The sequence below is a fragment of the Chamaea fasciata genome, unplaced genomic scaffold (assembly GCF_029207755.1).
Source record: "Chamaea fasciata isolate MVZ Bird 193981 ecotype frontalis unplaced genomic scaffold, bChaFas1.0.hap1 SCAF_62, whole genome shotgun sequence".
Classification (NCBI taxonomy): Eukaryota; Metazoa; Chordata; class Aves; order Passeriformes; family Sylviidae; genus Chamaea; species Chamaea fasciata.
The window spans coordinates 430,615-501,551 of record NW_027094147.1 but is presented as its reverse complement, the minus strand read 5'-3'; the positions used below and the strand labels follow the sequence as shown (position 1 = coordinate 501,551).

At 47.8% G+C, this 70,937-nt stretch overlaps 1 long non-coding RNA gene and 1 pseudogene across 1 annotated transcript; one reads left to right on the top strand and one right to left on the bottom strand.

Moving 5' to 3' along the window:
• Positions 1 to 32,687: 32,687 nt before the first annotated feature.
• On the bottom strand, positions 32,688 to 41,336 carry LOC136304242 (uncharacterized). Its single transcript, XR_010724443.1, has 6 exons — positions 41,294 to 41,336; positions 35,204 to 35,305; positions 34,135 to 34,174; positions 33,601 to 33,732; positions 33,103 to 33,154; positions 32,688 to 32,731 (listed from the first exon to the last, which is right to left on the bottom strand). It is a non-coding gene; the product is annotated as an uncharacterized lncRNA (long non-coding RNA).
• A 214-nt stretch (positions 41,337 to 41,550) lies between these two features.
• On the top strand, positions 41,551 to 53,153 carry LOC136304241 (inhibitor of nuclear factor kappa-B kinase subunit beta-like; annotated as a pseudogene).
• Positions 53,154 to 70,937: the final 17,784 nt, after the last annotated feature.

Genomic DNA, 70,937 nt, shown 5'->3' with positions numbered 1-70,937 from the left:
CCCAGTGAGCCCTCAGTGAGCTCTGCTCTGTGCTGCCAGCCCAGGCTGAGTTGAAGCCCTCTGTGCCTGTGTGCTGTGCCCGGGGTGGCTGCAGGCAGTGCCCCAGCCCTGCTGGGCTGGGCACAGGAGCTGCTCCTGGGCAGAGCTGTCTCTCTGCAGCGCTGCCCTTGCCAGGAGCTGCCTCTGTGCCAGGAGCCCGGCCCAGCTCAGCAGCACAGACACGGCACAAGGGCTTGAGTGACCCTCTCCAGGCTTGTGCTGAGGCCCTGAACATCAGTCCCTGAGAGGGAGCTGGAGAAACCTCTCAAGAATTCAAAGTCAGAATCCAGCTCCAAAGTTTCTTGAAGTTTTACTGGGTCCCGCTGAGGGACACGACAGAGAAAGTGTCCCCAGGCCCCAGCCAGAGCAGAGAAGTGCAGGCAGTGATGACACGTGGGGACAAAGAGGAGCCAAGTCTTGGTGCCCTGGGCCACAGCAGCCTCTGTGCCACCAAGGGCCGTGAGGAGTCACCTTGTCCTGAGGCCCTGGGGCCTCCTGGCACAGCCCCGGCAAGCCTGGGCACTGTCAGCCCCTTGTCCTGCCCTCAGCATCCCCCTCCCATCCCAGTGGCCTCAAGGATGTGCTGGAAGGAGTCCCTGGGGAGCCTTGGTCAGGAATGGCCCTGGGGGCTCCTTAATGCTCCCAGGGACTGCAGGCTTTTCAAAGGACTTAGGGCTTTGCTTTTGCCTTGGAGTCTCAGAGAGGTTTGTGCAATCACGGCCTCCAGTTATCTGCTTTAATTAGTCCCTTGAGAGGCTTTGTCAGTAATGACACTCAGTGCACTCATTAATGCTTCAAAGCACTTCAGGTTTTTAAAGGTACTTGATGCTTCCCTTTTAAAACTGACTTTGTGAAAGGTTTGTGCCATTGTTGCCCAAATTATCTACTGTAACAAGTCCTTTGAGATTCTCAATCAGTAAAAGCACTCAGTGGGGCCCGTCAGTAATTCCGGCTACTCAAGGTTTATTCAAGGACGTTTTTTTGGCACTGAGTCTGAGAGGTTTGTGCACTCGTGGCCTCCAATTATTTGCTCTAATCAGTCCCTTGAGATTTTTACTCAGTAACAACACTCGGTGGAGCTCATTCATGCTTCAAGGTAATCGGGGTCATTTAAGCACTTCTTTTTGCCACTGAGTCTCTGAGAGGTTTGTGCAATCATGGCCCCAATTATCTGCTTTAAGGAGTCCCTTGAGAGCTGTGCACTGACACTCAGTGGGGCTCATTCATGCTTTGAGATACTCAGGGTGTTTAAGGTACTTTGGGTTTTTCCTTCCCACACTGAGTCTCTGAGAGGTTTTGGTGCAATCCTGGCCTCCAATTCTCTCCTCCAAGGACTCCATGAGGAACCTGTGTTGGGGATGGACCTCAGGGTGACCCTTTAATGCTTCCAGACACTTTGGGTTTTTCCTCTGACTTTGACTCCTGGAAAGGTTTGTGCAATCTCTTCTCAGGCCCTGAGGTTCCAGGGCTCAGCACCAAATGCATCACTGGGCTCATTAGGAGAAAGCAAGTCCTGACAAACCACGGCTGTGCCTTGATTTCCTTCTGGCCTGGTGCAGTTCCTTAGGAAGTCTTTTTTCCTAGAGTTATGGAGAAATAGTTCAAAGAGCGTCGAAGGAATCAACACTCTTCTTTTCAAAGGGGGTATTTTTCTCTTGAGAGCAGAGGTCATTGCAGCATTCAAGTGACTGATACTGATCCAGGGTCTCTCCTAAGGAAGTCTGGCCTGGTCAGAGGAGCTGTGCCTTGAGCTCTGATCCACTTTGGACAACCATGCTCCACATTCCCTAACCCCATCCTGCCTCTCCTCACTCACCTGGGACCTGCTTTGCTCAGAGAACTGGGTTCACCCAGACAAAGAGAGGTTTTCTTCCTTTCTTAGCAATCAAAACCTCCTAAGTTCCAAACAATCTCCTCAATTTGTGGCAAGCCCAAGGTGTCACCAAGGAGGTTCCCCTTCCCCAAGGCAGAACCATGCAAGGAATGTTTTAGACACCAACGAAGATGTACGATAAACAAAAATTTAGAGTCGGCTGGAGGCAGAATTAGACCAACTCCTCAAGGACAGACAAGCTTTGAACTCCTTGCAAGTCAAAGCTCCAGGTGGGTTGTTGGGAGGTGTGTGAGTGAGGCAAGAGTGAGGGCAAGGGAAATGCAGAGAGCCCTGGAAGTGCTTCTGTGCACACAGGCTGTGGGGAAGGGCGCTGCAGCCCAGGCCTGGGCCAGGAGGGAGGCTGGATCATCATCCCAAGCTGCCCGGGGCCATGGCAAGGGGCTGTGTCCATGGACACTGGCCTGAGCCCAGTGCCTGGGCCCCTTGCCCAGGGCTGGTGTCAGTGGCCAGAGCCAGAGGGGATCCCTTGCTGGGGGCTGTGCCACGGCCACCTGCCCTGTGCCGCGCCGGCTGCTCAGGCGCCGCGGAACCAGCAGCAAACGCCGCTGCCAGGGCCAAAGGCAGCTCAGCCAGGCAGAAAGGGGCAGTGCTGGGCACTGGTTCCATGGCAGCCCTCACTGGGACAGCACACCTGGGTCACCTGTCCCGGCAATTGCCACGGAAACCTGGCTCATTGGGAATGCAATGGTGGACAAAGGTTTTAGGAGGGCCTGTCCCAATAGGACAAAGGGTGCTGGTTTTAAACTGAAGGAAGGGAGGTTCAGATGCGGAGAGATAAGGAAGAAATTTCTGAGCATGGGGCTGGTGATCCACCAGGACAGGCTTTCCCAGAGAGCTGGTCAGTGCCCCCTCCCTGGAAACATTCAAGTCCAGCTGGGACAGGGCTCTGAACAACCTGATCTGGTGAAAGATGTCCCTGCTCATCGCAGGCGTTTGGATGAGATGAGCACTGCAGAGCTCTTCCCATCCCAACCATTCCAGGATTGCATGGGGAGAAGGGGCTGCTGGCTGGACTCCATCCACTCCCTTGACTCCTCCTTGTCTCTGCTGGAGCCCACATCCAGCAGCCAAAGCCAGCCCCTTCTCTGGCCTTTCCCCCCCTGCCCCAGGGGCTGCCAGAGCCAGGGAGGCACAGGTGACCTTGAGGCTTTGCAGGGCTCAGGCACAGCGGCTGTGCCAGAGTCAGGGCTGAGGTGTCACTCTGCGGGCTGGGGCAGAGCCCAGGCAGAAATGAGCCCTGAAGCAGCAGCTGTGCAGTGGGGGCCAGCAGGCCGGGCTGCCAAGGGAGGCTTCTGGCCATGGCCTGGAAGCAGCTGCTGCTGCCAAGGTGCCTTTGGTGCCTCAGGCTCTCCCTGGCACAGCTCCCAGCATGGCACTCTGCACTTGTGCCCGAACCCTTCGTTGTGTTGGCTTGGCCTGGGGCTTTTCCTGCAGCGGGACCTGCCCTGGTCATGGCACAGGAAAGGCAGTTCCTCATGGAGCAGGAGGCTCTGCCTGGAATGGGCTCAAACAAGTCCAACAAGGCCCTGTTTACTTCAAAATTGCTTCCTAGAGCACTATATTCTATATAATTGTTACAGCTCCTATACTGTGGAGTAAATAACTCTCTTTTTTCTATTTGCTCTGTTGTGTAAATAAATCTTTCTGTCTAATCCTGATCAGAATCAGTCATAGCTGCATTTATGGAAATATATCTGGTATTGAATCGGTAATCCTGGGGGACAAATTGCATTGCAGTTCAATTCCACCTGTCCAGTCTTTTACACGTAAACCTTTGACAAAGTCTGGGACTAGGATTGGATCCAGCCACTCCCAGTCTCCTCTCTTAGATGGAATTTGAAAAGTCAGGCATCCTGGAGGGGTTTGAGGATCCATGGTGTCTGTTGGGTGTCATTTCTCCACCTCATGACTCAGCAGGAGTTTCTCCAGTGAAGAAATGAAGCTTTTGCCTGAAGCTCCCACTCTGCCCATGACAGGAAGCTGTCAGAGTCTGTCCAAGGATGTGATATGCCTCACGACTGTCTCCAATGATTGAGGACTGAGACCCCAGACTCTGAAAGCAGCCCCTGGCCTGGCTGAGGTAGAACGCTTGCCAAGTCTCGGAGGACTGGTATGCATCTCCATGAGAGCGGAGTGCAAGAACAATGGAACTGGTCACAGTGGACTGAGCCAAGGCTGCCTGTCCAAACTGGGCTGTCCGTACTGGAGGTACGGTTTGCAGCTTGTTCCTGAGCACTCAGCCTTTACACAGCTGGTTCCTGCTTTGGCTCTGTGCCCCTTGCTTTGCTTCCCGCCTTGACCAACCTATAAAATCTCTGGAGACGCCCGCTCACTTTTGTGATCACCCCACTGGAGAAGATCGCGTCTATAGGCATCGTTAGGCGTCGAAGACTCGACCCTCCACGTTCATAGCGATAATCCCCTTCCCCTCTTTCTCTCTCTTTCTTACTATTTTTTATTTCTCTCCCCACTATTGCATTTGTTGGCACTAAATAAAGGTGCATTTGTGATTGAGTAAACTGAGTTGTTCCCTGCTGTGTCTTTTGCGCTCTGAGATCCCTAAAACAAACCATCAGGTTCCCTGCATATATTTGCGGACCCTGACATGAAATGGGCGTCACGGACAGGATCTTGATGGACAGAGGGGTTGCGGGTTCTGTATAGTTTGTAACAGGGGAAGGACCCTCGTCTCAGCCGCACCTAGCACGCCACTTCGGTGAGCGCGGTTAGAAAGCAAGGGGGGCCAGGGAAAATTCCCGCACACTGTATACACCCAGGCGTATAGCACTCCCTGTCATCAGGATTTCACAAAAGGATCTCATTGTGCAAAAGATGGGACTGTAGTTAGTTTTTTTTGGGTTGGTTTTTTTGGGGTAGGTTTTTTTTTTTTTTTGTGTTTTGGGCTGCTTGGTGTAGTTGAGGAGACAACCATTTGTAACTAAGGTGAACCTCCCAGGCAGTTTTGGTCTCCTCGCCCGTTCCAGGGAAGCGAAGGGAAACACAGTTTTAGCTGTGCCTTTGGTGTAACTTGAAGCGTACCTCCCTGAGAGTGGTTTTGGTCCCTGCACAAAATGAGTGAAAAATATAAGAATGCATTTTATGCTTTGCTAGCCAAACATAGTGCTAGACCTTCTCCAGATGGAGAAAGGTGGGCACAGAATAATTGGTTTAACTTTGAAAAGATTGTAGATAGAATATATTCTTTGCAACATGATGCTAGATACAAACTGGGCAGAAATAAAACCATTCTTTGCTCAGTTTTGGGGGCCTGTCTTTCGGCAGCCATAGAAACCCGTTTTGAACGGGTGAGTGAAGAAAAAGCAGTCATAGAATCCCTGCAGAATTTGGTGGAAGCTTTGCAAAAACAATTAGAACAGGAAAGAAATCAGAATTATTTGCTGCAGATTTCCCTTGCAGAAGGGCGAAGTAAAAACTTAAAATCTGCAGATTTACCCACAGAAGGAAAAACAGAAGGAAAGGAGACATACAACATTAAACAAATATACCCTCAGAAAGAATTAGTACACATGAAAAATTGTGGGGAACACTGTTGCTCCAACTTGAGACCTCTCATCAAAACAGAATACAATTATATAAATGAAGAGGATGGTGATCCCCACATAACCACCAAAGAAATACCATACACAGCCACTGAATTAGCTAAATTAAAGAAAGAATACTCCCGCCTCCCTAGTGAATCAGAGACGAAGTATGTTTTTAGAGTTTCCCTCACAGGGAGTGACGAAATTAAATTAAGTGAACAAGAAGCAAGTGGCTACTGGGGACATGGAGTTTTCTTAACAACAGGAAACACACATGCTCCATGGTCCCTGACACAGCGTGCAGCTCACTGGGCAGGGGGGTTAAATCCCCTAGAGACGGGCGACCCTCTGGCAATAGTCGGCACCTCAGACCAACTCCTAGAAAACATACACAAAGCTGCATGCTTGCAAATGATACAGGAAAGAAAATTAATCTCTGGCTGTGAGTCGCCAATGCAACAGCCTGTCAAACCTGAGATTATGACCCCCCTCATTTGAGGTTTGCCAGAGTCTCTTAAACCAACAGCAATTTTTCTTCAAAAAACAATAGCATCTATCTCCTCGGTAGATAGACTTGAAAGATTTCTCGGACACACAAGAGATCAAACTGGTTCCACTGACTCCACTGACTCCTCACCTTTTACAACTCCTAGCACACAATCTAACAGCAGTTATAAACTTTGGACATGGAGTGAGGTAGCAGAGGAGTTAGTAAATTACAGTAGAAAATATGGACCAGTGAAGTACTCAGAGGACAAACCAGAAAAACCCAGAGGAGTCAGGCACATTGCTTCTCCTAATGAAAAACCAGAAAAGGGAAAACAAATTTCCAGCCGGCAGCAGCTGTGGTTGCTAGGGCTGAAAAGGGGAGTTCCACGAGAAGTAATGGATAAATTGCCGTATGATAAATCGGCTAAAATAATTTCCAATTGGCCCTGTCCCAAACCTATTGTGTGGGAATCATCCAACCAACAACCCAGTGCACCTCCTCTTCCACAAGCCTTGGGCAACCAGCCACAACATTCCCCAACACAGGTTTTAAGCAATGAGACACAGCATGCTCTCTCCCCGCTTCAGGGAAGTGAAACACACCAACCTCCTTTAAACTAGAAACTCCGTTTCTCGATAGTGAGCGAAGAAACGGAGACTGGATGTTTTTGAGGAAGCTCACAAAGGACCCGAGAACAGGGGACATATTGATTACAGCAATAGTTGGCCCCAAACAAATATTAATAACTTTTGTTGTGGACACAGGGGCCCAAATCAGTGCATTGAAAATCACACACGCCCAAAAGTGTGGGCTTGTTCCCAGCAAAAAACGATGTTGTGTTTTAAATGCCCTAGGAACTACAGAGTCTATGAGTATGGCTCTAGTAAAACTCACACTGCCCGGAGAAGACAACCCAATAGCTGTCCAAATGGTCATCGGAAACATTCCTGACAGTTTGTTAGGGATGGATATACTTGCTGGGAGACAATGGGAAGACTCAGAAGGCTTTCTCTGGTCTTTCGGAGCTCCCAGCCTTAACATCAGGCTGCTACAAACAGCTCCTTCCCTACCGTTCAGCAAAATCCCTTCTGTGAAACAATATCCTTTACCCTCTGGTGCTAAAGATGGCATCAAGCCAGTCATTCAGGAATTGAAAGATCAAGGAGTAATTGTTAACACTCACAGCCCTTTTAACTCACCAATCTGGCCAGTTAAAAAACCCAATGGAAAGTGGAGACTGACAGTTGATTACAGACGGCTTAATGCCAACAGAGACCCTCTTACAGCAGCGGTCCCAAATACAGCTGAATTAATAATATCAATTCAGGAGAAAAGCTCACTCTATTACGGCAACAATAGATGTTAAAGACATGTTTTTCATGATACCCATACAACAAGAAGATATGGACCGTTTTGTCTTTACGTGGGAGGGACAGCAATATACCTTCACACGTCTACCCCAAGGGTAGAGACACTCCCCCACTTTAGCCCACCATGCTTTAGCCCAAGAATTAGAAGAACTATCTAAACCTGACACTGTAGCTGTTTACCAATCCATAGATGATATTTTAGTGGGAGGGGAAGAAAAAGAAGTAGTGGAGGATGTTCAACAGAAAATAATTTCCCACTTAGAAAGCCTTGGTTTGCAGATCCCCTCAGAAAAATACAAAAACCTTCTCAAGAAGTGAAATTTTGAGGCATCTGGTGGAAAGGAGGTATGACATGCATCCCACCAGACACCCTAACTTCTTTAGATCAAATCAAGATGCCTGAACCTAGAAAAGAACTCCAACAAGCTCTAGGACTATTGGTATTTTGGAGAAAACACATTCCAGATTTTTCAATTATTGCCAGACCTCTTGATGATTTGTTGAGAAAGGGAGTAAAATGGGACTGGAGCCCTTCTCAGGAAGAAGCATTACAATTGTTGATTTTTGAAGCCACAGCTCATCAGGCCCTAGGCCCTATCCACCCAGCAGATCCTTTTCAGGTAGAATGGGGATTTGCTACCTCAGGATTGTCAGTACATATATGGCAAAGGGGTCCTGAAGGCCCAATCAGACCTGTTAGCTTCTACTCCCGTGGCTTGAAAGATGCTGAAAAAAGATTTACAACTTGGGAGAAAGGCTTATTTGTTGTTACCCAAGCTCTCATAGAAGTAGAAAAGATCACAAGAAAACAACCAATTGTGTTGAGAGGTCCCTTTAGAGTCATTAAAATAGTGATCACAGGGACTCCACCTCCTGAAGGGGTAGCACAATGAGCCTCAGTAAGGAAATGGTATGCACAAATAGAGCATTCTAATAACATCTTTTCAATTACTGAAGGCGCTGTGAAAAATTTACCAATACAAGACACAGAGAATCTGAACAGCAGCCAAGACAAACCTGCCTCAGTTCTTAAAATAGCCCCTCCCTTCTCCCCTGAGCAAACAGCACATTCATGGTTTACTGAGGCCTCAGCTAAGCGTGAAGGAAAAGTGTGGAAATACAGAGCTGTAGCTTTGCACACTTCTTCTGGAGAGCGGATCATTACAGAAGGGGAAGGCAGTGCCCAAACTGGGGAACTTAGAGCTGTTTGGAGTGTTTTCCAGAGGGAGGCACAAAACACCTCTCTTGTCTGTATTTACACTGACTCCTATGCTGTATATAAGGGCTGCACTGAATGGCTGCCTTTCTGGCAACAGAATGATTGGGAAGTTAACAGAATTCCAGTGTGGCAGAAAGAAAAGTGGCAAGAAATTTTACAAATTGCAAGTCAAGGGAATTTTGCTGTAGGGTGGGTAGCCTCTCACCAGACAGATGATAATCCAGCAGGAGAATGGAATACAGAGCTGATGAATTAGCAAAATTAAGTCCTCTGAAAAAGGATGAAATCACTGAAGATTGGGAGCACTTATTAGAATGGCTGCATGTAAAACGACAACACACAGGTACAAAAGATTTATACAAGGAAGCTCATGCCCGGGCTTGGCCCGTTACCAGAGAAATGTGTAACACCTGCATTTCAGCCTGTGAGCAGCGTCGCAAACGGCTAGAAAGACATCCTTTAGAGGATGACCCACTACACTTGAGGACAGGTAAAGGCTTATGGGATGCATGGCAGGTAGATTACATGGGTCCCTTTAAGCAATCAGGAGGTAAACATTTTGTGTTAGTGGGGGTTGAGATTACATCTGGATCAGTTCAAGCCGAGGCATTTAAAAGGGCTACAGGGGAAAACACTGTTAAAGCATTGCAGATATGGTTCGGGACTTTCCCAAAACCACAGGAAATTCAATCTGATAATGGGTCACACTTTACTGCTAAAGTAGTACAGGAATGGGCAAAAGGTGAAGGGATAAAATGGACTTTTCACACTCCCTATTACCCTCAAGCTAACGGAATTGTAGAAAGGACTAATGGTCTTTTAAGACGACTTCTGAAACCACAAGAGGGAGGCTGGGATGGCCGGTTGCATAAAGCTGTGCAAAGTGAAAATGAAAGATGGGGGGTAAATGGGTGCGCCAAAATTACTGCTTTTTGCCCAAATCCTCTGAGCTTAATCTCCTCACAAAGAGGACCAAATGATCCCGAAACTCCAGTTCATGACCCGGGACACCCTGTTTTGGTAGACCTCCCTACGGTGGGAGAAGTACCACTTGTGTTGAAAACTTCTCTGAATAAAGTTGCGTGGATAGCATCTGATGCCTTAGGAAAAGAACATCGGATAAATACCCGCTGGATAATTCCATCATTTTAATGTTCTGCCCTTAGGTGGCAGATTTTTCTGTGTTTTGCTATTGCAGGAGAACTCCGAGGGGACACTTCAAGTGACATGAAAACAAAATAACCATGTTAACATTATTAATACTTCTCTGTATCCTGCCACACTCCCATGGCCAGGAGCCAGCTGAGTGGCCGTGGTCTGAAGACACTGTTAGATATCCCAGTACTCAAGAATCACATCCCAGAAGTCGTCACCTGAACCTGGCAACCTCAGGGTATCATGGTGGTCCACGTGAGTGGGGATGGGATAAGAATGAACGGGTTACAACTCTAAATGGTACAGTTGGTTTGGGGATATTTTTGTGGGCGGATGTTGGGATCGGGATTGTGTGGGGCTGGGTGGGTGGGATGTGGTTTGATAGTAAATCAGACTTGGAGAGTTCTTGATCACATGGACTGGGATCACATGGACTGGGATTTCACAGGCTGGACCATCTGGATCAGAACCATAGAAACTGGGATCATCTGGACCGGGGTGGCGGCCTCGGAACGATGCGAACCGAGGCGGTCCCGCCCGGCCCAGGGCAACCTCCCCGTCCCTCCCAGTCCCGCCCGGGGGCGCGGCCAAAACTCCCCGCAGCGAACGCGGCGGTCCCGGAGCGATTCCGGGTCCGATCCCGGTCCCTGTTTCGGCCTCGGTCTCAGTCTCGGTCCCGGAGCGCTCCCGGTGCTGATTCCGGTCGCGGTGCCGATCTCGATCCCGGAGCGGTGCCAGTCTCGGTGCCAGTGCCGGTTCCAGTTTCAGTCCTGGTCTCAGTCTCGGTGTCGGAGCGGTGCCGGTGCCGTTTTTGGTCCCGGAGTGCTCCCAGTGCCAATCCCAGTCTTGGTCCCGGAGCGGTGCCAGTCTCGGTGCTGGTTCCGGTGCCGGTCTCGGTCTCCATCCCGGAGCGCTCCCGGTCTGGGTTCTGGCCGCAGTCCTGGAGCAGTCCTGGTGCCGGTGCCGGTTCCGAAGCGCTCCCGGCGCCGGTCCCAGTGTCGGTGTCAGTCTTGGTTCCGGTACCAGTTCTGGTGCCGGTTTCGGTGTCGGTCCCACAGTGCGGGTCCCGAAGCGGTGCCGGTCTCGGTTCCGGTCTCGGTCTCGGTCTCGGTGCCGGAGATTTTAGGGTCTTTTGGGTGATTTTAAGCCAAACCGGGCCCTTTTAGGACCGCGCGTTCCCTTGACCCCGCCCATTCCCCCTCAAAATTCCCGCCGTTTCCTGGACCCCGCCCCTTTCCCCTCCCAGTTCCCGCCCTTTCTCTGACCCCGCCTCGTTCCATTCGTTCCCCGCCCTTTCATTGGCCACGCCCCTTTTCCCCGTGGGCCCCGCCCATCTGCTGGCGCGTTCCGTCCGGCGCATGCGCAGACGACCCAGAAGTGGCTCTCCCGGGTGCCGCCATCTTTGTTCCCGGTCCCCCGAGCCGGCTCCGGCGTGTCCGAGACCTGCGGTGGGGGAATGGGGGTCTATAAGGGATCTATAGGGGATCTCTAGGGGATCTATAGGGGTCTGAGAGGACCTGGAAGTCTCCTTAGAGGATTTGGTGGGGGATCTGCAGGAGATTTGGGGCGGTCTGTAGGGGCTTTGGGGCGGTCTGGGGATCCCTAAAGGGGGCTGGGCGGGTCTCGGGGCTCTATCGGGGTCTGGGGCTCTGTAGAGGGTCCAGCGGGGTCCGTAAAGGGGCTCCGGGCGTCCCTAAATGGGGTCTGGGTGTCTGTGGGGGATTTGGGGGGTCTCTGTGGCGTTCTGGGGGGTTGGGGGGTCTGTAGGGGATCTCTAGGGGTCAGCGGCAGCCTGTAGCGGGTCCGGAGAGGTCTGGGGGTGTCTGTGGGTCCCTGTGGGGGATTTGGGGGGTCTGGGGGGGTCTGGAGGTCCCCAGGGGGGTCTGAGGGGATATGTAGGGGCTCGATAGAGGGTCCGGGGGCGCCTGGGGGACCCTACAGGGGATCTGGGGTTCTCTGCATGGGATGTGAGGGGGTCTGGGGGAGTCTTGGCATCTCCATAGTGGAGTTTTGGGGCCCATAAAGGAAATTTTTGTGAATTTTTGGCTCTGTACAGCTAATTCTTGGAAATTTGGGGTCCAAATTGGGCAATTTTGGGCGCTCTATTGGGATTTTTTTTTTTGAATTTTGGGGCCTCTGTTAGGAATTTTGGAGGAATTTTGGAGGAATTTTGGGTCCAAACGCAGGAACTTGTGGAATTTCGGGTCAAAGGGTGGGAATTTTGGGTAATTTTGGGTCCTAACTTGGGAATTTGGGGAATTCTTTTTCCTAGATATCCTCTTCAAGTTCTCGGTGAGTGGCAGCACGGCACGGGCAAGTCCTGCCTGCTGCACAACTTCATTGAGAGCAAGTGTAGGAATTTCTGTGAATTTTCAAGGATTTTGGCAGTTCTAGGGGGTCGTGGGATTTTTGGGAATTTTGGAGGGATTTTTTTTCATTTTGGGGGACGTCTTGTGTATTTTGAGGGGATTTTTGAGGTATTTTTAGGACTTTGGGGTGGTGTTTTTGCATTTTTAGAGTGTTTTCTGTTGCTGTTTGCGGGCTTTGGGGAATAATATATTGGGAATTTTGAGAAATCTGAGGAGTGGGGGGATTTTTAGATAATTTTGGAGATTTTTTGGGGAGTTTGGGGGGTTTTTAAACTATTTCTGGACATTTTTAGGGTTTGGGGTTTTTTTTATTTATTTTATTTTCTGGGTGATTTTTATTGGTGTTTAGGGAAATTTTTGGACATTTTTTGGAATTTGGTAAATTCTGGGTAGTCTGGGAAATTTTGGGAATATTACTGGAATTTTTGGAGGCATTTTCTGGCTTTTTTTCTTTTTTGAGCTATTTTGAGGCTTTTTTCAGTTTGTTTTTTTTCTATAGTTTTCCTTTTGTATGCAATTTTGGGGGGATTTTTTTTTTAATTTTTTGGGAATTCTGTGTCTCCGGGCGCTCCCCCATCCTGCGGCATTTTGGGCAATTTTCTGTCACTCTTGGGTCATTTTTGGTCACGCTTTGGGTCATTTTCAGCCGTATTTTGTAATTTCGGTGGCATTTCTAGTCAGTTTTGGGTCATTTGGGGGCCATTTTGTGGCCATGTTCTGTCCCTTTTCGGGCATTTTTGGTCTCTTCAGGGGCGTTTTTGGTGCCGTTGGAGCCATTTTTTGCCGGTCTCAGTCCCGGTCTCCGGGCGGTGCCGGTCCCGGTGCCGGTCCCGGTGCCGCTCTTGGTCCCGGAGCGCTCCCGGCGCCAATCTCGTTCTCAGTCCCCGTCCCTGGGCGCTGCCAGTCTCGGGGCTGGTTCCGCTGCCGCTCTCGGTCCCGCTCTCGGTCCCAGTCCCGGAGATTTTAGGCGGGTTTGGGTAATTTTAGGCCAAACTGGGCAGGTTTAGGGTGGATTTTCGGCCCCTTTGGATGATTTTAGGCCAAATCTGGTGGGTTTTAGGGTGGGCTTTAGGTACATTTCATTGATTTTAAGCCAAACCAGGTCTTTTCAGGGTTGATTTTACGCCCTTTTTAGGAGTTTTAAGGGGATTTTTTGCCATTTTGTGTGGATTTAAACCAGTCTGGGCAATTTTAGACGACATTGGTTGGTTTTAGACCCCTTTAGATGATTTTATCCCCAACGGGCTGATTTTAGACCGAACCCTGTGGCTATAGGGTGGCTTTTAGTGCCCTTTGGGTGATTTTAGGCCACTTTGTGGGGATTGCAGGCCTCTTAGGGTGATTTGAGGCCAAACCTGATCCGTGTTAGGGTGGATTTTAGGCCCTTTTGGAGAAATTTAGGCGCATTTTGGTGATTTTAAGCGAACCCGGGCGGTTTTAGGACCGCGCGTCGCCTTCGCCCCGACTCTTTCCCCTCACGATTCCCGCCCTGTCCCTGACCCCGCCCCTTTCCATGACCCCGCCCCTTTCCCCTCCAAGTTCCCGCCCTTTCTTTGGCCCCGCCCTCCCAGCCCGGGCCCGGGGGAGGAGGAGGAGGGAGGGAGGAAGAGGCGCAGCGGCGGCAGGAGCGGGAGGAGAAGACGAGCGGAGGGAGCGGCGGCTCCAGCGCTCCCTGAACTGGCGGCACCGCCGGGATCATCGCCCCCATCCCGCAGGGGGCCGGGGAGGGGGAGCTCGCCCCAAATATCCCGGGGGGTCCCTGGGTTTGGGGTTTGTTGGGGGGATGTTTGGAGCTCGCGGGGATCCAAAGCCGAGCAGCAGATGCCCCTCGGGGGGACATCGGGAGCTCCCCGGGAGGTGTGTTTGGGGTGTCCCGGTGTCGGCAGAGCCCCGGCGGTGGCGGGGGGACACGGGGTTTGGGGAGCCCGGGAGAGCCGCCGCTTCCCTGAGCGGGAGCCCAGAGAGAGGAGAGCCCAGAACCGCAAAGCGGGGACCCTGAGAGGGGGGGGACCCCTGGGATTGCCGGGACCCCGTTAGGGGCTGGAGGGGCGGGATGGCCGGGAAGGGGGTTCGGGAGTCGCGGTGCTGGAAGTGGCTGCTCCCGGTGTAAGCCCAGTCACTCCCAGTATCCGTAGGTGGGGAGACAGAAGAGGGGGGAGCTTTAAGGGTTCCTGGGACTCGCCGCAGCCCGGGGAGGGTGGGGACTGAATAGATGAGGGACCCCAATAAAAGTGTGACCCCCCAACAGCTGGGACAGGGGGGAACCAGTTTGGGCCTTGGAGCTGCAGGTGGACACAGGCAGCTGCTTCTGCTCCCTCTGTGTGTCCCCGTGTTCAGCAGTGCTGCTCCATCAGTCTGTGCCCAGCAACGGGGAAAAGCCTCAGCCCTGCAGGGCCAGCGGGAAGGGAGCTGCTCCATACAGGAACAGGGAACAAAGGAAACACATTCTTTAGGATGTGTTTTCTGTTAAAAAAAAAAAAAAAAAAGAAAGAAAAAAAAAAGAGAAAAGAGAAAACCGGAAAAAATACAAAAGATAAAAACTGCCCCAAAACCGTGTAGTTAAAAGTCTTCCATAACTGTGGATTAAAAAGATGTAAGTGATGTTTTGAAATGAGAACTCAGTTGCTTTGTAAATGTGCTCATGGCAAGGATTCATCAGCTGCATTCTTTTGCAGATGTTGGAATTATTTCCTAATATGAAGTAAATTTAAACTTAAAGCAATAGGAAATTGAAAGATGGATTGTGCACGACTGCATCTTGAGTGTAAAAATTTGGCAGTTTGAAACTTGGAGCAAAAGTGTTGCAAATGAAAGTTTTAAATCCCAATGGATTGTGTGACAGCAGTTTTTCCTATACTATGTGTAGCAGCCCAAGGATTTCATCAGTGGGGTGGTGGGTGCTTTTAGCTTTGTCCTGTGCCACTCTGGGATGTCATGAAACAGGACTTCACCTGCCACCAGCCCGCGTTTCCCTCTGCCACCCCAGCTCCGTGGACCTTGTGTCCCCCAAAGCAGACACAAAGTTTTCCTGCTGCTCTCCCTTTGCACAAATCCACAGAGAGCTGGGATTGTTCCAAGTCTCGTCTCTCCATTGTGCCACATTCCTAAAGAACCAGCAGCCCATCCCGATGAATACAGCGAGTTACACTGATGGTTGTCAGCTCCATTTCCTGCCTAGAAATCCTGAAACTGCTTCTAAATGCTGCTCTCCTCAGCTCTTAGACACCTACTCACACAAAGCTGGGAAAAAATCCCCTGGCTTCCGGCTTGCAAGTGAGCCAAAGTTAGAGCTCTGTGGAAAATCTCTATCCATCCCTATCCTTTTAATACATCTGTATGTGGGGTGTGCATGGATGTGTCTTGTATAGAAAGGAAGGAGTGCACAAGCACCGTGCCTGACACTTTCCCTCTCTGTGTTCATTCCATACCCATGGGTACAAAGACATAATGGAAACCCTGGCGCAGACAGAGCCTTCTGTGCATGGATACAGAGACATCCAAGAGCCCCTTGGTCATCCTGCTGGAAGGACGACAAAAAGGGAGTGGGAACTCAGCAGTGAGGAGAGCTGAGGGCTGGAGAGCAGCTCTGAATGACACTAAAATGTCTCTGGGCCTCTGAGACATTGCTACTCTTCAGCCAGTGGCAGTCCCTAAGCCTGGGACTCAGTCTTCCTCATGCTGAGGGGCACCAAGGAAGGCAACAGTGTGATGGAGACTGGCATGGGCTGGGAACTCACTGGGGAAAAATAGAGAGCACTGTGAAGGAAAAGGCAGGTGGAGGACAGAACTCTTCAGAGAAGAGCTGAGCTACAGCTTGAGCAAGCTTAAAAATGTCATTTGGGGCCATCCCAGATTGATTTCATTTCAGAAGGTATTGAACAAGTTTATTTTTTGAGCGGTATCATGTTTTCTCTTGGAGATGTACACTCTGCAAACTTGAGCCGCATTGCCAAAATGCTCAAGGCAAGTCTCTGCTGCAGGGCACACCGTTTCTTCTTTGGCTGATTCCGGCCCGGTGCTGAGCCCAGCAGAGCCCTGGCAGAGCCCAGAGCAGCCTCAGCACCCGCAGAGCCCAGCTGCAAGGACAGAAACCAGAAACCGCCCGTCAGCTGAAGGCTCCTGTGCCCTTGTCCCAGCCGCCCGCGGTGCCCAGGCCACGCTGGCCGTGCTCAGGGCTGGGCCCAAAGCTGCCCATCACTGCTGGCAGGACGTGTGCCCAGCCTGCAGCCAGCCACGGCGCATCCAGCCCTCAGCAGCTGCCCAGAGCAAGATGCTCCTGTGCTGGCTGCCATCTCCCAAAAGCTCTTACCCCACCCGTGCCAAGAAGACGGGGACCCACCTCACGCCATCCGCCGCTGGAAGAAAAGCTGCTCCCAAACCACGTCCTCAGCCTTCTCCAAGGGCGCGGCCCATCCACGCCACAGCTGGTCCCAAGCACTTCCCAATCCAAACTGGACACCACCTAGAACACTTCCTTTAGAAAAACAACAAATTAACAGACAAAAAGGGGAAACAAGGGAAAAGGTAAAAGATGTGATCTCTGTCAGGGGCTTGAGGAAGGGCCAATTCCGACATACTTGGGAAAAACCCACCCACCAGTGAGGGAAGCCCATGCTTTCACTCTTCCCCCCTGCACTGCCCCCCAAAATAATGGTGATCCCAAAGCAAACAAGGGCAGTGGAGCAGCCCAAGCCCTTCCTTGCCTGCAAAGCAAAGCAGCCCATGGACAGGCTCTGGAGTCCCACCTCTGCTCCCACCTTGGGGGTTTGTTTGTGTCGGGCTGGCTGCCCCAGCCCCAGCCCAGGGCACGGTGGGTGGTGGGGGCTGTTGGCAGGGCCAGGAGCCAACTCCCATTTCGTAACCACCCCAGCCTGTGCCCCCAGCCCTGCCAAAAAGCAGCTTGGCAGCCCACTGAACAATCAGTTGGACCTGCCCCAGCAAAGGGAGGAACCTGTGGTTCCTGGACAGGCCGTGCAATGCCCAAATCTGGGAGCATCCCCCTGTGCGTGGACTCATCTGCAAATTGGCTGTGGAGCCTGGCTTTGAAGAAGGTGCCAGAATCGAAGTCAGTCATCTTCAGCTTTGTGGTGGCAAGGTCCCAGAAGAGGTTTTCATCCTTGATGTTGTCCTCGCTGTCTCCAGCAGCAGCAGCCCCACGTTGTCCAGCTTCTCCAGGGGCTCCTTCTCGTTCCCTGGGGGTGAGACCAGGCTCTCAGGGCTCTGCCCAGGGCCCCAGCTGTCAGTGAACCAGGACAAGCAAAACCAGCCTGGATGGCAGCCACCAGTGCTGGGCAGAGCAGCTCGGCTCCAGCACGAGGGCTGCCTGCGCCCATCCCATGAGCCCTGCGCAGTGACACAGGCAGGACAAAAAGTCTGGCTTGCTCTGCTTCTGATCGCCAAGGCATGTGTGCAGCTGGAACTTACCAGGGCCCTGCATCAAAGTGTGCCTGTGGCTCTCTCCCTTCTTCTAGGACAGATGAGTATCCTGCATCCAAGGATCACAGAACAGGTCTTCTAATGAGGGCCTGTCCAAGGAGTGCACTGATAAACACCACCTGATGAGATCTTGGCAATCTGGGGAGAGAAACCAGAAGCCGCCAGTCAGTTGGAGAAAGCTCCTGTCCCACTATTCCCATGCCCAGGCCATGCTGCATGTGCTCAGAGCTGGGCCCAAACCTTCCCACCAATTCCCTGTTTTGGAGGAGATCAGGAGAGCAGGACATGTGCCACCTCCTCAGCAGCTGCCAGAGCAGGATGCTCACAAGCCAACTGCTGTCTCCCAGCACTGGTATTCCCCCCGTGCCCAGAGATGAGCCTCCACCTTGAGAGAGCCGTTGTGGCAGGGAGAGCTGATGGTCCCAGCTGATCTTCTGACCCCTCCTGAAAGGGTGTTCTCCACAGACCATCTGGTGCAGCAGGATGCCCAGGGACCAGATGGTAGCTGGCTCGCCATAGTACCAGCCACAGTGGGTCCATTCCGGGGGGCTGTAGGACGGTGTTCCTATGGAATACAGATGGAGTTCATCAGGGGGATGCTGCTGCTCCCAGAGCCTGGCCCCAGCATCTCTGGGCATGCGGGGACTGCACCAGTGGCACGTGGGGTGACCTGCTGCTCTCTCACCAGCACCAGTGACTTGTTTACAAACTCAGGGTTGCAAAAAAAGCTACTAGTGTCGGAAGGGGGCAGCGGAAGCCGTGGCAAGGCCTGGCCATGACATCCAAAGGAAAAACCCACTCGGCGCCGGGGAAAAACCATGCCCTCATCCTCCCTGCCTGCATTGCCCCAAAAAACATTATGAATCCAGGGCAAATAAGGCAGGCAGAGCAGCCCAAGCCCATTCTTGCCTGCACACCAAACTGGCTGCTGCACTGCTTCTAGCCCCCGCTTCTCTGCTACTCTCACCCACAGGTGTTTTTGTCGAGCTGCCTGCCCCAACCCCAGTGCCAGTCCTGGGCAGAGTGGCTGGCAAAGGCTGCCAGCAGGGCTGGAAGCTGGCCCCTCACACACCCCTGCTCAAAAGCCACTTGGCTGAAGACTCAGTGCCGTGTCTGGCAGCAAAAGGGAGAGTCCCTGCTGCCACACCCAGGCTGGGCCATGAGATGCTGGGACCGGGAGCACACCCCTGCGTGGGCTCACCTGCAAATTGAGTGTATGCTCTCTCTTGCAGGTAGGTGCCACAGCCAAAGTCAATCAATTTGGCCTGCCCGGTAGCCAGGTCAACCAAGATGTTCTGGGGTTTGATGTCCCTGTGCAGGACCCCGCAGCTGGTGCAGTGCCGCACGGCTTCCAGGACCTGGCGGAACAGCTCCCGCGCCACCTCCTCGGACAGGAACCTCCGTGCCCGAATGAAATGCTGGAGGTCCTGACACCGCTCCGGGCGCTCCAGCACCATCACGATGTTGTTGGAGAGCTCCACCCACTCCAGCAGCTGGACCACACCAGGGAAGCCAGTGGAGACCCTGTCCAGCAGCACGATCTCCAGCGGTGCGCTGGTGCCGTTGGGCTGTGGGAGGACCACGATGCCGTCAGTGGGGCTGAGGCCCTGCCAGGGGTGGGGAAGCGCTCACCCTGCCCGGGATGTTCTGCACCCTCCAGTGGCCGCACGCCCGCTCTCCCTCGAGGCGTCCTGGCGGATTCCACCCTGCCGGGCCTCGGCTCGTCCCCGCCCGGCAAGCCCCGGCTTCTCCCGCTGGCCCCCGCTCACTCACCAGCTCTCCCCAGTGCTGGACGCGGTTCCGTGGCACCCTTTTGATGGCCACCTGCAAGGCAAGGGGAGCAGCGGGCTGAGCTCACCGCCCGCCCTGCCCAGCCCCATCCTCTTCCTCCTCCTCCGCCCTTCTCCTCCTCCTCCTGCACCCCCTCCTCCTGCGCCCGCCGCTCACCGGGGCGCCATCCGAAAGCCGCGTCGCCGCGAAGACAGTTCCGAAGCCGCCGCGCCCCAGCAGCGAACCCAGCCGGTACTGCTCCTGGAGGCCCCGCTGCGCCTTCCCTGCCGGAGAGACGCGGCTGTCAGCGCTCGGCCTGGGGCCAGGAACGGCCCCTGAGCGCCCCTCAACCACCCCAGGCCGGGCATCCCCAGGCGTTCGCTCCTGGGAAGGCGACACTGGCGGCTCGGGGCCGGCGGCCGCGCTGGCCAGCGGCGGAGCTCGGGCCGGGGAAGGCGCAGCGCAGGCGGCGGGAGCGGCCGCGCCGCGTGTGTCCTTAGCGGGGCCCGGGAGGGGCCGGGGCCGGGCTCGGAACAGGCGGAGGCAAAGCGCGGCGATACTGTCCCTGGCCCAGGCACCGATCCCCGCCCAGCACCGCCATCGCCAGGACAGCCAGAGGCGGGCGGAGGCGAGAGCGCGGTGGGAGGCCCGGGGGCGGGGACGGGGCAGCCCCGCCCGGGGCCGGGGGCGGGCCGGGGGCATGGCCCGGCCCTGCAGGGGAGAGGGACACTGGGAGAGGAGGGGGACACCGGGACAGGGAGACTGGGAGCGGGTGTGGGACTGCAGGAGAGGGAGAGGAGAAGCAGGAGGGAGTCGCAAGAGGAGCTTTTTTTTTTTGCTGCTGCTGCTGCCGCTGCTGCCGCTGCTGCCGCTGCTGCCGCTGCTGCCGCTGCTGCCGCTGCTGCCGCTGCTGCCGCTGCTGCCGCTGCTGCCGCTGCTGCCGCTGCTGCCGCTGCTGCCGCTGCAACTGAAGCCCCGGGGCCGTTTTTCCCCGGGGCCGTTTGTCCGTCGCCCGCTCAGCCCCACGCCGAGCCCCGTGCGCCCGGGGGCAGCCCCTGAGCCTTCCAAACACGGGAACTTTGCCCCGTTGAGCCAAGACCCAGAGCCTTGACTCCTGCACTGTGGCAGAGCAATCCCCTTGGCTGCTGCTGTGCATTGTCCCTGCTGAGGGTCACACACTGTCAGAGAACATTCCTTGAATGCAGAATTCGTACCTGGCCCAAGCACTGCACTTGCGTCTCCAGCATTGCTTTCCAAGAAAAACGGGGGTAGGCAAATTGTGTGTAGCTCATGGTATTTTACAGCGTCCAAAACTTGCCAAGTCATGGATCTTAGAGGTGAGATCTATTTGTAGTTAATGGGATGGAGAAGTAGTGCAAAATGGAAAAGGGGAGCATAGAAATAAATAGAGAAAACCATCTTGGATTGGTTCTTTCCATTTTTGTTTCATTTTTTAAAAGCTGTTTCAGCTTTCCCAGAATCTTCTCCACAGTCCTGTCTGCTCTTTCCAAGAACCCTTCCTGGAGAACGAGCTGCAGCTTCTGTCACTAAATGTCCTACCAACGGCAGCAAGTTTGTGAAGGAAAATAAAAAATGGTTTTACAAATGTATTAACGGCAAAAGGAAGGCTGAAAACCGACCTTTGTTCTCTGCTGGATGTGGGAGGGAACTTAGGAACTGCAGGTGAGGAGATGGCAGAAGTGCTTAACGCCTTCTTTGCCTCAGTCTTTAGTGGGAATATGGCTTGTCCTCAGGACAGCTGCCCTCCTGGGCTGGTAGATGGTGTCAGGGAATAGAATGGTGCCCCTGTTATCCAGGAGGAGGCAGCCAGAGAACTGCTGAGCCAAATGGATGTTCACAGATCTGTGGGCCCAAGTGGGATCCACCACAGGGTGATGAGGGAGCTGGCAGATGAGCTTGTGAAGCCGCTCTCCATCATTTACCAACAGTCCTGGCTCACTGGTGAGGTTCCAGAGGACCGGAAACTGGCCAGTGTGACAGCCATTCACACAAAGGGTGGGAAGGAGGAACTGGTAATTAGCCAGTTAGCCTGACCTCAGTACCCGGTAAGGTCACGGAGCAGTTTATATTGAGTGTCATCATGCAGCACCTACAGGACGGCCCGGGGATCAGAGCCAGCCAGCACGGGTTTAGGAGGGGCAGGTGTTGTTTGACCAACCTGCCTCTTCTATGAACAGGTGACCTGCGTGGTGGATGTGGGAGAGGCTTTGGATGTTGTCTGTTGGGACTTCAGCAAGGCCTTTGACACTGTCTCCCACAGCACACTCCTGGAAAAGCCGGCGGCCCACGGCTTGGACAGGAGCACTCTTTGCTGGGGAGGCAAAGGCAGAGGGTGGTGGGGAATGGCGCTGCATCCAGCTGGCAGCCGGTCACCAGTGGTGTTCCTCAGGGGTCTGTTCCTCGGGGCTCCTGGACTCAGCCCCAAATCCACCGGATAAAAAACCACCGAAATCCCTGCGGAGCTCTTGGTCTTCCTTCAGTTGTCTTCAAGTCTCCATGGCTTGTGCAGCTGCTTGGAATCAGTTCGGAATTCTCTTAAGGAGGAAGATATCAAAGCGCACCTCGTGATTTTTGGTTTTTTAATTGCAGGAGTATTTTTTTTATTTTTCATTTCATTGAAGAGTTGACTGAAGCGTTCTTTAGGTGATCTTGGTGCTGAATGTCTCCTGAGGAGTTCTGAGCACAGCGAAGAATGAGCCCCTTGCAGGCTGACCCTGTTTGGACAACCTGCTTCTCACCCAACCTCACCACGTGTGACATCACCCACCTTGGACTGCGCTCCCAAAACATAAAAGAAAATTCAGCATTTTTTTATAAAAACAAACTTATGTAAATAATAAAATTAGAAATTTATTTTTCAGTTTTATAATAACATTTTTCTATATTTTATTACCTAATTTTTATATTGACATTAAAAAATTAATATATTTTTAGGAACAAAAAAAGCTATTGGTCATTGGTTCTAAGTAACACACTTCTCTTCATGAATTGCTTGACCACTACTGGCTATTGATTTCTTCTTCTTCATGCTGATTTGCTCTATTTTTAGTCCTTTTGTCATCTTCTTTAGCATTTTCTCAGACATGGTAAAAGGGGCAACTTTGGGGTTCATGGAGACATTTCTGGGGCACATTTGGGGCAGGGAATTTGGAGAGAACTTGAGGGTCTGGAGGACACATTTGGGAACCGGGTGGACACCTGGAGGGGCACTTAGGGATTCTGTCGGACAATTCGGGGTCCAGGGGGGCACTTGGAGGTCAGGGAGGGGAATCCGGGGCCCTTCGGGGTCCGGGCGGGCACCTGGGGGGCTCTGAGGGGACTCTCTGGGGCGCGGGGGATGATGGGAGTTGTAGGCGCGGGTAGAACAGGGTTGAACGGCGCCGCGGAGCATCACGGGAGGTGAAGGCGCAGCTCCAATGGCTGTCGGCGGGGCGCGGGGCATGATGGGAGATGGAGTCACGGCTGGAGGAGCGCTCCGAGTGCGCCGCGGAGCATGCTGGGAGCTGTAGTCCCGGAAGTGGCTCGAACGCGGCGTCTGGGGCTCCGGGAAGGCGCTTTGGGGACACTTTTGTGTCCGAGCCGCGATTTGAGGTCCTCGGGGGGAACGTGTACGGCTCGGGAGCACTTGCGGGGAGCTTGGGGAGCTGTCACCGAGCTCTCTAGGGCGCGGGGCGGGGCAGGAGTTTTTAGGCGCAGAACCGTGTTCCGAGGGGCTCCGAGGCCAGGGGGGATGATTGGAGATGAATCCCTGAAGTCGCTCTAAGGGGAATCTGTGGGGTCGGAGCGTTCAAGGGATCCGGGGACGCTTTGGGGGCGGGCGAATGGGCGCTGAGGGAACAGTTAGGGATCCTGGAGGGGCTGGGGGCACTTGTTTAGTTCAACGTGGTTTTTTGCTCATGAAACCTACGTATTGTATTTAAGACTTAATATTCCATAGGTATGGGTTCCATAAGCGTAGATATCAATTAGCCTAAGTGCAAAACCTAATATTCCATGTAAGAATGATGTTCTCTACTGTTAAAAGCAAAATGAACCAAAACAAACAAAAAGGAGAGGGTTAACAATTAATGAGAAAGGAACAGAAAAGGTTGTTATGCCACTGTAAACTTTCACTCTGAGTCTACATTTCAAATAATACAGGTGACCCATCTGAAGGAGGATTTCTCCTCAGGAGAAATGTCTTTCTAAAAGTTTCCTTTGTTGCCAGGAGCTGCCTCTGTGCCAGGAGCCTGGCCCAGCTCAGCAGCACAGAAACAGCACAAGGACTTGAATGACCCTCCCGTGGATTTGGTGTTTCCATTCAACTCTGTCCCTGAAAGAGTGTTCCAAAAACTTCTCAAGAGCTCAAAGGTAAATTAAAATACTGAAGTTTTTTGCAGTTTTAATGGGACACACAGAGAGACCCAATGGAGAAAGTGTCCCCAGGTTCCATCACTGCAGGCACTGATGACAGGTGGGGACAGACAAGGCAAAGGTGTCTCTGGTGCTGAGCAAACCTGGATGTGTTCCATGAATCCAAAAGGGCAAGGCCTGAGCCCCGGCCCCTGGCAAGGCAGGGATCTGTGGGGCAGGGATCTGTGGGTCAGGGCTCAGCCATGGGTCAGAGATCTGTGGGTCCGGGCTCTGTGGGTCACAGATCTATGGGTCCAGGCTCTGTGGGTCAGGGCTCAGCCATGGGTCAGAGATCTGTGGGTCAGGGCTCTGTGGGTCACAGATCTATGGGTCCAGGCTCTGTGGGTCAGGGCTCAGCCGTGGGTCAGAGATCCGTGGGTCAGGGCTCTGTGGGTCAGGGCTCAGCCGTGGGTCACAGATCCGTGGGTCAGGGCTCAGCCGTGGGTCACAGATCCGTGGGTCAGGGCTCTGTGGGTCAGGGCTCTGTGGGTCAGGGCTCTGTGGGTCAGGGCTCAGCCGTGGGTCACAGATCCGTGGGTCAGGGCTCTGTGGGTCAGGGCTCTGTGGGTCAGGGCTCAGCTGTGGGTCACAGATCCGTGGGTCAGGGCTCAGCCGTGGGTCACAGATCCGTGGGTCAGGGCTCTGTGGGTCAGGGCTCTGTGGGTCAGGGCTCAGCCGTGGTTCACAGATCCGTGGGTCAGGGCTCTGTGGGTCAGGGCTCTGTGGGTCAGGGCTCAGCCGTGGGTCACAGACCCGTGGGTCAGGGCTCTGTGGGTCAGGGCTCTGTGGGTCAGGGCTCAGCCGTGGGTCACAGATCCGTGGGTCAGGGCTCAGCCGTGGGGCTCACCGTGGCAGGGGTTGCTCAGGAGGTCACTCGGGGGGCGCCGGATCCTGTGGGGTGGCTCCAGCGGCTCCTGTGGGGCAGAGACGGGGGCGGGACAATCTGTGGGGCAGGAGCCATCTGTGGGGCGGGGATGGGATCTGTGGGGCGGGGTTTGGGATTCGGGATCTATGGGGCAGAGCGGGGATCCCTCAAAATTCCCACAAAAATCCCCAAATTTCCCAAAAACTCCAAATTTCCCCCCCAAAAAATTCCAATTTTTTTCCTCGAAAAAATTCCCAAAATTTTCCCCCATTTTTCCCAATTTTTTCCCAATTTTTCCCCATTTTTCCCAATTTTTTCCCAATTTTTCCCCATTTTCCCCAATTTTTTCCCAATTTTTCCCCATTTTTCTCAATTTTTCCCATTTTTTTATAATATTCCGAAAGTTTCCCACAGAATCCTCAAAAAATTTCCCCAAAATTCCCCAAAATTTTCCACAAAAATTCCCAAATCTTTCAAATCCCCCCAAATGTTCCCATTTTTTTTCCCAATTTTCCCAAATTTTGGGGGCTTTCCCCCAAATTTTCCCCAAAAATCCCCTTAAAAACGACCCCAAACCATCAAAAAATCCCAAAATTTTCCCGATTTTCCCCCAAAATCACCTAAAAATTCCCCCCAAAATCCCCAAATTCCCAATTTTCACTCCAAATCTCCCAAAATTTCCCCAAAATTCTCCCAGATTTTCCAAATCCTTCATTTTCCCCCCAGAATTTCCCTAAAAAGACCCCAAAAATCCCAAATTTCCCCCAAATTCTCGAATTTTCACCCCAAATTTCGGGTTTTTTCCCCCAAAACTTTCCAACCTCGAGGGCCACCAGTGGGCACTCTGCAGGGAGAGAATTTGGCGGATTTTGGGAAAATTTGGGGGAATTTTGGAGAGTTTTGAAGGAATTTTGGGAGAATTTTGATGATTTGGGGTCATTTTGGGGCAAATTTGGGGGAATTTTTTGGGAAATTTGGGAGAATTTGGGGGAAAATTTGGGTAATTTGGAAAAAATTGGGGGAATTTTGGGGATTTTGGGAAAATTCAGGGGATTTGGGGGGAAATTTTGGGGGATTTTGGGAGGAATTTGGGAAAAAATTTGGGACTTTTGGGGGGAAATTTGGTTTTTTTTTCTGGAAATTTTGGGGTTATTTGGGGGAATTTTGGGAAAATTTGGGAATTTTAGGGGGAAATCCGGGGGATTCGGAGGAATTCAAAGAAGGAATGGTGAAATCCTGGGAATTTTTGGACCATTTTGGGTCATATCGGGGGAAATTTTGGGTGATTTGGGAGGGAAATTTTGGGAATTTGGGGGGATTTTTGCAGAAATTTTGGGATTTTTTTTAGATTTTGGTGAAATTTGGGAGAATTTGGAGGATTTTTGAAAAAAATTTTGATAATTTTGGGGAATTTGGGGGGATTTTTGACAAAATTTTGGGAATTTTTTTTGGATTTTGGTAAAATTTGGGGAATTTTTGAGGAAATTTTGGGAATTTTTGTGGGCTGTTTTTGGGGGGAATTTCGGGAGAATTTTGGTCGATTTTGGGGGGATTTGGGGACAATTTTGGGGGAGATATTTGTGGAATTTTGAAGAATTTTGGGGGATTTTTGAAGAAATTTTGGGAATATTTTGTGACTTTTGAGGAAATTTTGGGAATTTTTTTACATTTTGGGGAAATTTGAGGGGAATTTTGGGGATTTTTGGGGAAATTTGGGGCGGATTTTTTGGGGGGGAAATTCGGGACAATTTTGGGGTCATTTGGGACCTCGGTGTATCCCGTCATGCCCCACGCCGCTTTGCGCCTCGGTGTATCCCGTCATTCCCCGTGGTGCCCCTTTGCGCCTTGGTGTATCCCGTCATGCCCTGCGGCGCCACTTTGCGCCTCGGTGTATCCCATCGTGCCCCGCGGTGCCGCTTTGCGCCTCGGTGTATCCCGTCATGCCCCGCACCGCTTTGCGCCTCGGTGTATCCCGTCATGCCCTGCGGCGGCGCTTTGCGCCTCGGTGTATCCCGTCATGCCCCGCGCCGCTTTGCGCCTCGGTGTATCCCGTCATGCCCTGCGGCACTCTGTGCCTCGGTGTATCCCGTCATTCCCTGAAGTGCCACTTTGCGCCTCGGTGTATCCCGTCATGCCCTGCGCCGCTCTGTGCCTCGGTGTATCCCATCATTCCCCCGGCGCCGCTTTGCTCCTCGGTGTACAATTGACGTCACCCGCATTTATTTCGCCTCTCATTTGCATAAATTTACATAAGGCTGGCGCATCAGTGAGGTGGGTGGGGTCAGAGCCACGCCCAGGCCCCTCCCAGTACAAACCAGCAACTCCCAGTCCCTGTGGTAAGTGATGTAATTCGCGTTTATTTGTGCTCTCATTTACATAAATTTGCATATCGGTGCGGTGGGCGGGGTCAGAGCCGCGTTGGCCCCTCCCACTCCCTCCCAGTACAACCCAGTAACCCCCAGGCCCCGCCCAGTTTGTCCCGCCCTTGTCGCTCCATATAAGGGAAGGGGGCGTGGCCTGACAAAGGGCGTAAGCGGTTCACCTGTGGGGGGAGGGGCAAAGGTTACACCAGGCCCAGAAATCCCGAAACCAGTATAAACCAGTATAAACCAGTAACCCCCAAACCCACTCCCAGTTCATCCCAGTATAAACCAGTGACCCCAAACCCGCTCCCAGTTCATCCCAGTATAAACCAGTGACCCCCAAACCCACTCCCAGTTCATCCCAGTATAAACCAGTGACCCCAAACCCACTCCCAGTCCATCCCAGTATAAACCAGTGACACCAAACCCACTCCCAGTCCATCCCAGTATAAACCAGTGACCCCAAACCCACTCCCAGTTCATCCCAGTATAAACCAGTAACCCCCATCCCCACTCCCAGTTCATCCCAGTATAAACCAGTAACCCCCAAACCCACTCCCAGTTCATCCCAGTATAAACCAGTGACCCCAAACCCACTCCCAGTCCATCCCAGTATAAACCAGTGCCCCCCAGTCCCCGTCCCAGTGCCCTCACCTGTCCGTACTGGTTTGAACTGGGATCTCTCGACGCTCGGCGGCCTTCAGGGAGCGGCTCAGGCCCAGGGCCCGGCGCTGGGGGATACTGGGAGTTACTGGTTTATACTGGTTTGTACTGGTTTGTACTGGGTTATACTGGTTTGTACTGGTTTGGGGGTTTTCCTTACTGGTTTGTACTGGGACAGGGTTTAGGGGTCACTGGGATGAAGTGGGATGAACTGGGAAGGGATTTGGGGTGACTGATTTGTACTGGTTTGTACTGGTTTGGGGTTTTTCTTTACTGGTTTGTACTGGTTTGTACTGGGAGGGGGTTTGGGGTTTTTTTGGGATTTTTGGGGAGAATTTTGGGGATTTTGGGGCATCAAAAATCCCAATTTTCGGTCAGAATTTTGGGTGAATTCGGGGGATTTTGGGGCTTTAAAAATCCAAATTTTTAGTGGGAATTTTGGGGTGAATTTGGGGGGTTTTGGGACTTCAAAAATTCCAATTTTTGGGTGAATTTTGGGGATTTTGGGGCTCCTAAAAATTCCAATTTTTAGTGGGAATTTTGGGGTCATTTTTGGGGATTTGGGGCCTCCAAAAATCTCAATTTTAGTGAGAATTTTGGGGGATTTTGGGTGGGAATTTTGGGGTGAATTTGGGTAATTTTGGGGCTTCAAAAATCCCATTTTTCAATCAGAATTTTGGGGTCATTTTTTGGGATTTTGGGGCTCTGAAATCCTGATTTTTGGGGCGAAAATTTGGGTCATTTTTTGGGATTTTGGGGCTCTGAAATCCCGATTTTTAATGGGAATTTTTGGGGTCATTTTTGGGGCATTTTGGGTGAATTTTGGGGGATTTTGGGGCTCTAAAAGTTCCAATTTTTAGTGGGAATTTTGGGGTGAATTTAGGGGATTTTGGGTGGAAGTTTTGGGGTGAATTTAGGGGATTTTGGGACTTTAAAAATTCCAATTTCTGGGTGAATTTTTGGGATTTTTGGGGCTCTAAAAATCGCAATTTTTAGTGGGAATTTTGGGGTTTTTTTGAGGGATTGTAGGTGGGAATTTTGGGGGGAATTTTGGGGATTTTGGGGCTTTAAAAATTCCCACTTTCAGCAGGAAATTTTGGGGTGAATTTTGGGGATTTTTGGGGCTCTAAAAAATCTCAGTTTTAGTGGGAAATTTGGGTGGGATTTTTGGGGTGAATTTAAGGGATTTTGGGGCTTAAAAAATCTTAGTTTTCAGTCGGGATTTTGGGGTCATTTTTTGGGATTTTGGGGCTCTGAAATCTCGATTTTTAGTGGGAATTTTTGGGGTCATTTTTGGGGCATTTTGGGTGAATTGTTGGGGATTTTGGGGCTCTGAAAATCCCAATTTTTAGTGGGAATTTTGGGTTTTAATGGGGGGATTTTGGGTGGGAATTTTGGGGTGAACTTGGGGGATTTTGGGGCTTCTAAAAATCCCATTTTTCAGTCGGAATTTTGGGGTCATTTTTTGGGATTTGGGGGCTCTGAAATCCTGATTTTTAATGGGAATTTTTGGGGTCATTTTGGGGGCATTTTGGGTGACTTTTGGGGGATTTTGGGGCTCTAAATGTTCCAATTTTTAGTGGGGATTTTGGGGTTTTTTGGAGGGATTTGGGGGCTCTGAAAATCCCAATTTTTGAGGGAAATTTTGGGGTGAATTTTGGGGATTTGGGGGCTTTAAAAATCCAAATTTTTAGTGGGAATTTTTGGAGTAAATTTTTGGGATTTTGGGTGGAAATTTTGGGGTGAATTTTGGGGATTTTGAGGCTTCAAAAATTCGAATTTTTGGGTGAATTTTTGGGATTCTTGGGGCTCTAAAAATCCCAATTTTGGGGGGGAATTTTGGGGTAAATTTGAGGGATTTTGAGGCTTAAAAAATTTCAGTTTTCAGTGGAAATTTTGGGGTCATTTTTTGGGATATTGGGTGGAAATTCTGGGGTGAATTTTTGGGATTTTTGGGGCTCTAAAAATCTCAATTTTGGAGGGGGAATTTTGGGGTGATTTTTGGCATTTTGGGTGGAAATTTTGGGGTGAATTTGGGGGATTTTGAGGCTTCTAAAAATCCCATTTTTCAGTCGGGATTTTCGGGTCATTTTCTGGGATTTTGGAGCTCTGAAATCCCGATTTTTAATGGGAATTTTTGGGGTCGTTTTTTGGGCATTATGGGTGAGTTTTGGGGGATTTTGGGGCTCTAAAAGTTCCAATTTTTAGAGGGGATTTTGGGGTTTTTTGGGGGGATTTGGGGTGGGAATTTTTGGGTGAATTTTTAGGGATTTTGGGGCTCTGAAAATCCCAATTTTTGAGGGAATTTTGGGGTAAATTTTGGGGGATTTAGGGGCTTTAAAAATCCAAATTTTTAGTGGGAATTTTGGAGTAAATTTTTGGAATTTTGGGTGGAAATTTTGGGGTGAATTTTGGGGATTTTGGGGCTTTAAAAATTCCAATTTTGGGTGAATTTTTGGGACTTTTGGGGCTCTAAAAATCCCAATTTTTGGGGGGAATTTTGGGGTAAATTTGAGGGATTTTGAGGCTTAAAAAATTTCAGTTTTCAGTGGAAATTTTGGGGTCATTTTTAGGGATTTTGGGTGGAAATTTTGGGGTGAATTTAGGGGATTTTTGGGCTTTAAAAATCTCAGTTTTGGGGGGGAATTTTGGAGTAAATTTTTGGGATTTTGGGTGGAAATTTTGGGGTGAATTTAGGGGATTTTTGGAGTAAATTTTTGGGATTTTGGGTGGAAATTTTGGGGTGAATTTGGGGGATTTTGGGGCTGTAAAAATTCCAAATTTTTGGTGACTTTAGGCGATTTGGGGGCTTTAAAAATTCCAATTTTTTGTGGGAATTTTGGGGTTTTTTGAGGGATTTTAGGTGGGAATTTTGGGGTGAATTTGGGGGATTTGGGGGCTTTAAAAATCTCAGTTTTGGGGGTTGAATTTTTGGGATTTTGGGGCTTTAAAAATTCCCACTTTAAGCAGGAAATTTTGGAGTGAATTCTGGGGATTTTTGGGCTCTAAAAATTTCAATTTTAATGGGAATTTTGGGGGATTTTGGGTGGGAATTTTGGGGTGAATTTGGGGGATTTGGGGGCTTAAAAACATCTCAGTTTTCAGTCGGGATTTTGGGGTCATGTTCTGGGATTTTGGGGCTCTGAAATCCCGATTTTTCGTGGGAATCTTTGGGGTCATTTTTGGGGCATTTTGGGTGAATTTTGGGGGATTTTGGGGCTCTAAAAGTTCCTATTTTTAGTGGGAATTTTGGGGTGATTTTTGGCATTTTGGGGGGAAATTTTGGGGTGAATTTTTAGGGATTTTGGGCTCTAAAAATCCCAATTTTTAGTGGGAATTTTGGGGTGAATTTTTGGGATTTTGGGTGGAAATTTTGGGGTGAATTTAGGGGATTTTGGGGCTTTAAAATTTTGTCCTGGGTTGAAGTATATTCTATCACCATCTTCATGAACTGTTGAAACCAGGTGAGGCAGTGCTCCCTGCCTCCTCCACTCTGGCTTATCTTCTGTTAATGGCCCATCAGCACCTTTGCTACACAGCTCACAGATAACCCCCTCCTGGACTACCTCCTGTTAATGGGCCCATCAGGCCTTATCACATGACTCACCATCCCATTGTGAGATGCTCCGCCCAGAGGGAGGAACCAAGCATTCCAGCCTGGATATAAGCTGAGACTCTGAACACCAGAGGGGCGCTTACCCACTGGATTCCCAGAGGACCCGAGCTACCAGACCTTTCTACAGGATCACTGCTTCAGGAAGACCACCTCATCTGGACTGCTTCCATCACTCCGCTCAGGTTGTATTCTGACTCTGTCAGTGGTCTTTTGTATTATTGCATCTATTTTAGTTTACTTTCTTTCCTTTTTTTTTCCTATTAAATTGTATCTCTGACTTGGAGCCTCTCATTTGTTTTGCTTCCAAACCACTACAAATGGAGAAGAAAAAGCCCATTTTAGTTATTAATACAGTTGTTCACGTTCCATCACAATCAGAAGACAGCATAATTAACTATTAGCATATTATTTGAGAATCAAAGCTTCCAGCCAGAAAAACTGTCTGTCAAGAGATGTCAGTAAGCAGAGGCAGCCATAGTACGGAGACCACACAGTTCCTCGTGCCCACACGTTCCCAGTGCACGATGCAAGTAATCATCAAAAGCACAACTGAGACAGAATACAGTAATAGAAAGTTAACGACTTACACCATTTGCACCATAAGAATGCAGTAAGAGGAGGGAGCTCAGGCAAATAGAGTTACAAAGTAGGTTGAAAAGCAGCTCGTCTTACTAATCAGAACAGCATTGAGCGGTACGATGTGCAGAATTCAGAGACAACGTAAGAAAAATATTATCTAGCAAATAATATATGCCTGTGGTTAAAGATCGAAATTATGACACCCATTCCTGGTTTTGCCAGCTCTCCTGTGAAATTGTGAGGAGGCTCCACTTCTCCATCATTAAAATGGGGATCACAGGAAGTTCTTGTTACTTGGAATGCTAAAGTTTACTTAAACTTTCAAATTCTACGTATAGGATACTGCAGAAGGAGTGTTTTCAGTTTTATTTAAGTCTTGAATTTTAAGCACAGTGGAAATGAATGAAAACACAGTTAAGTTAAACTCTGGTGCTTATTTGTCCCTGGACCTTTTGGATAAAAGTCCCTCTGGACTAAAAATCTGAGGAAAACTAGTAACAGCAGGGAAAGTCAATTGCATTCATAAGTAGAAATGAAAGCTATGTAAGGTGAAGAAACTCGTGTGGCATGCGTCAATGGAACTAGTCCTAGTTATTAGTTACTAGTCGCGGCGAACAGGCGCTTTCTCGCTTCCCAGGCTAGGAGACGCACTTTCCGTGCTGCAGAAGCTTCTCTGCTTTTGGAGAGCTCAGAAACGGCACCTAGCACTGTTCTCAGCCTGCCTGCAGCGTTGAACCACTGACTGCACTTGGCGCAGAGAACAGGCGCTTTCTCGCTTCCCAGGCTAAGAGAAGCACTTTCCGTGCTGCAGAAGCTTCTCTGTTTGTGGAGAGAACCAGTCCACCAGGCCATTGCTATTCCAATTTAAACATTCAGTTCCACTCTCTGCTGTGCTCCAGATACCCCTATATGTTACTCCAGTGTCTTTGTAGCATTTAACTTCAGTATCTGAAAACAAGGTAAGATCTGAAAATCTAAGGACAGCATACCAATTCTTTTCCCTGACAGTTTCCCCAGTCTCTGCTCTGTTCAAACTTGGCTCTCAAATGTCTTGTCTAGTAAGTCAGTGAAAATGCCCTGTCAGGCAGTCTGTAAGTGTATATGAAGGTCTTCAGTTACAAAATTTAGAGTTTTATTAAGAGGCACCTAGAACAACCAAGATGTGCTTAAAAGTTCTTTGTAGTATTAGCTTTAGAATAAAAAAAGACAACTTACTAGAGAGCCTAGCCTACAGCAGGAGCTTCTGGGTATCTCATCCTTGTGTACTGCACAGCTAACCCCAATAGCTGTGTTCACAGCAGTTGATGCGGTATACTCACCTATTTCACACTGCTTCCCTGAGAAACCTTGGTGGCACTGGCAGATGAAGAGCTGTGGGGAATAATGTGCCTGTGAACACTGGCCCCCATTGTAGCATTTATTTCTGGTGCAGGTTGTGAAATAAGCAAAAGCCAGGAAATACTGTTAGATTTCACAGAAGCAAGAAGCTGGAAATGTAGACACACCTTTCATTTTCCTGTCAGTCTCTTTTAGCCTGTTCTGTTTTTCCCTACCCACCTGTTATTGCCATGTGCTTACAGCCTTTTTGTGTAGCGCTTCAATTTTTTTCTCTGTTTCATTCTCTCCACATATTCTGTCAGACTTTCTCAGCTCCATGCCCACTCCCACTTAGTCCCGCCCATGACAGTGTATACTGGTATTTTCTTTTCTATCCTCTTCTATTCCCAGACAAATTTTCTGTGCAGTAACTCTGGCCCTGACAGTGGATGATTTGATGGACAAGCTCTCACCATTTCCTTTTTCTTTGTCATACTTACCTCTGACAGGCGCAGTGTGGCAGTGACTCCGACCACTGTCACACCCACAGTATTCGATTCTGCTCCCTGAAAGCCTCAGCCAGGTCCCCCTGTATTGGTAAATTTCTGCAGATGAATTATCTGTGCAAATGGCTGTAATCGGAGAAAGGAAATCCTCTTTTAGTTCAGGGAAAAGACCTGGCTGAGCAAAAGGACTCCCTTCTATTTCCAGGAGAAAAGGATCTGTGATGGGAGCATTTGTCTAATGGGTTGCCCTTTTTCCTTCTCCGACCACAACGGTCCCATCTCTCTCGCTGCTGTGCTGCCAAATGTACTGTTCCACTATTGACTCGTCTCTCTTTCTTTCAAGAAGAGCAGAGGGAGGGGAAAACTTTGTTGTGGATGGTATTAATGCGCTGGTATTTTGCCTTCTGAATCTCTCATCCACATAACCATGACCAAAAGCTCTCAGGCTCTGTTTCCTCAGCATGATTTGCTTTCCCCTCCCATGTTCATAATGCTCCAGCTAACATGGTTTTAGTTAGCCTGGCTTACCTCTAGATCTGGCTCCTCGTTTGAAACGCATGTGTAAGCCCTGCAAGCAAAGAAGGTTAATTCTGTGAGTAACTGCTCTCTTAAAAAAGATGAGAGAACAAGTACCTTCAAAGAGTCAGTCCTTTTCTTAAGGGCATGTAAATCAGGAAGCTCTGAGGAATTGTCTGCCCTCTTGTCAGACAATACAGTGAAATGTGCCTCCAGTACCTCAGTATGGGTTCCTAAGAATTGTAAATCATTTTGTTCCACAGATTACCAGGTGATTGCTTGTCATCTCAGTGAGGTGAATTTGGGATATGCAGTACTCACATTGTGTGTGAAGTCATTATGTGTTCTTGGGGCGTTGCAAATGCTAACTGAAGCTTGCCAGCTTTCTGCTATTTGAAGGAGGTTCAAGCAAATAATTTCCAAGGTAGGTACAGTCAACAAGCAGTTACTTTTGCTCACTGACATGCAGTTTCCCCATGAGACTTTGTAGCTTGATTATCTTTAAGAGATATGTCTCTTGCAGCCAGTTAAATGAAATATTTTGGATAAAGTTTAATGGAGGAAACCAATTTAGAAAGCTTCTTTGATTAGGCCACAAGAGAAAGAAGATAAGAAGGAGGAAAGGTGGGATAGCAATTTTTTGAGAAAGGGAGTAAACGTTCTGGAATTGTGTAGCATTTACTCAAGCTGTGTGTGGTGTGAGGCTTAAAGTGAGGGGACAAGGGAACCACTGACGTGCAGTTTTAAGTGAGAATAGTGATGAAGATGATGACCATAGAAAACGGAAGGCTGGTTACAATGGAGTTCTAATTAACAGTGAAAGGTGACAGTGAACAGATACACCAAGAATACCCGGAGAAGACTTGTTTACTTGCAAGTCTTGAAATGAAAACGAGCCAGGATAACACATAACACATCCACAATGATAGACCACTTTGTAACATTTTTCTTCCTCTGGTTTGTAGTGAGCTAAGCAGATTCTCATTCTGTCTGATGCAGACAGCTGCAGCCAATGGCAAAGAAATGCTGCTGAAAATACAGGAAGATGGCAAGAGAATTATTTGATGCATTAGCCTCTTACCTGGCACTGGGCAGTCATGATTGCTCCTACCAGCACAAGGAGACATGGGAGCTTGCCTTCCATTCGGAGTGTTTTTCACATCAGCTCTAAATATCAAATTATCTGTAGAGACAAAAAATAGGATGTTGAACAAAGGAAGTTTACAGTGTGAATGCAGTTCAAGGTGTAACTTTAAATGAAAGTTTTAAATGATGAGAATTCTTTTTATACATTTTTTCAACCCATCACTTCTCAGCTGTCTGGTCGAACTGTCCTGGTCTTCCTAGGGAAACTGCCAGGCTGGATCCAGATGTGCTTTTACTTGATAAACTTAGAAACTTGTAAGCTAAAGCACACTCATTTACATCTGGAGGAAACTGAGAGAGTGCTTCCTGGGGAATAATACAGAAGTAAATTCCAAGTACTTTTTCCCTAAATTGTAGGATGCCAAGAGTAGTACCATGTGCACTATTAGAGAGATGGGCTTATCTGATGATGCAGTGTAATGGTGATTTAAATGCGTTAATTGAGATTCTGATTACTGACACCTACGTAAGAGATCTCTTGCAGAGGGTCTGCTGAAGGGTCAGTTTGTGTTAACAGTGGTTTAAGAGGATCTGCATTTCTTGTAGACTGCTACTTTGGGTGAGAGTGAAGATTCTCTCTTGTGTAGAGAATGTGTAGGCAAAATGACTTTGCTTGATGATAGGTGAGGACTTATTTTCAATATTTCTACCGATCCTTCCCAACTAAGCCTTTAGTTTTTACTAGTATCATACGCTTTTGCTAAAAAGGCAGAGTTGTGGCAATGGTCTGGCAGGCTAGCTTTTTTCTGATAGTCTCATTTATTTGTTGCAGCATCTTTCTCTATGTCACTTCTATGCAGTCACAACTATACATTATTCCCTCTAACCTCTTCAGCAGCTTTACACTTCAAAGCCCTCTTCAATCCACCAAGAAGAGTTTCTGCTTTCTCCAAATCGATTTACATCGTCTGACTCGTCTATCAGTACTCTTGGGAGAGAACCTTCATTGATCCCTAGTGGAAGATTGTAAGGTGTCATGTAGATGTGGTGGACCCTGCCTGCTTTGAACAAGTCCTGCACCACAAGTCCATTTTCTCTCTTCCTTTTAAAATATAATACCTCCCATACAAACCAAGAGCTGGGAGCAAGATAAAGTAGCAGGCACAAGATACAGGCAAGAAGATAGATTTTAATTTCCAGTCTCTAGGATTGCCCTGAAGTTCCAAATACTTGAAATAATATTCAGGCAGCGTTGCCCACACTATCACCTTTTTATCATCTATGTTATATGCAGAAAGCTAACTCAATTATTTGAAAAAACTACTACTTCCGGAAATCATGAGCTCAGACTCTGTTTATATAAAGCCAAAGAAGGCAGCTGGATAACAGCTGGTGAAACTGGAGTATGATAGATGAGTCATAAATTTGGATTCAGGGCTAATATGGAGAAAGACTCTGGGTTTTTAGTAGTTTTGTCATTGGGGCTTTTTTGTTTGTCTGTTTGTTTGTTTGTTTGTTTTAAAATTTGTTCAAAGCAAAAGGTATAAATAGTCCAGTTTCTGAAGCAGAACCAGAAGTACAGCAGGATAATTAAGGATGTGATTTCTCATCATTAGGCTGCAAAAAGAAGGGACTTAAGTTGCAAGTCAGACTGAAAAGATTCACAAGAACATCTTCCGAGAACCTTAATTACTCCATGCTTTATCTTTAGGTCACATCTTGACAATAAAATCCTTAAAATTCGGAGCATCTCTCAGTGACTTGTATTGGTCCATAGATTTCACAGTACACTTTTTATATACTTTCAAGTCATTTTTCACCTCTTAGGAAACACTGCATAGTGAGCCTTTTTAAAAAAAAGTGGTACAAGCAATTCCCAAATAGACATTAACTTCAATTGCATCTGAACTAAATCAGCAGCGTTCCCAAAGCCGAAGTGAATGATCTGAACCGCTGTCCAGTCGGTTGGTTTCTGCTGTAACCCTGTGTTATAGTATCCTTACTCCCCGCAGCTGTGGCTCATTATTACAGCTAGGCAGGCCTGTGTTCTGAATCCCACAGTGGCAATATTATAACTTGCTAATTGTTGGTATCACTGGTGATCTTTGTTGTTATCTGTAGAGAAGGCTTGAAGTTCTTAAAACTGTTAGAAACAAGATTCCGGTAGCTAAGACGCTTTCAAAGAAAGCTTTGTTCAGTGAAACTACTTAGATCTGAGTTGAGCTGCCTGCTTAGAATTTCTTCCTGGGAAGCTCGGTAAAGAACTGTTGAGATCTTATTTCTGAGGTATCTGCTAAGATGCCCCCAAAACAAGGCAACACCAGTGATTTTTTTTTTTTTTTCCCCTGGCCTAACTGATATCTTGGAAGAAATCTTAGCTACGTGAAACCAGCAGGAAACTGCAGACCATTTTCAGGGGGTAGTTGAATGTCTTTTTATTTTTTCTTTGCCTGGAAGACTGACATGAGGAGTCTCTATTTTAAAAGCGCCTGCATGGCTTAATCAAGTTTATCTCATATATTCATCTGTACAAGTAGATTCTAGCCTTACACAGCATGTGTTTATACTGCAAATGCTGTAGATAGTCTCTCTAAAGTTGTTTTGCATCAGATGCCACACCCTGTCTTCCATGGATTTCTGTTGCCCCTCTTCAGGCTATCTTAGCTTATAATGCTGCAGCCTTTCCCCCATCTCTCCCCAGCTCCCTGTGGGATACCTGTCCATCCACTGATGGCTGCTGTCCCACTATGCATGGAAAACTGGTAACAGATGTTACCCTATGTTTCTTTTCAGTTTTGGGAAGGTACAACTTAAGCCAGTCAATTGGAATGTCTTGAATGATAAGCCTCGTCAAATTGGAATTTTATGTCTGTTTGAAAAGTGTATTTACAAAGCTCCAAGTAGAAACCTGCAAGCAATGCGCATCTGGCAGGGCTCTCATAAACATGTGCACCTTCTGATCTCAGTCTGTACTTCCTTTACGTCAAAAATACTAGACAATAAGTCAAAGACCTAGATGCGATGTTCTGCCATTTTGATTCTACACTTTCAAGTACATTAGGACATAACAGTGTGCGATTCCCTACATTTGTCTCTTTTGGCTGAAGCATCATCAACGGGAACGCTTAAAATCCCACATATTAACCTTATTATTACTAACAGCCTTTCTAAGCAGTAATGATGTGTGCATTATCTTACTAATGTGAAGTAAGACCTAAAACAAGAGCTGTAACTTATGAAGTGTGAACAGAAAGTTCTTAATCATAGAATTATTTAGGTTGGAAAAGACCTTTATGAGCATTGAGTCCAACTTAAAACTAACATTGCCAAATCCACCAGACCATGTCCCTAAGTGTGACATCTATAGATGCAGATATTAAAAGTAGCTCTCCTTCCTCCCAATGACACAATGCATCCATTCCAACATACATTGTTTCTGAATCTATAGCACTAATAGCTTTCTTGATGATGATCAGCTATCTTGACTTAGTTGAAGCAACTGACTGCCTTCTGGATAAAGTGTTTCTGCATCCCCTTTCTGAACTGAGCAGATGAATAGCACAATTGAACTATTTCTCCTTAAAAATATAACAAACAGACCTCTGTTTTGGGGGGAAAGAGCTAAAAACCCAAAAGGAAACAAAAGCAAGATGCTGTAGTCTTTTAGGACATTGGATGAAATGAGTATTTCAAAGTCTTTGTTTTTGGAGTCATTCTCGGTATTTCCTGTGGGTTTGGCCACATTTAAGGAGAAGCATATTTAGGGAGAACTGAAGATGACCCATCCTCCTCCTCCTCCGTGTCCCTCCATTATCATGCTTTGGAACCTGGAGTGAAAGGCATAGTCTGATCTCCTGGGAAGATCAGATAAATTCTCCTTTTGCAGCTAGTTCTCTGTGTCTCCTTACCTTACCATCAAGATATTGGTCCACAACTCTCCCTTTAAGTTCTTCTGCTAATGTCCTTTGTGCGGGGGACTCCTCCTTGCTTAACTGGTCAGAGCCCGAGGCTGTCAGCCCTTTCCCTGGAAAGCTTCAGCTTTCCTGAAACTACTGAAAGTTAGCAGCTTTACCCACACTATGAATCTCTTCAAAAACTGGAAGGCAATAGTTCAGTTAGTTAACTGTCATGGTGCTTCAGTGGGATTTATTAAATAATAGTATTTAATAGTACTTAATGACAATGCCGTTTATGTTGAAAACAGGAAATGCCAGTTTTGAAACAGGTGCAGAGTCGTGCCTACTTTTTTGCTTCTTCTCTTCTGTATTCTCTTGATGATTTGCTTTCCAGACCAGGCTGGGTTTGTGTTTCCTGCGTCTCTGCTCTGATCTCTGTCCTACTTGTAGCGCCACTCGAGGGGGTGGAGACTCCCTGGGCCGTGGGGCGTGCTGTCCACATCCCACCCCTTCCCGAGCATCTAGGGGATGGTCCAGGCAGGCGGCTGGCTGGGGGGGAGCCTGTGAGGGACGGGAGGAAAGCTCCTTGCTGGCATGCTGCTGGATTTTATGACCAGTTTGTTTTGTTTTCTCTCTTTTCCAGTCAGAGAGCAGATTCAGCCTTCGTAACAACTTTTTTTCCCCACTGAATACCTTACTGTTCAATGACAGAATAGTACTTATCTCTTACAGTGAACTGTCCTGTCCCATTATGCTTCTGGGTGTGTGAGTGAATGAATGCACAGCTGTATTATTTTCTAATATAATCAGAAGTCTGCAGTATGTAGACTTAGTAGTAATAACGAGAAACTCCTGTTTCATGCACGAGTGTAGTGTGCTGTACTCCTAATTAAGATGTTTGGCAGAGAGGCCCTGACCCGCATGTAGAGCAAAGCATGCCCTGCACAGAGCCATGGGAGAAGAAACAGTCAGGGGAGCTTGCAAGTTAAATGAACAAAACTTCTAATGAACTTTAGATATAAATAAGGAACAGCATGTTGAGGACCAGAGCTAAATGTTCACTGATGCTACTCATCCTAGAAAACTGAGATCTACTCACTGGGGTGTGGTCACGAGGTATTCAGTTATCAAAGTGTGGCAGACAAATGCGATGATTAGTTTTAGAGCTGATCTTAGGGCACTGTTATGAAAACAGTCAGTGGTGCAATTGTTACAGCGATGAATGTGTCCTACCTACTTGGGACTGAGTCACTAGCAATCAGGCTCCTGACAGAATTTAGTGTAAGGCATAAGAACTAGTATGTGAGTGACTTCATTTTCAGGAAGCAGCTGTCTGGAGTCCTCCTTTGGAAAGCACGGCACTGGTTATTTTGCATAATGGTAAAGATGAAACACTGCGTACTCTATATGTTTAGCTCTTCTCTGCACGGAGATCTATGTCAAGATTATCAAATGTATTTCCCCAAGAGTCATGGTGCTGGTGATAACATTACTGCCATAAATCTGATTTAAGTGTAGCTGCATTTAACCATTTCCAGAAAGGACTTCCAGTTGCTGAGATTAAACACTGCTGAGTGAACAGGGGCTAATTTATTTTATTTTTAAAGATAACAGCCTAGATTAAAGATGCTAACAAACTAATGGCCTTGGGGGAAGATTTCAAAAATTATTTTTCTGACTTTTCACAGCTTAAGGACAACCATAATTGTCTACGGAGTGCAGTGCCATTTGTAGGGCTTAACATATTTTAGGAAAACCGGCAATAAAAGTGTCTGCTCTCTCAAGCACCACCTACTGGCTTTTCTCTAAGCTGATCCTCGGGATAATTTCAGCAGGACTGTTTAATGTCAGTGACGAAGTGTGACATCATGACATCCCACAGCCGCCCCATGTCACCCAGACGGGACCCTCTGTGCTCGGTGGCTTTGGCAGGTCCAGTGCAGGTGACTGGATTTGCGGTAGGTCTTGGAGTGTATTTTCCATCCCCGTACCGTTGTGCGTCTTTGCAGTGGCATTAAAGCACCTCACGCCAAGCCAGGCCAGGAGGAAGAACTATCCGAACCCGGTGTAATGCCCAGAAGAGCGCTTTGGTTCGGGCGGTGCGGCGGGAAACGCAAATGGCGCATCCCGGATTGGCAAGTTTGGCAGATGCTGTGGGAAGAAGACGGCAACTCTGCAATTTTACTTACGCAGCCCACGAGCTGTACTCTCCTGTCATTCCGAGCCCATGACTTCACGCGGTATGGCGGCCACGAAGATGGCGGCTCCTGCACTCCTCGCCGGGGCGGCCGTGACCGGGCCCAGCGCCGGCCCCGCGCGGCCCGTTTAAGGGCGGGCGGGCGGGCGGGCAGTCGCGCCGGAGCCGGAAGCGCAGGTCCCGCGGAGCGGAGCCGGGCCCGCCGTGAGTCGCCCGCCCGCGCTGCGGGCGCTGACCTGCGGGCCCTGGGAGATGCGGGAGCGCCTCGGCACCGGCGGCTTCGGCAACGTCATCCGTTGGCACAACAAGGCAGGAGGCGGCCGGGCCCGCGGCGCCCCGACTCGGGACCCGCGCTTAGCCCAGCCCTTGCCGCGTCCGCAGGAAACCGGCGAGCAGGCGGCCATCGAGCAGTGCCGGCAGGAGCTGAGCCCGCGCAGCCGCGAGCGCTGGGCGCTGGAAATACAGATCATGAAGAGGTGAGGCGGGGAGGCGGCGGCGCCGGGCCGAGCCCGGTGCCCGCTTGCGGCCGGGCCGGGCGGAGGGCTCGCTGCGCCGTGTGGCGGCAGTGCCCCGGGACGCTTGGCCAAGACGGCCCTGGAGCGCGGATCTGACGGGTGCGCTGAGGGAAATGGGGGGGAGAGGCTTTCGGCCGCCGGCCGCCGAGGATTTCTCTTCCGGGAGGTGCCCAGTCGGCTGCGGCGGCAAGTGCGTGGCAGTTCACGCCTAAGAAAGCTTCGCCTTGTGCTGCGTGAGACTCTTGGGTCTCACACTGCCGTCTTCGGCTCGTCTGCCGTGCCCTCAGCGCTACAACAACGCTGCTACCTAGAGCCGCCGCTTTGCCTGACTTAACGTCTGTGCTGTGGCAGTCCCTTGGGGTGTTGGATTAACATTTTCGGCTGCAGCAGTCTCATTGCAGTTTGGGTCTTTTCTGGACGGTAGCAACAGACTCCCTTGTGTGATAAATAAGAATGGTGATTAAGTTATAAGTTGTTGGTTATAGAGTTGTAATGTTTTGTTAAATTTAGTTCAAGAGTTATAATGCTGTTTGGCGGTTTTGTCCACTCTGTATCCCCTACCCAAAAATCCCACTTAGCCTTTCCATCAAGTCAAGCTGTTGCTGCTCCCTGGCATCACTGCTCCCTGGCATCACTGCTCCCTGGCATCACCACTCTCCATTTCTGCTGCTGCTTTGCCTGCCTGCACCCAGCCTGTCCCATCGGCTTGTGCCCTGCTTGCTCCACTTCCTGTCGGATCCTCTTCCTACTTCCTGCTGACAGCCGGCCTGTCACTCAGGCTGCTGCTGCCACCCTTACGGTAATTAGAAGAGCCCAGCTGCATGGTGGGACCATATCAACACCAAGAACCCCTAGCCAAAACGAGCCAGCTCAAAGTTTCAATCTACCAAAGACAGCACTGGACTTAGCATACACAAGAGTATTTATGCCGAGGGTTTTCATAAGTTTTTGTATCTTGCCATAACTTACAAAGTACTTAAAGAGCAAGACACCCCTGGACTCCATGAGCCAAGAGAGTTCTTTGGAACCCCCGCGAGGCGAGAACTCCCACTCTGCAGCACCAGCAGCAAAGTGGATTGCACCTCCTCCTCAGCGGTGTGGACGAAAGGGAGCAGCAGCAGCGTAGGCCACCCCTCGAGACCCTGTTTATTAAAAAAGGCATTTAAAGGAGGAAACTGTGTCTCCTGCCCATTTATAACACTTGCACTCCTGTGCAGGGCTCATTGCTGTACCTTCTAGACAGATCTGTAATGCATACATGTTGAAGAAACACACTGTCTTCCATATGAAGTGCCAGGAGTTAAAATGAGTCCGTGAGAGATGGAAACCTTTAGAATTCACTAACTCAATTTCTCAAAGCATTTGTGACCATGTTGGGCTTTGCGTGGTGACCACGAGCACATGAAAGTGTATAGCAGTTTCAGAACATCATGTATACTTGCCTAATTTTTGTTCTACAGACTGAACCATCCCAATGTGGTGGCTGCCCGCGATGTCCCTGAAGGGATGCAGAAGCTCGCACCAAATGACTTGCCATTGTTGGCCATGGAGTACTGCCAAGGTGGAGACCTCCGCAAGGTGGGGTCCCTAGGATGGTAACCTAGGAATGGATCACCTTCTGATCTGATCCTAGGTTTTCTACTGAAGTTTTCCCTTCAAACCGTTGCTTTCATACCCTGATGTTTCCTATTTCTAGTCATGGCATCAACAAGTGTTGGTGGCTTTGTCCTTGGTATTATGTTCAGCTCTTAAAGACTTAAGTGCTTTGTATTTTTTTAGGTGCAAGTGACACTGTGAGGAGTTTGCACACAGAGAATGAGGGCAAGTGTAGGGGACGTGCGACAGTATTTGAGTATGGCCAAGACCATTGTGGGGTAGGTGCATCTGTAGGCTGTACCCTTCCTGAAAGTGATGAACTCTTGTCTGTCATAGGAAGAGATAACACATGGTAGTTCTAATCCTAAGGCTTTTCTGACCTTTGCTATAATCTGCCCATAGCTAAAACACAGACCTTAGGCCTCAGATTAGAGTTGATAGTGTCAGGCCAAGAGGGATGGAACAAATAGGAGGATGAAAACAGGATGACAGTGACTTCTTTCATCTTCTTTCCCATGCAATTAAACCAAGGCACAAAGCTGTAATTGCTGCTACCGCAGGTCACAGTCCATAGAGTTTTGTGCTTCTGGAGAATTTAATTGCTGTTGCTGAAACTTCTTGCATCCCTGAGAATTTGTGGAACTCTGGAGTTCACTCGGGATAGAGAAGGGAAAGATTACATTCTGTGTTCCTTACTTGCAGTACCTGAACCAGCTGGAGAATTGCTGTGGCTTGTGGGAAGAAGCTATTCTTATCTTGTTATCTGACATTGGTAAGTGGTGGCAGTACCTTCAGTTGTCTGAACTATGGAAACCCTTTTAGTCCTGAATCCACTCTCCGGATATACAGTAGTGACCTTAGTGACTTCATTTCAGACTGACCTTTTATGATCTTGATCATCTCCCAAAAGTGTTGGGAGTCTGGGGAGGTTCTTGCCTACTGGAAGCTAGCCAGCATTACTACAGTTTACAGGAAGGATGTGAGGGAACATCCAGAGAGAGAACTCAATTTGTGTCCAGAGTTCTGTGGTGCTGACTTTACCCCTTACACTCAGTGTTTCATTGTATGTTTGATTGTACAAGGTCTGATGTGAAAGCCATGCTTATTACTAGATAGAATAGATGAATCCTTACTGAGCTCATGCTAGGTACTGTTACTTAGCTCTAACAACTGGCTTTTTCTGTCTCAGCTTCTGCTCTCAAATACCTTCATGAGAACAGGGTCATCCATAGAGACTTGAAGCCAGAGAACATTGTGCTGCAGCAAGGAGAGCAAAGGGTAAGCAGGAAGCAGTCGTCTCTACCTGCACAGACAAGTAAACTTACAAGGAACCTGCATGTGCTTCATGCAGTTACATGGTCCCTCTGCAAGAGCACTCAGCCCAGGATAACACCTGTCTCAGGTCACTGTCACATAGTATTCTGTGTGCAGCTGAGGTGAGACGTTGTATTAGACGTCTGTTAACACCTGACATTTTGACTTTCAACTATTAAGGAAAGAAGCAGACTGTACTGATTGACCAAAGATCGGAAGGAGCTAGAGGCGTAACTGCTAAGTGTGCTCCAACACCTTCAAATTTATTGTGGTTTTAGAAATCTACAGTAGCCTCCCATTTCTGCTTCTATCTCTTCACTGGCACCTTTCCTGCATAGCTTTGAAGAGCCAGACCTTTTCTTTCTGCTGTATGATGTGCTTTTAACAGGACTTCAGTCTGGCATTCTTATTCTCTGTTGTGTGTTTCAGTTAATACACAAAATCATTGACCTTGGTTATGCTAAGGAGTTGGATCAGGGGAGCCTGTGCACATCCTTTGTTGGGACTCTGCAGTACTTGGTAAGAAAGGAATTCAGCTAGAAGAGCAGCTACTGCTTTCTAGAGGGATAGAATTAACTGTTACCAAGCTTTGGGCTGGGATTAGGTACTTGCACGGTATGGGGTGCGTTTGTGGTGCTGAAGCTAGCAAAGGTGACTGCTTTTTTGCTGACACTGGGTTTTGCTGAGACTGGGTTTTGTGCTACCTGCATCTGTTATAAATAAGCAGGAGTGCCAGTAACCTATGCTACTCACTCCAGGAGGGTCTTAAAGCCCGTGAGAGGCAGCGTTCAGTAATGTCTTTAATTATTTGTACAAATGTTAATGAGATGTTAAGGGACGGAGAAAGCTAAGAGCTTTCTGGCCAAAGCCATCTGGCTTTGTCTCATGCGTGTAAACTGTATCAGGCTCCAGAGCTGCTGGAACAGCAGAAGTATAGGGTGACAGTGGATTCCTGGAGCTTTGGCACGCTTGCCTTTGAGTGCATTACAGGCTTCCGACCATTCCTACCCAACTGGCAGCCAGTGCAATGGTGAGTGAACCGTGGCTGGGTGGTAAGTGGGCATGATGTGACTTTCCTGTTTACAGGAAGCAGAAGTGTGGTCCCTTGATTCTGAGGATAATATCCCTATGTTTCTTGCCCTTTTGGAAAGTGACCCCTTTCACAGGGGCTTGACTCACCTGAGCAAGTTCAGCATTCCTGAGACTTGCTCTATGGGATAAGGGCTGACTCCCGCAGGGCAGGTAACAGAAACCAAAGTGGCATCTGTATTATATGTCAAGAGTAGCTTTCAAGAGCCTACTAGCATGCAGGCTGGGAAAGGCGGGCAATTTTTTCACCATTGTACTCGCTTACATTAGGCATACAAAAGTGCGTCAGAAGAGTGAGCTGGATATTGTTGTTTCAGAAGACTTATCCGGAGAAGTCAAGTTTTCTAGCAGTTTGCCCTGCCCCAACAATCTAAACAGGTGAGTACTAGAAATTGCTGTGCTGAGATAAACTGATTCTTCTGCAAAAGGACCAAGTTTGTGTTATATGCCTTACTGTGTTAATCTGTGAATACATTGAGTGCGTGACACAGGCAGTACTACTGTCGCTTGTCAAATTTGTGTAGTCTTGGTTTCTGCCTTCTAAACGCTGCGTTTGTGATGGGGAGAGGTGGAGTGCTGGAGGGAGAAGGAGGGGGGCAGTTTTGTCAGTCCTCCCACACAGAACAGGCCGTATCGTTACTGCAAATGCACTTTTACCTTTTCTGATCTCCTGGTTTTTGTTGCTCAGTGTTTTGTCTGGGAGGCTGGAGAAATGGCCGCAACTCATGTTAATGTGGCACCCACGTCAGAGAGGTACAGATCCTACCTATGGACCCAATGGGTGTTTCAAAGCATTGGATGACATTTTGAACTTGAAGGTAAGCAATATGTCTGTATTAGCCTAAAAAGTTTTCCAGAGAGCAGTTTCCTGAGCCTCTGAATCCTAGACTTAGGAGGAAGAGTGAGGCAGAAACTCATAGAACTGTCTCCTGACCGTTAGTGACAGGTGCTTTCCTCTTGCTTCTTTGAGGACAAATACTCCCTGAGCTTGTTGGGAGTAGTGAAGAGCTTCTGTGCATGCTTGGTTCCATATTCTGAGAGAGGATTCTACAGGTATTTAACTGCCATGTTTAACTGCCATATTTAACTCTCTTCCACTTGATGGAGGACAAGAACTTTGCCATAATGTTAGGAAGTAGCTGTAAAGTGACTTCTTGATTCTGCCAAGTGCTTTGAAGAGTTTCTTGGTGGTCATTTTTTCGGTCCCTCAATCTCTGCTCTAAGATGACCAATGTATCTTCAGCCTTTCTCATGCCATGCTACTCTTCTGGTAGGTGCTTCACGTTTTGAACATGGTTATGGGAACTGTGCACACCTACCCTGTGACAGAGGAAGAGACTCTGCAGAGTGTGAAGGCCAGGATTCAGTCAGATACAGGAATTCCAGAACAGGACCAGGAACTACTGCAGGAAGCAGGACTTGAATTGTTTTCTCAGAAGTTGGTCACTAAACATACAGCTGATGGCAAAGTGAGTCTCGGTATTTCCTTTCTTGAGTTTGAGTGAATCAGAAGTCACTGCACTCGCTTTGGGATCACAGCACTCCCTGCTGTTGTGGCATGCTTTTGTCATGGTAACCTCACAGACCTAACAGCCACTGTAGCGTAGGCAGCCTGTTGCCTTTGGTGCTCTGTGTTTGGTTGAGGAGGACTCTTCTGTTTGTGGTGTTGCCAAGGCTTGCTCTTCCCAAGAAAACCTGGTTGGGTCTTTTGTCTTGTGCAGGGGAATGATACTGCAGCAGCAGACACAGACCTTCTCTTCCTCTTTGATAACAAGAAAGTTTCCTGAGGCTCAGGTGGCCTTACGTCCTCATCCAGAAAGTGTTGGCTGCATCCGTAAGGACTCCTCTGGCATGAATATGAAGGGCGGGCCGGGGTCAGTGTTGAGAGGGGTGTCTGTGTTTTGTGGTCTGTATCATGCACAAAGAGTAGAGGGAGCTTTTGCGTATTGGGACTGAAGAAGCAGGAAAATGGACTGTCATTCATTCAGTTTATCAGAATAACTAAAAAAGGGAGGGGTTTGATTTTGACATGCTAGGGGAGCTGCACAGGGGTTATCCAGCTCTAGGCTTTGCAGGCAGTAACATGCCCCTCAAAGGAGCAATGTTTTGGTCTGTTTTGTGATAACACAGTATTTCTGCTTCATGCTGATATGTCCATTTCCCTTTCTCCCACCTCCTCTGTTTTCAGTTCAGGATCCAAAGAAGAATCTCCACTTTTTCCAGTTGCGGAAAGTGTGGGGTCAGATCTTGGCACACGATCCAGATGCTGAAAGAGGACTGTAATCGGCTTCAGCAGGGGCAGCGAGCAGCCATGTACGGTGGCCGTTTCTCCACAATACTTATCTCTGTCTTTGTGTGCTGGTGGAAGGGAAGACAGAAATGGGACCCTGTTGGAATGGGGAAGCCCGTGATTGGAGCTGTATGCAATTCATGAAAAGTGGAGAGTTAGCCCTTTGGCACAACTGCATTTGTCCTCACCGCTGTCTCAAGTATCTGTTTTGGATGTAAATGAAAGCCTGGTGGATTTCTACTTTCAGAGGCTAATAGGAACTTCTTGTCCTTGCAGGATGAATCTGTTGCGTTACAATAGTACCCTCTGGAAGATGAAGAATTCTATGGCCTCCCTTTCTCAGCAGCTGGAAGCAAAGCTGGACTTCTTTAAAACAAGCATCCAAATTGACCTGGAAAAGTATAAAGAGCAGATTGAGTTTGGAGTTAGTGAGTATAGCATCTGGCAAACGGGTCTTTTCATGACTCTTCTCCTCACAAAAACACCTGCCTCCTTCTCTGTGAACCTGAGAAAGCCAGTCACTCTTCTTTGATTCCTCTAGCTTCTGGGAAGCTGCTGTTTGCCTGGAAAGAGATGGAGCAAGCTGTGGAACTTTGTGGGCGGGTATGTTTTTAAATCTAACTGCTAATCATAAAGAGGTTTGTTTTTTGTTATCTCTCCCCTCCTCCCCCTTTAGCTTCATTGTCCCTGCCTTAAATAGAAACCCCTTGTATCTGCACTGATGTCAGATTTCACATTGCCTTGGTTTGTGTGGCACAATTTTTGTCCATTATTAGTACTACATGAAGCTCATTCTGTTGTAAGGCTTAGGGGGAAATGGGAGATCTTGGCGAAGCCCCAGAAACATCTTGGAATTTCCTTGAATTGAAACGACTCGTTTGTCTTTGGCCAAGGCTGCTGTTTGCATCTTGTTGGTTTGTTTAGAAATAAGAATGAGAAAGGAAGAACCAGTGTGAGTGTGAGTGGTAGTGTCTCTAGGTATGAGACTGTTGTGTTGCTTATGTTCTACCCTGCTTTCAGGAAGATGATGTGGAGCAGGTAGTGAAGAGGATGATGGCCCTGCAGACAGACATCGTGGACCTGCAGAGAAGCCCGCTAGGTCGTAAACAAGGAGGAACACTGGAGGATTTGTGAGTTGAACTACCTTGAGCTTCAGATGCAGGAGTGTTTCTGGCTAAGCTTACTCACTAGAGGACAGTGAAAGGGCTGTTTCTTCCACCCAAATTGTGGGGGACTGGGAGCACTTTAACACTAAAGATGTTTTTTGACTCATCTGTCATTGTTCTGAAATGGCAGACAGGTATAGAAAAGATTTGAGTTCTCAAACTATTTGTTCCATGCTTTGGTTCTTTGGAAATCCTTTTCTTTCCTGCTTTTTTTCTTCTAGAGAAGAACAAGCCAGAGAGCTGTACCGAAGACTCAGAGAGAAGCCAAGAGGTAAAAGATGCTTTAGCTCAAGGTCAGCTTGCTTTGTGTGTAACTTTGGAGATGTAGTAAGGATTATTGAGAAAACTATCTGACTTCTAGGCCTGCCCAGACACTAGCAGCACATGGGCTCTCCTGGATTGCCTTTTCTCGAGAGGGAAGTCAGGGAGTCAGTTTCACACTAGGCCAGCCTTCCTTTCTTGGTGCTTTGTGAGCTGTTCTCGAAACTCCTCTGGAGCTCTTCTCAGAGCAGGCTGTTGCCACAAGCAACAACCAACCTTTCTGGGTAGAAAGGATGAAAGACACAACTGTTCCTTTGATCCAGTCCCAACTCTCCTTTTCAAGTTCTTTAAATTTTGAAGAAGGTGGCTAAAATTCAGTGTAATTCATCCCACTCAAACTCGCATATCCTGAACTTTGGCTGTTTCAGGATTAAAGCAGTAGTGGAAATGAGCCGCTAAGAATCTTCTCACTCTGTCCTATAAATCGACCTTTCTGTGTAATATTGGCTCTCATTCCAGATCAGAGGAGAGGCGGTGACAGCCAGGAAATAGTACGACTGCTTCTACAGGCAATCCAGACCTTTGAAAAAGAAGTTTGAGTCATTTATGCTCAGCTCAGGTGAGCTTTGTACATTTTATTCAGAGTTGAGAGAAGGTATTTTCTCTTCCAGCAAGAGAAGGTTTAAAACTCATTGCATACGGCTCTTGAGATCTTGCAGTGTTAACAGAAAATAATTAACTTCAGAACTGTTCTCCTACTGCAGTGGCCCATGTGTGATCTGATTAGTTTTTATTTTTTTAATAGTAAAACTGTAGTTTGCAAACAGAAGGCATTGGAATTGTTCCCCAGAGTGGAGAAAGTGATGAATCTGATGAGTGAAGATGAGGAAACAGTTGTTAGGCTTCAGGAGAAACGACAGAAAGAACTGTGGAACTTGCTGAAAATTGCTTGTGTAAGTAAAATAAGAACTCCCCTTTAACCTGAGAATATGGTTTGTAGCACAGGCTACTGAAACAATAGTAAATTGAGTGTTTCCTATGGTTCTTTTCTTTATTTTGAATCAGTATGAAAGCCAAGTTCCAGGTTGTCTCATATTCCCGGCTGCTGAAAACTAGTGGGAACAATTGCACTCTGAATATTCTGTGTTTTCTTCAGAGTAAAGTGCGTGGTCCTGTTACTGGCAGTCCAGAGAGCATGAACACATCCCGTCTTGGTAGCTCAGGTCAACTGCTGCTGCAAGTCCCTTCTGGAACATTCAGTGTATCAGAATCTGTAAGAAAAAGGTGAGGCAAAGTCTGGAGTTCTTCGGCTGCTAATGCCACCTCTACAAAGCTAGGCTTCCTGCTTTGTGAAATAATGGCACACAGGGTTTCTCATATTTTACACTTTGTGTTCAGCTTGCATTGTCAGCAGCCTTAGTTTACTTGGTAGTTAAGACTTGCTGGGGCTTTCAGATCTTCCATATGAAAACTGGGTATCATGTATGGCTTCACTTCCCCCAGCCTCAGTAACAAAAGTGGTTTTTTGGTTTTCTTCCTTTAATCTGAGATGGTTGGGCTCACTTGGAAGTACACTGCCAGCAAGAACTGTTGAAGTATTGTCATGTAAGGTCACAGTAGCTGAGCTGTGTCATTGAGACTGCTGCATGCGTAGTTCCGGCTTGCTTAAATGAACTGGGTTACCACTTGGAATGAAAGACCTTGGTTTGTTTATTTGCCTGTTGCCCCATCCTTAAGTTTATAGGCTTCTCAGCTTTTCCTCTAGCAACAGTGGTTCCACCTAATAAGAGCCCAATTCCATCTTGGAATACATTTCCTTTCCCCCATTTGGTAAATCGGGGGCTGCCACCAACTTTTCAAGTTGCAGTATGAATTACAAGCCTATGACCTGACTAACTTCAGTGTTCTGCAGCGTATCTGCCAGAAGTATTTCTTAATGATAGAGGCAGCATCTCTTTAAACTGCCACAGAAATTAATAGTGTAATAATTGCCCCTTTCAGTGAGGAGCTGCTGCTGGAATCTCGGGAACTTTGTAGCCAAGTAGAAAATGTGATGCGTGACACAATGAAGGATCAAGAGCAGAGTTTCTTGGTAATGTATTCACTCTTCTGTAAATGGACTAAGGAAGTGCCTGGCTTCGAAGTTCTGAATGCGCAACTTTGCCACCACTAACACAGCTAAATGAAATCTGCATTTTACTCGTGGACAAGGGGGAGAGTAGGAGATGCACAGAGATAGGAAGCACCGGTTCCCTCATAATCTGCCGCCTGACTTACTCTGCTTGCCAAAACTGGGAGCCACATGCTGGGAACTTGCTGCGCTAAACAGTAAGGGATGGGGCAAAGCACTTGGCTGTTGTACAAAACTACTGCAAAACTGCACACAAATTTGGGATGAGCGGGTGTCAGGGATCCTTAATTTAACAATGCAGAATATTGAAGAGAGAGTAAAATACTGGAGAGTGCAAGTAGGTTGTTTCCTTGACAGCAGTCACGTGGCTCATCATGAAATTGACCAACTTGTTCCCAGTAAATTTTTTATAACTCTTAACACACTTTACCTTTATTTTAGAAAAAGCCCAACTGTAGCCTGGTGTTGAATTTCATTTATTCTTTCGGCTCTAGACTGGAGCTGGCTGCAGCTTCAGGTAGAAGAAACAAACAATCCAGAACAAACCCAGATGTAGAATCACTCTGGTTGCCTCTGAAGCCATGCTGCTTTGGGAAGCCAACTGTGAAAAGCTGCTGCCTCTGAGAAGGGAATATCAGCTGCCTTCTACTGTCACCAACTGCTTATGTGATACATATGGCTTAGCTTTTAGTATCCACTTCTCAGACACTTTCACAAAGATACATTAGGGAATGCCTGTTCTAACTGCTTGGAGAATGTTCTTAATTGTGCCTTAAGACAGCAGATCTCTGTCCTGATACGTCTTCCCTTAGGCATCGCCTGGGGCTGTTTTGCTGCATTTTAGGCTTTCTAATGAACAATGGACAAGGTATACCCAGTCACTGGTAGTTGTCACCTTCCTAATGAACTGTGAACTTAATTGCTTAACTTTGCTGATTTGCACTTTTTTTCTTTAAGTGTAATGGTTGTACTTACCTAATACTTGTTTCCTGTCTGGGAACAAAATTATCTAAAACATGTAAACTTTTGGTTTGCTCTTTTTGATGCGCTCAATAACACTATAATGGAAAAAGCTGCTTTCACTGTGCAGGTCTCTAAAACGTGAGAGGTGTAAGAATGTTAGCCTAGAAACCAAAGAAGGAAATCTTCAGTGTACAGGTATCGTGTAACAAAGCATTTGCAGATTATCTATTAACCATGCTTAAAGTTGCATGAAAAGATGAAAAAAAGACCAAAAACCCCAGCTGGATGGAACCTTGGTGAGAGTCAACACACACCAACCTTGTGTTCTGACTGTGACCAATTTATTTCATTCTGTTCTAACCCCAAATTTCCACTACAACACAGAGACCTCCTTTTATAAAAGGCTGTGAAGTATAGGACATGCAAAATGCAATACAATAATGGGGAGAGGTTGGATTTTCTTTTGGTTTTTTTGGAACAGATTTAAAATACAGGAAACTGAAATGTGGCACAAACATCACAACTTCCATGCATGCCTTCAAGTGTCTTCCTTTGTTGTGCTGGCACACTCTGGACTTCAGCATTGGGTTAAAGTCATTCTTGGGCAGAGTAGAAAGTTCACACTTCTTCAAATTTCCGAGTAATATTAAGGCTGAAATGCACCGGGTACACTTTTCCTTCATCTTCCAGAGCACCACCAGTTGTTTTACTTAAAGCTGTGTTAGGCTTCCAGCTCAAATCCCAGCCCAATTTTGTGACCTCCAGCACTGAAATTCTTGCCATCAATCAAGCCCGAGAGGGTCAGCTTTACACCTACAAAAGCAAGTCACGAGAACCATCATGCACTGACATCCCAGTACAGTGCTCTTCCTCAGGTCCTTGACCTCACTAATGTGGCTTAGTTGCCACAGGAACTTGCATCCATAGACATCCTTTAGTTCTCTGAGTCTGCGTAGACTTCTAGCTCCTTTGTTCATCTAGTCTGTTCTTAAGATGACAGTGAATTAAACCATAGTGTAGTACTTAACACCATTTGCTGCTACCAGTGAGAACTGCGTACCAGATCGAAGGGCATGAGTGTAACCAATTCCAGTGAGGCTGGCATTGTTCACTTTAGCCTATAGGAAAAAAAAATCACAGTATTTATAAACTGTGTAAGTATTCATACAGAAGTATCCCAGTCCCCTGAGAAGGTGGCCTATGCATTAACACTCTTGAGCTACTTGGAGACCAACCTCTCTTAGAAGCATGTTCCAGTCTTTTCCTTTTCTCAGGAGTTTTCAGCTTAAGCAAATGGTGCGAATTCTGCCTTCACAGAATGCCATGCTGTTTTTCACTGCCTCCTCTATTATGTCTTTATATCTTTTAAAGAGCTACTTACTGCAGTCCCTCAGAGCCTGTCTTGTTCACATCACTCAGGAGTGATTTTCTTTTTTCTTCTAATGAGCAAGAAATACATGAATATGCAATCCCCTTTTTGCATTACTAAGTTTTGAGCTCTTAACAACAGTATTTCTCATTTTCAATTTTGCTTCAGTGGTCCTGGAACTAATGGTTGTTTTGAAACATAAATGCTTGCTACTTCAGTTCTTGGTCTTAAAACACACACGTCAGCTAACTTTCAACGGTTAACTTACTGTTAGGAGAAGGCTGTAAGCTCAGGTAAACTTCCACCATTGTAATTATAATATGGTTTTACATTATGGATTTAAGAATTCAAAGGACACTTTCATTGTCTTTTAAAAGACATTTTTCAGCACAGTAGCATGCTATTCCAAGCACACTAGTCAGACTATTTCACTATGGACAAAATTATATTTAAGATTTCTTTTCCTCCATAAGTTCACAAGTACGATGTGTGAGGTCCCAATTTAAATTTGAACCACAACAGAAGCCACAGTTCACAATCTACCATACTTCCTCAGTAACTAGTTCAAGCAACTGCTTCATTACAAATTTTCAGTATTTAGGGGAGCTTGAAATACTCATTTCTGTAACAAAATTCTTACCACAACGGAAGTCTTCTCATCCATTTGGTACTTTCCAGCAATACCAAAACGTGTGTTGTTACTGCCAGCAGTCCATGCAAGATTGACTGATGTCTCAACCTTATTAGTAACCTTCTGATAAACAGACCCACCAAACTCAGTGCCGTCATTCCTGTTTGTAATAGATGCAAGTGTGTCAGGCCTTGCTTTGTTTAGTAACTCTTTAGATTAACCCTTCCCCACAATGATTTGACATTATCTCCTAAAATGAACCAAGAGATCCAATACTTCCCTGAACCCAGGCTCACTACTTCCTAGCTGGAGCTGGCAGACTCCTGCTCCTATTTTTTTTTGCACAAAACATGTTTTGCTTGCAGAACAGAACAAGACTTGCCAGAGACCTACAGTTTAAGGTTCTGACAAAAAAAACCAAACCAAACAAACCAAAAACAAAACCAACCCACCCAGATAACCTGGTTGCTTGTCTCAAGTAAGCCAGTGTGCAGTAACACATAAAGGAGACTTCAGTTATGAGAATAAGACTGAAAACAATGTTGTTGCATTATAATCATTTAAATACACCATCTTCAGAGCATCTCAGGCCACCTGAATGCCAAGATTAGGGCTACGCAGCGATGACAGCTGGAAACAAACACAATGCCATGCATGCCTTTCTCCTTCATCGTGGGCATTTCTGAGGGAGAAAGTTTCTGTGTGGAGAGTGTGATTGATAACTGGCTAGCTGCAAAAGGTCACGTAGACATGAGGGAGCTTTGCTGAGCACACAGGCACTCTCATGAGAACCAGCAAGGCAGCAAGCTTCGCATGTCCTTGAGCACAGCTGGGATACGATAACAAGACCTTGTAGCTGAAAGATATGAGGGAGAAGCACGGTAAAACAAAAACTTACTCAAACTATGTAACCACAAAGAAATGTAGAAAGAGGCGTAGCTGACTTTTAGTCTGAGCACCAATCCTGAGCTTAACTTTTGCAATATGCATGAGCTTATTAGTGTTATTATAAAAGCATTGTGTGAATTATCAATAAACGAGATTTGCCGATCACTCATATTGAGTGCCACATTTCTTCCGCCATGGATTTTCCACAAGAACAGACTTTCCAGTTCTTAAAATCTTCTTAGTAGGAGGTGTGATGGTGCACTTTGAGTAAATTGTGGTCAATTCTGTCTCCTAATAGCTGGCATCTTCAGATTCTACTGGCGGTGTTGGGAATATCTTTTCAAGAGTTGAGAAGGAAAGTGTCTTTTAAGGATTCTGATCTTCCAGTGTGATGCGTAGATACCAGTCAACATGTAGACTGATGACAGGCACAGACAGTATTCTTGGCAATTGCTTAGAAAATAAACAAAAGATCAGGCAGTAGAATAATCCTGTCAACAAGGAGGATAACAGTAACTTTTCCAAGGGACAAATGTCAATGTCACTTTCAGTTACATTGCAGGAAAAAATGGTAAAAGAAATGGGTGTGACCCAGAATTCCCACACCCAAGAGGATATGTGAGTACCAGTTTGGCTGAAATGACTGTTGCTTGTCATTCCCCAGTGACAGTTTGGAGAAGTCATCACAGGCTCTTTTAATTGATGAATACTGATGTGTATAAGTCAGGTGTCGGTATATGTATTTTCACATCCTTTTTTTTGCTTTTTCCATTGTGCAGCAGGTAATCTCAGAACAGCAGTGGCTGTGCTGAAGCAATATAAATAGTAATCTCTGATATTTTCCAATGATGTTTGATTGCCAAGTGATATCCTCAGCAAAGTTGGTCAGACCCTCTCAGTCCTACTCCTTGTAGCTACTGAGTACTGAGATTGTAGAAGGCCTTACTGAAGCTGACAGAAGTAATTTTCATTGCCTTCAGTGACTTTTCAATTGGGCTGAAAGTGCTGGTTGGTCTCAAAAATACTTTGTGAGCTTTGATCTAATGAGTGGAGACCAGTGGTAAATCAAAATGGAAGGAAGAGCTTTGTGGGCAAAATGCAGTACAGGTTAATTTGCTTTTTCAAATTCTAACTTATTTAAATTTTACATCAGAAGTTGTGGAGGTCTAAATCCCTACTACCACCTTAAGGTATCTCTGCCTCATCATTGCTTAAGACACTGACTGAATGCACATAGTTTAATTTAAAGTTGATTGCATTTAACAACAGAATTTTTTAAAGCCTTTAGTCGTGTAATAATGGTAGATAGCGCTTCATTTAGTCAAGAATGACCCGATACAGTTATCTATCATTTACATTAGCAATGTTGAACCGACAGTAAATTCAATTAATTCTTCAATTTTATGCTCTTAATATTTAAAAACCTGAATCCACTTTAAAATCAATTTGCATTATTTTGAGGATGGGATTCTTAATGTTAAGCTCCTATTAAATCCGCATTTTCTCTACTGTAGGGTTGCTTTGAAGTTTTTTGTCATGTTTTTGTGGAATGTTGGTCTTAAGCAGTTTTTGTGGGTTTGTCTGTGACTTAAGGAGCTCTCTATTGGATACTGATCTATGCAGTTGAAATAGAACACTGGAAAAACATGATTTATAACAAGTGTTCTCATAGCAGACCAGGAGGTTGGGTTGATATTTCTTCCATCCAGGAACACCCATGGCTGTGGGCTATAATTTATAACAACAGTGCTGCTTTGACCGCTTTTGGTTACTGTGGGCTTGTTTTCAGGAATGATGAGTATGTAGTTAACCCATCTTGAAAGAAATACATAGCACATGTGTTTATTTGGATTAATTAGTATGGTTTTATATCACAGTTGGTAGAAAGCTGGAAGAAAAGCCCAAGAGTAGAGGAATAAAGGAGGCAAACCAAACAACTGAGGGTTGTGACTGTGGTTAAAGTCCCTTATGAATTCTGAGTGCTCCAGCACCGGTTTTCTGTGAGTCACTCTTTGAAGCTGCCTTATCATTTTGTTATATATATTCCAATATATGTCAGTCCTGTCAGACCCTAGAGAGAACACTTGCAGTGAGTAATTTCAGGTCTGAGTGCCACAAACAGGCTGCTGAGAAAGCTGGCCCAGCCTTTTTTGTTCTTGGTGTTTCTGATGGTTTGAGCTGCAAGTTCACTCAGTTGAGCTGCTCTGTGCTCCAGCTCTGTTTCTTTAGTGATGCTGCAATACTTGCTGCACGGCAACTCAATTGGAAAACAAAGAAATTAATGATACAGACAGAAGATCTGTTCCCAAAGCAGGGTGAAATTCTGGTGGAAGGGCTTCTGCTGCTTGAATTTTAAACACTGTGCTGTGAAACCTCTCACGTCATCTGTGGGTTAGTGGTTGTATCACCTGGGATAGTCCATCCAGGCCCTGTTGATGCAAACGTGCTTTTCACTGGTGCTGCTCCCTATTTTGGAGAATATCTGAAAATAAGGTGTGAGCAAGTACTGAAAATTTCAATTTTTGCTCCTATTTACCCACTTGCCTGCTGTTTTAATTTTGAAGTAGGGTGTCAGATAGAATCTGTCTAATGGCAGCGGTGTAAAAAGCATGCCTTCAGTTCCAAACTGAAACCCCTTGCAGTCAGCAGATGTCCCAGCTCAAGGAAAATGGGTTGCAAGCCCAAAACATTCACTTTCCCTGCCTCATTTCTAATGGTCTTACCAAGGAAATAGCCAGACTTGGATTGCGCTTACTCTTTGCAATGAAGAAGTTGTTAATGCTGCGTTTTCATGCTCCCATCGTCGTTGTACTCCAAATGTCTGTTCTGTGGAATGGGCAGGATTAGGCTGTTTAAGACAAAGCCACTCCACATTTACAGTGCCTGTAAGGTCCATAGTAAGAGCCCTAAATAGAAGTATCATTTTCAAGATGCCTTCTATTTTACAAGCAGCCAAACAGAAAATGAAACCCTGGGTTGAATTGTAGTCTTCCTGAAGGAAGTGTCAAAGCCTAACAAGGGAGCTTGACCCAACTTTGTACTTGTTGTTGAGTGAAATAAACTTTAATTCTTAATGAATCCAAACACTGTTAATGAATCCAATACTACTACTTTACTGAAAAAAGCTGTAATTACTGGACAATCCCCTGATTTTCAGCTGCTGTAAATCACTCTATCTTCACAGAATGGAGAGGGGCACTTCATTTAACAACACTGAAGAATTAAGACAGGGAAATGGCATAAAAATCAGAAAGGATCTTAGAATCAGGGGAAACAGAGTAATGAAAAACATATAAAGTTGGGCGTTGCTTCTGTGAAAAGACAAGTTGTACATCCATGTACATGTAGCTGCATTAAGGAAAAGCGTTAGTATTCAAGCCGAATGATGTCATGGGAAAACCGGTTTGTTTTTTTTAAGCATGCAAAACTTCTGTCAGTTGAAAGGGGATAAGAACAGCATATTAATCTATTTCCCTCCTTACCTGTGTTTTTGTGAAGTAGTTAGGATTGCTGGCATTTGCCATCTGGAATTTTATGCCAGTGGCAGATCCCTGACTGTGATGGTAGAAGGGTAAGGACCTCATCCAAATGCATCAACAGGAATAGTGTCTCACTGTGAAACTGCCAAGTATTTCAGACCGGTGCCTAATAATGCAAAACCTTGTTGTAAATATGTGTGAAGTGTAATTTATCTAATGTAATTATGAGATGTTTAGAGCCAGTCATTTGAAATAGACTCCACTCCTCTGTTAACTTTTGACATTGGAAAGACTGTAATCATGTTGCAGACCATCAGCCCTTGGATTAAAATTTCAACCTACAGTGAGCTTCAAACTGCTTTGCATTTACCCTTAGAAGAAAAGGGAGGTTGAATAATTTTTGTCATGTTGATTTATCTTAGGAAAATGGGTGTCAAGGTTCTGAATTACAGTAATTATTGTAAGCATGTAAAATATTATCAACTACAAGATCCACATGATGTGGTGTGGATGGATTAGTGCACATGCTAAGACCAATTTGAGAACATTTCAAGTTTTGCTACGTTTGCGAGGGCTAGTTACATCCACTTAAAATACAGATTGGCTCTAAAATGGCAGTGGTTTGCAGGTCCAAAGTGTTAGGACTTTGGTTAAAGCAAAAGGAACAAAATAATTCTTTTTCTTTTAGCTTGTCATGCAGTTTGTGCTAAGGCTTTCAGTAGTACTTTATTGTGACAGCTCATTTTCCTTTTCATTTGATGCCCTCATATACACCTTGTTGCTCTACTAAACTAGAAAGATTTAGTTTCTTAAAGAGCCTTCAATGAAGCTGTTATAAAGCCTTTTCTCAAAACAACAAATATGAAGCCTGAACACATGAGATTACATTGTTTTAGTTTATGTTGCTTTTTTGAGGAAATAAAAACAGGAGAGAGCAAGAGTTTATTGCTTAAGAAGTATCAGCTATTATCATAAAAAGGGTTCATAATTTTGAGTTTCATTTTTATTTTGACCAGAACACTTTTAGATAATAAATGTTGCAATTGAATCTTGTCTTTTTTAGGAAGCTGTTAAAACAAGCTAAATGCTTTCCATTTATGGATAACAAACTGATGCTCTAAGTTTAGGAATTACTGTGCCAAAATTTGAATATTTCTTTGATTTCCTTGTAACCTGTAAAACTGACTGTTTCTGGTTATTCTGGGACCTTTGAACTAGGGGTCTTACCTCAGGTGGGATGTCAAAAGAATATATAGATTGTGATGCTGTTTTCTCTCCATTACTAGGAGCAGTTTTTGATTCGGGCAAGTTGTGATTCAGACAATGCTGCTAGATTTCTACTTGAGAATCTACCTTTTGTGGCCTGTTTTATGGGTATTTTCACTTTTTTCATTGCAAGTTTTTAGGATTTTCTAAGTGTGTGTTTATAAAAAAGCAGCACCCAAATTAATTGCATCTTATCAGTACGTAAGAACTACTTTATGGCATTTTAACCTGAAAACGCTATGATAGCGTGTGTGGAAATCGAATTTAACTCACTTGGCGGACTTGAAATATATCCCTAAGCAGTAATTGCAATATCTTTTCAAATTCTCGAGCAGGAAACCAACCTTTTTCTAAATGGAATTTTTATGAACTGTTTTAAGGACTGTTTACTGGAAAGCTGCCTAATCACTGCATTCCCTGGGTAATGGCTGAAATATGTGTGCTGAATTAGTAGCAGGAACATGCTCAATTACTCTGGCAGGGAACAGTTGATACTGCTTTTGCTAATGCATGTAAACCACAGAGAAAATTCTGAATATGGAGAAAATTTTTATCAATAGCCCCATTTAATTGTATCCTTCATTTGAACGGTGCCTTGCTTCAGCGATTTTTAAGCAAATTTTTGAGACTATTTTTTTAAGTGGTAGAAGTAATAATTAAAACCCGTCCATGAAAAGATTTGGGAATACATTTAATTGATAGAAAGATTAGGTATATCAGGGGAAAAATCCACGTTGCTGGCATTCTTCTGGTTTTGGGTCTTGGGGAAGGAACTAAAATGGGTTAAGAGGAAATTGCTTGTTCCACAGTGTGCTGTGTGTGGCTTCCTGGGGATTTTACCTTTACGGTGAGTGTTCCTCTGAACACAATGAAGCTGCAGGCGTGTGCTAAATCCAGTTAAGGAGATTTCCAGTCTAGTCTTTTGGCTCTGGAAGAGTCCCTAACTGTGCACCTGGGACATAGGATTGTCCAAAAGTGTCCCCATTGCACATTGCGAGGAATCCTGGTCTTCATTCTGCTGGTTTAGTTTGATGTTTCCATATTCTTCTAAAAAAGAATCATTGCTTTCTGTCCAGTGCCTGCATTCACAGCTGTCTGGTTTTTACCTTTTCTTCAGCTGCCTCTTCTCCACACAAGTGCCCTTGTCTACGTAACTCTTTCTTTTATGGCAGCTGTTCAATAGCTGGAGTTAAGCTTCTTGCCCTACTCTGAATTTCCAATTTCCCGTTTGAGGATGAGGCAATCACCGCTGACTTCCCAGAGGGCACTCCTTCGCTTAGTTATCCAGCTCTTAGCAGCTTTGAAAGGGACAGAGAAATGGAAGGGAATAGCTTTGGTTCATAACTATTTTTGCATTAATAATAATTAAAGTTAAGATCAATGACTGTAGTACAGATGACTACCAATAGTGCTATATAGCCCCTTTGGGAACTGAAATTGTGTGAAATAATTCAAAATAGCTTCCCTAGAATGGTTATTCTGTGAGCAGCAGTAGCTCTGTTTTAAGGCTGGCGTGGTGTCAGGAGGTCTCTGGGCATGCCAGGAGTTTCAGGTTGCTCACTTTTCTTTTATTTTTGCCTGTCTCCAAGTGTTTCCATTCTACATTCGGTCTTCCTGAAAATATTTGTGTGTCTTCCTTCATTTGGACATTGCAAAGCATGACTGCTTTTGTGGAGGACTTTTCACCCTTTCCCGGTCTTGTGCCTTTTGTTTCTTTTGGATGTAAATCCAAGCAAGCTGCCAAACTTTTATATCTTATTGAGATTTAGCAGTGGTGTCAGCGAGTACAAAAAAGAGTTCAACATGTTTTATTGTTATCAAAAGCATTTCCAGGAGTGGGAATGAGGGATAGGAATCCAGGGCACAGGGATGGTGGATCCCTGTTTATCTCTGTAGTATTTTAGAGTGTGTTTCAGTGTATCCCTGAACCTCTTTTGCAAATATTGTTAAAAAGGCAGTGCTTCCCAAAGCAAGAAATGAACCCAGGAAAAAAAAATCTCACAGTCTTATCACAGCATGCTTTTTCTTTCTTATAAAACCAACATAATCAAAATAAAAACCAACCAAACCAAAACCAAAAACCTCAAAAACTAACCAAGCAAAAAACCCCCCCCAAGCCCCCAAAAAACTAAAACAAAAAAACCCCAAGCTTCTATCCAGTAAATAAGACTTAAGTTTTAAGATTTATAACTACAGAAGGTGTCTTGATCACAGCTGAAAGAGGTTTGTAGTTATGCACGGCAGGCCTGTGAATTCCTTAGCAAACCTATGATTTTCTTCTTTTCTGAAGTATGTCTGTGAAATGTTTTGGAGTTTTGTATTGGAAAATATTTTTCTGCAAAACACATTTTAGTGGGAATAAATAAAAACGCCAACTAGTATAAAGATGGAATCATGTCTTTAGGAATTTATACTAGAATAATCTTGAATCTAGAGGAAACTTGAATGTGGGGAGGAGAGTGGAGGTATTGAAAATCTGAGAGGGTTTTTGCTCGCACCAGTTGTGTTTTCATGCTGTTTACTTGGGGTAATGTATTTCATGCTGCACTGCAAAACTTTTAGGTGCCTTCAGCATGTTGAATAAGAAGCTGTAGTTTTATAAAATAGCATTTATTTTGTTGTGGATGGGCTGCTTTATCACCTACATACAAGGACTCGCAATCACATACATTGTATCTCATGTTAAACAAGGATTTAGGAGAACTCCATGGAGTTCAATGAGCCCATTTCTAGCTGTGTTGACAGCAGATTTCTGCCCAGATGCCGGATAAGCATACTTGGTATTTTGAAAAGTTTTTCCAGGCTCCAGCTCTTTTGAAGCAGGCACTTAATGAGCTTCTGTGTATTTAGCAACCTTCATCAGATGCCTTTACATCAACTTGTGCAGGCTGCCTTTGGGCTCGTATGAAAAATCAGACGTACGTTCTAAAATGTGAGAATGCTTTTTTTCTCTGTGAATGTTTGAGGGATCTCGTGCTCTTTTTCCACAATTTAGTCGTTCAAGCCTGAGGTGCTCTGGTCCCAGGGAAGATCGATAGGATGTTGCCATTACGGCCGTGTCTGTCAATCACAGCCAGATTCAGGCGGTCAGGTAGGATTGTAAATTTGTGCCAACCAGTCACAGATGTTCCAGCTGTGCAGACATGTGGCACTATTTATTCTACTCTTTTTTCATAAAGGCCACAGGGGGGAAAACATTGTCGCTACCCAGAGACTGCAGCCGTTCTCCTGAAAGCACCTTCCAATCTTCCTCTCCACGCTGGGATGATGGCATTAGGTCTTTTTAGCCCTCACATGTTTGTTTCAAACTCCCACAGCTCACAAAATTAATTTCTGTTGGGAACACAATGTGGTGATGAGGCAGGTTATTCTGGCTGGGCTTTTCCTTTATCTGCTATACAAAGCAACTGATTCACTTTCTATTAATTACCACCAGCTATGGGGACTGCCTGGTGTTTTTCCTTTGGACTTTCAGCCTTTTGAGCTCGTTCTCAGGTTTGCTGTTTGGAAAAGCAGAGATGACAGGAGCGGGAAGGAAGGATACAGGAGAAAGAGGCTGACTTACCCAAACCTTAAAGCACATCTCAGCTGGGAATGGTTATTGTGTGTGGAGCACTATATTTTACTTATATGCAGCACAATATTACTTGTCTCAACTTCCCTCCTCCCCCAACCCTATGAAAGGAAATTCTAAGAAATTGCTTTTTAACTAATTATAAGAAATCAAATAACACTAGCAGCTTGTTTCTTTCTGACTAAATGTAATGAGATTGGAGCATTGCTTCATCAGGAGAATGACCTAATACAATAGCTCATTGAACCATGAAAGATTCATTAAAACTACCTTGCAAGGGGATTTTTTGGGCAATGTTTTATGTGGTGGACTTTTTTTCTTTTAAAAATAACTCCCAAGTCTAAAGCAGTTACTGCATGTAGTTGTAATCAATTTTGTAACACTAGGCAACAGAACTGGTTTTTAATTACCTCTTATGTTCTAAAGATGTTACAGAAAAATCCTCACAGCTGAGCTGCGCTTCATTTGTTGGAGGCTGAGGTTTGCAGCCAGGTGACTTTGCAAAATACCCAGATGTTACACACTGGGATTTTGCACAAAACTTCAGGAGTTGGTGATAATTTTCAAACTGCCAGAAAATTTCCATTTCCTGCTGACCTAAATGAAAGAATCTATCCCTTCCCTGAGATGTGAGTGGCAATGTGTCTGTACAGCTTTTAGAGTTGGTTTCTCACAAAGGGTGCATGATGCCCATTTGCCCCTCAGCTTTGTATCTATTACTAAATGATGCATTTTAAACTGTTCTTTGTATCCATGATAACTGTGGGTTCTGAAACAGTAGAGACTTTAATACACTAAGCTTGAGGTATAAAAATGAGGCATCTGTCAGAAAAAAATACGGACTGACTTACAACCTCTATAATTAAGGTGTCAGGAAATCTCAAGCTGTTAAAATCTATTTTGAGCTACCCTAAAACATTACATCCAACAAGACAATATCCAATAACAGTAAGAGAAGGGGCAGAAGGTAAGATGATGGTTTGCAAATGCATAAAAAAAGGAACTAAAAAACTAGATATGGAATTCTAGAGTTCAGTTCAATTGATGTAACTGTCTCCATCATCCTTTCTGCTGCCAGTAGGAAAATGTCCAGAGCATGTGTTTAAGCAACACGCACTAAAGCCTGTGGGCATGTTTGACTCTTTCTGGCAGTGTGCACAAACCCAGGCTGCTTCCACAGGTGAGAGAGGTAAATGCTCTTTCCTCCTGAGATACATCTGAAAAAATCCTAAAAGGAGCACCTTGTAATCTGGGGAAAAACCAAAAGGTTTCTCTTTCTACTGAAATCTTGGAGTGAAATAAAAGGAACCTGCAGAAATCAGCCTCTCTCTTTCTTTACACTGAGTTACTGAGCCCTGCGCCTCTCAGGGTCGTTCACCTGCTGCCCCAAAGCGTTTCCTAGGTGTTCAAACAACAACAACAACATTAAAATAGGAACTAACACTCAAATAACAGCAGATCCCTGCTTTGGCAGGCTTTTCCCTCAGGGCAAACCATCTTTTGCCGCTTTTCTTTTGCAGCGCAGAAGAGCAGGAGAGGCTCAGGAGACAGAAGGACGATGATTTGGCCAAATTGCTGCCAAAAGCTGATGCCTTTAGTTTAAGGAATAAATACCTGTCCAAACTTGGAACTCAGGTATCACTGATTAAAAACCAGAATGCTGAGGGGTTTATTTAAAGGATTTGGCGGGTTTTACCAGCCAGCAACTCCACCTCTGAGTGAAATCCCTGGGATTTGTTCTCAGGAAGAAACCTCCCAGTAATGAAAAATCTAATGAAGAGAAAGGATTCGAAGGTTAGCCCATTTCAGAAGCTGAGGAATGTCTTGAACTTTATTTTTTTGCAGCTCCCAGCTCATTACTCCTCCTGTTTCTCAATCCTGGCCCACAGAAGTGTGTTGAAATAGCAGCTTGGCCCTGTGGAGAAGCAGGAATCCACTGAATTTCCTGGGACGCAGAGCCCAGCGCCAGCAGATGCTCCGTGCTTTGCTGCAAGCCTAGATCCTAGATTTCCAATATTGCCTAAAAACTCCTCCTTCCTGGACAATCCAGAGGATCCTGATGGGGGATTGTGGCTCTGGTGGAACCTCTGAGTACCTGCTCCAGCCTCTTGGCTCGAATTACTCCGTGAGTAGCTGAGTCAGGGGCCAGGGGTTGCTCTCTGGCTGTGAAATGGGAAAATTCCATCAGGAAAGTGCTGGGATGAGCCTGGAGGGAGGTGGGGCTTCTCCAGCCTCTCCTTCTTGGACACCTTCCTTGCTCTGCTTCGTTTTTCTGAGGGAGGAAAAGGTGAGGAGAAGCTCCCCAGGGAATATTGCAGAGGAATCTCCAGTTCCAGAAGTACAAAAAGTGCCCAGCCTCAGGAATTTATCCCAGCTCAGGAAAAGCACTAACCTCTCCAAGCCTGAACAATGTGAAAACCGATTTATTTCTTAAGACTTAGTGACTAAAACCAATAAAAAGAGTTAATGCAAGGACTGGATTTTGCTTCCAGAGGGAAAAGCCTTGAATTCTATGCTGGAACTCATCATTTTCCCATCATTTCAGTGGGAAGCTCCTTGCTGAACAGGGACTTCCCAGGGCTCCTGCAGAGTGCGCTTTGCTTTGCTTTCATTCCTCCTGGAGGTAATTGGATCAATTATCTCTGACCCGAGCTGAGCTTGCTGTAAAGGGGCAGGAGGTTTGTGGAGCCCCAGGAATGGGGAACATTCCTGGGATACTCCAGGAAATGTTCCTGGGATGGCTCCAGGGAATCCTGGTGTGCCACAAAAAGCTCAGGAGCCTTTGACGTTTGTTTGGCTGCAGGGAGAGGAGTCCGTTAGAATCAAAAAGCTGCATTTGGTGTAGAATATCCTGAATTTCATCGTTTCAATCTAAGCAGAACTCCCAGTCTTAAAGCTTGGTTTTAAAAGAGATTTTTGTGCAGTGGTGATTTCTTTGACGTGCCTGGAAAATTCTCATCTTCCCGAGGGACATTTTGGGTGAAAGTTCTGGATTCTGGAGGACAATGAGGGGACCCAAAGGAGCAGTTTGGGAGCTCCCTGTCCCCCTGAGCTGTCCTGGTCCTTTCTGGGCTCCTCGGGACCAGCCCTGAGGCTTTGATTGGACGCTTTCCTTGTGAATTTGGGGTGTTTTTTAAAAAAAACCTTTCGTTGGACACTGTCACCCGTTCTTTTTGGTTGTTGAGGGTTCTGGTGTTGCCTTCGGAGGCTTTGGGAAGGGAACTTTATCCCAAGAAATCCTCCCTTTTCCAGGGACCTCTCACTAGAGGTCAGCACTGCCGCGCTGCCGGCTCGGGAATGTTGGATGGTTGGGATTAAAACCACCGAGGCTGCAGCTGCTGGGGCTTGTTTGGGTGCCTGATGTGCACCAGCCTTGGTCCTGGCACGAGGTGTCCATCCTGGGGTGTCCATCCCTGGCAGTGTCCAAGGCTGGGCTGGACATTGGGGTTTGGAGCACCCTGGCATGGTGGAAGGTGATTTTGAAGGTCCTTCCAGCCCAAACCAGTCTGTGATCCCATGGAACCGAGTCCAGTCTTTGGGAAAAGCACCTCAGTGCCTTCAATCAGCTTCTCTTTGAATGTTTATTAATGGAAGGCAAAGCAAAGGGATGAGCTGGGAGGGAAAAAAGGGGAGGGGCATGGTCTGAGGGCTGAAGACATGGAGCTGTCAAAAGGGAGGAAGGGTGGAGGGAAAAGGGACGGATGGTGTAGCAAGGCAGGGAGAGGGTTGAAGGCACGGGAGCTTCCCACAGGCATCAGCTGCGTCAATCATCAGCTGTGCCTGGAGCTCCGGCTCCCCCGTCTCCAGGCGGTCTCATCTTCTGTGGCCCCTGAAGGTCTTCTAAGGCCACCGGTTCTTCTGAGCTAGCAGATGACTGCAATTCTGCAACTCGCTCCTCGAACATCAGCTGGACAAAGAGGCTTATCTGGGAGGGGCTGTCGTCGTCTCTCAGGGCCTGAAGAGCTGGAAGAGACAGGCACAGAGCCCCGGTCAGAGCCCGGATGTGCGGGAGTCCAAGGAGACCCTCCTGCCAAGGGCCATCCGAGCCAGCTCCTGCCGTGGCCACCACAAGAGAGGAGAGAGAGGCCAACGGGATTCGCCGCAAGGTGCTAAACACGAATCGCCCCGCCCGCGTCCCCGAAATCTCTCCGTGTTCTGTGCACGCCAGCCCTTGTCCGCACAGGGAGCCAGGCCCTCCGCAGCCGGGACAGGGATTGCAGCCCCCTGCGCGAGCATTGCGGCTCCCCCCGGCAGCCCCGCTGAGAGCCCGCTGCCCTCACTCACCCTCGCTGAGGGCCTGGAGCTCTTCCTTCTGCCTCCTCAGGCGCACCCCGGCGATCCCTGGGAACACAGAGCCTGTCAGGGCCCCAGCGGCACGGCGCCCTGCCAGCGGCGCTGCCAGCCCTGTGGCCACACGGCCTCCTGCCCCGGCAGGGCTCGGCCCGGGCCCTTGCCGCATCCTGCCGCCCCAGGGCACGGCCGCAGAGGGCGGCAGCAGCCCCGAGGGCAGGCGCGGCTCCACGGCGCCGGGCGCGGATGCCGCTGCCGGGACGGGGGCTGGGGCTGGGGCTGGGGCTGGGAGGGAGCCCGGGCTCGTGGCTCACCGATGAGCTTGATGGCCGCCTCTCGCAGGGGCTCCTGTGGATGCTCCAGGTAGGGCAGGGCCAGGCGCAGGTGTTCGGCCGCTCGGCTCCTGTCGTCTGCCAGCTGGAGAGAACGGCAGGAGGGAGGGAAGGGTTGGCGCGGGCTCAGCCCCTCGGCCGGGCGCTCCCGGCGCCCAGCCCCGGCCTGCGCCGCCCGCACAGCCCCGAGGCCCGGCCAGCGGGCGCCGGGCTCCGGAGGGGGCGGAGGGCCGGGCTCTGCCCGGGGAGCCGCGGTGCCGCCCCGCCCCGCGGCCCCGCTGGGCCGGCGCTCCGTCGGCGCCCGACTCGGGGCACAGGAGCCTGGAGAAGAGCCCGCGGGGCCCCACGGAAGGGAGCGGCGTGTGGGGCGCAGGCCGGAGCCCCTGCGTGCGGCGCTGGGCAGGGGCCACGGCTGCCAGCCCCGCACACCGAGCCCCGCCGTCAGGGGGCTTCTCCAGAGGCCGTCCTTACCACGCACTCGGCGAACTTGAACAGCTTCTCCGTCTTCAGCACGTGCTGGAGGTCGCTCCTCTTCAGGAAGCCGGCCGCACAATGCAGCGTTTCCCGAGAGGCCTGGAGAGCAGCAGAGACGGGAGCTGGCAGCGCAGCCCAGCCCAGGGCACGGGCCCTGCGTCCCTGCGCCAGGGCCAGCAGGAGGCTGCGAGCCGGGAGAGGTGCCCGGGCAGGAGGCAGCCGAGCCCCCTGTCAGGGATGCACCGGCATCACACAACGCCTCACCTTGGCCACGCGCTCGTTCACCTCGTGGCAGTGCAAGTAGAGTGGGAGCAGGCTCTGGCTCACAACTGTGTTCAGTGGCTCTTTGCCCTCATCCGCTACCAAGCCCATCACCTTTTGGAAAAGCTGAATGGAGAGCAGCTGCACCTGGCTGTTGTCCTGAAGGAAAGGAAGCGGAAGAGGCCTCAGCACCAATTTCTCCAGCCCAGCCGGGCAAAAGCCTAAAAATCCCCAGGGCACAAAGTTTCTGGGCAGCAGCTAATGCCCGTGGCACGCAGAGCCTTACATTTCCAAAGAGCCACAGGAGGAGGTCGGCTAGTTTCAGGGCAGTGGTCCTGCCGATCACGGAGTCTTTCCGCTGGCACACATTGGTGAGCGCAGAGAGGGACATGGCGACCACCTCTCCGTCGGCATCCCCAAGCCGCTCCAGGAGGCTTGGAAGCAGGCTGCGTACACCTCCGGCCTGTATGGAACACAAGGCTGTGCTGGGAAGCCACCAACAGCTGCAGCGCCAACACCGCCCTGGCTCTGCTAGCCCACCCTGCCGCTGCTGGGCCCAGAGGCCAAAGGCCTGTCCCGAAGCACTCGAGCAGCTGGAGCAGGAGGCAGGAGAGCTGGGAGCAGCTGCCTCAGCTCCTGAAGCCCAGCCAGCCCAAGGGGCTGCTTTCCCCAGCGCAGCTTCAGCCGCTGCCCCCTTCTCACCATCGAGGGCTCCTCGCTGAGCAGCACAAGGCCTTTGAGCGCCAGGTGACGTCTCTGCCTGCACGTGCCCCGCAGGTGCCTTGACATCTCCTCCAGGACACGGCCTGCGCATTCCCTCAGGTCCAGGTACTCGATGACCTGAAAGGCACAGGGCAGTGACAGGTGACCCGAACAGCAGGAGCCCAGAAGCGCACAGGGCCGGGCCCAGGCAGCAGCAGCAGCAGCAGCACAGGGCTCGGGCACCGGCCCAGGCAGCTGCAGCTACGAGAGGGCAGAGGGCTGAGAGGCAGCTGAGCGAGGCAGCGCTGGCTCACCTCCACCAGGAATGCCAGGGAGGGCAGATCCCAGCGTGGCTCCTCCCTGCTTAGTGGCTGGAGTAGGTAGAAGCCAATGCGGGAACAGGTGTGGCCCAAGTGACGGCGCATCTCCCTGTCAGGGGGAAAAAGGCAGCAAGAGCCTGAGGTGGGGGGGACAGTCTTCTCCCAGGAGGTCTAACTCACAGGTCCGGTCTTTCCCCAGTATCCCTGGAGGGGGATGTGGGCGCTTTGGGAGGCGGCCCCTTCTGGGCACCCTCCTCTGCCAGCCTTTTCCAGTCGGCTTGGCCGTCCCTCAGTGACGAGGCCCTCGAGGCCATGAGCACAGGGACTGTGTGGGGCACAGGGGACAAATGTGGGAGAGAAGGGGTTCTCACCTGGCCAGCAGACCCACGGCATAGTGCTGGGTGTCAGCACAGAGCAGCGTGTCCCAGCCACGCTTGCGCTCCATAGCCATCATCTCTGTGTTCCACCACATTTGGCTGAACAGAGCCTTCATGGCCTGCACTGCAAACCTGTGTGCAGAGCAAAACCCAGGTCACACGGCGAGCGCTGGCGCCGGCCACAAGGACATTGAAAAGACAGGAGGACTGGCACCTGTTGGGGTTGCTGGGAAGGCCGTGTTCCTCCTGGCACGCTCTCCAGAAGTCAGCAACTTCCACTGGCATCTCTTGTGTGGTGATGACAATGTGGAAGAGGAGAGCAACAAACAGATGGGCTGAATGAAGGAG